This window comes from Salmo trutta, chromosome 36 (genome assembly GCF_901001165.1).
Source record: "Salmo trutta chromosome 36, fSalTru1.1, whole genome shotgun sequence".
Taxonomy (NCBI): Eukaryota; Metazoa; Chordata; class Actinopteri; order Salmoniformes; family Salmonidae; genus Salmo; species Salmo trutta.
Window position 1 is genome coordinate 32255943 of NC_042992.1, and position 69978 is coordinate 32325920.

At 41.8% G+C, this 69978-nt stretch overlaps 6 protein-coding genes and 2 long non-coding RNA genes across 15 annotated transcripts in view; 6 read left to right on the top strand and 2 right to left on the bottom strand.

The window, feature by feature from the left end:
* The window catches only part of LOC115175898 (uncharacterized), a 12333-nt gene extending 10882 nt beyond the window's left edge, over positions 1-1451 (top strand). For 2 of the 3 annotated variants that reach the window (XM_029735524.1, XM_029735525.1), the window contains exons 7-9: positions 4-60; positions 190-221; positions 302-1451. In XM_029735524.1, the coding sequence (XP_029591384.1) occupies positions 4-60; positions 190-221; positions 302-463 (251 nt within the window). In that variant the 3' untranslated portion in view covers positions 464-1451. The other variant, XM_029735526.1, reaches the window with a different exon arrangement.
* Positions 1452-7335: 5884 nt separating this feature from the next.
* On the top strand, positions 7336-7886 carry LOC115175899 (uncharacterized). Its single transcript, XR_003872119.1, has 2 exons — positions 7336-7524; positions 7607-7886. It is a non-coding gene; the product is annotated as an uncharacterized LOC115175899 (long non-coding RNA).
* A 1528-nt stretch (positions 7887-9414) lies between these two features.
* Positions 9415-15055, top strand: LOC115175900 (uncharacterized). 2 transcript variants are annotated; one of them, XM_029735529.1, is made up of 8 exons: positions 9415-9566; positions 9691-9851; positions 11247-11290; positions 11676-12026; positions 12215-12481; positions 12601-12660; positions 12787-12883; positions 13458-15055. In XM_029735529.1, the coding sequence occupies exons 1-7, from the start codon at positions 9558-9560 to the stop codon at positions 12867-12869; spliced, it is 975 nt and encodes a 324-aa protein (XP_029591389.1). In that variant the 5' UTR covers positions 9415-9557; the 3' UTR covers positions 12870-12883; positions 13458-15055. The 2 variants fall into 2 exon arrangements, with proteins under 2 accessions (XP_029591389.1, XP_029591387.1); XM_029735527.1 differs by having other exon boundaries at positions 12787-15054.
* A 1624-nt stretch (positions 15056-16679) lies between these two features.
* On the bottom strand, positions 16680-24866 carry LOC115175902 (vacuolar protein sorting-associated protein 52 homolog). 3 transcript variants are annotated; one of them, XM_029735530.1, is made up of 19 exons: positions 24748-24865; positions 24011-24098; positions 23813-23865; positions 23582-23657; positions 23403-23470; positions 23017-23192; positions 22653-22803; positions 22425-22525; positions 22176-22308; positions 21594-21785; positions 21086-21241; positions 20676-20794; positions 19274-19397; positions 19087-19182; positions 18858-18965; positions 18485-18550; positions 18260-18371; positions 17780-17898; positions 16680-17532 (listed from the first exon to the last, which is right to left on the bottom strand). In XM_029735530.1, the coding sequence occupies exons 1-19, from the start codon at positions 24835-24837 to the stop codon at positions 17386-17388; spliced, it is 2175 nt and encodes a 724-aa protein (XP_029591390.1). In that variant the 5' UTR covers positions 24838-24865; the 3' UTR covers positions 16680-17385. The 3 variants fall into 3 exon arrangements, with proteins under 3 accessions (XP_029591390.1, XP_029591391.1, XP_029591392.1); XM_029735531.1 differs by having other exon boundaries at positions 24011-24138; positions 24748-24833; XM_029735532.1 differs by lacking the exons at positions 16680-17532; positions 17780-17898 and having other exon boundaries at positions 18325-18371; positions 18844-18965; positions 24748-24866.
* Positions 24867-25068: 202 nt separating this feature from the next.
* Positions 25069-27515, top strand: LOC115175904 (40S ribosomal protein S18). The gene is made up of 6 exons (XM_029735536.1): positions 25069-25177; positions 25798-25896; positions 26007-26093; positions 26432-26533; positions 26748-26839; positions 27398-27515. Exons 1-6 carry the CDS (start codon positions 25175-25177, stop codon positions 27471-27473), a joined length of 459 nt encoding a protein of 152 aa, XP_029591396.1. The 5' UTR covers positions 25069-25174; the 3' UTR covers positions 27474-27515.
* Positions 27516-28089: 574 nt separating this feature from the next.
* On the bottom strand, positions 28090-31686 carry LOC115175903 (E3 ubiquitin-protein ligase RING2-A-like). Of its 2 annotated transcripts, none has more exons than XM_029735535.1 (7): positions 31448-31686; positions 30794-30893; positions 30325-30485; positions 29955-30170; positions 29427-29750; positions 29065-29287; positions 28090-28890 (listed from the first exon to the last, which is right to left on the bottom strand). In XM_029735535.1, exons 2-7 carry the CDS (start codon positions 30869-30871, stop codon positions 28732-28734), a joined length of 1161 nt encoding a protein of 386 aa, XP_029591395.1. In that variant the 5' UTR covers positions 30872-30893; positions 31448-31686; the 3' UTR covers positions 28090-28731. The 2 variants fall into 2 exon arrangements, with proteins under 2 accessions (XP_029591395.1, XP_029591394.1); XM_029735534.1 differs by having other exon boundaries at positions 29427-29759.
* A 5225-nt stretch (positions 31687-36911) lies between these two features.
* Positions 36912-45753, top strand: LOC115175905 (major histocompatibility complex class I-related gene protein-like). Its single transcript, XM_029735537.1, has 8 exons — positions 36912-37195; positions 41310-41570; positions 41749-42027; positions 42621-42920; positions 43133-43249; positions 43560-43577; positions 43847-43924; positions 44608-45753. Exons 1-7 carry the CDS (start codon positions 37123-37125, stop codon positions 43894-43896), a joined length of 1098 nt encoding a protein of 365 aa, XP_029591397.1. The 5' UTR covers positions 36912-37122; the 3' UTR covers positions 43897-43924; positions 44608-45753.
* Positions 45754-54914: 9161 nt separating this feature from the next.
* On the top strand, positions 54915-60330 carry LOC115175906 (uncharacterized). Of its 2 annotated transcripts, XR_003872121.1 has the most exons (6): positions 54915-55286; positions 55363-56086; positions 56764-57087; positions 57190-57253; positions 57402-57826; positions 58964-60330. It is a non-coding gene; the product is annotated as an uncharacterized LOC115175906 (long non-coding RNA). The 2 variants fall into 2 exon arrangements; XR_003872120.1 differs by lacking the exon at positions 58964-60330 and having other exon boundaries at positions 57402-58372.
* The last annotated feature ends 9648 nt before the right edge of the window (positions 60331-69978 follow it).

The following is a 69978-nucleotide window of genomic DNA, read 5'->3' on the forward strand; positions in this document are numbered from 1 at the left end:
TAGTGACAGGACACAAGCAGGAAGGAACTGAACTCCAGACTAGGTGCTTGTCAAATCTAGGTAAAGAACACTCTAATTGTTTGCTGACAGAAAAGTCTATCGAATAGGGTTTGTGTACAATGTGTGCATTCTCAACAAGTATTGCTATCATTGAAAACAAGTAATAAAAAAAAATATTTTGTGTTATAGGGTCTGAAATCACACAAAGTGATGGGGAAGAAGTGAGTACAAATGAATATCAATCATTGAAAACATTTCTAAAATGTCAATTTAAATATTTGTATGTTTCCGTGTGTCTTAGAGCCCTTCTCATGTGGAAGACACTGAGGTTCAGTATGCATCTCTGGGTCGGCAGAACTGGAGGGAAAGATCGAGGGTACAGGGAGACCAGCATCAGGTCATCTATTCCACTGTGGTCTCTGCTAGACCAGCATTCCAGGGTTTGGAGAGAATAACACATTGATTTGACTGATTGACTCCTTTACAAAACAGTTCGTATTTTACCTCTTTGTATTACAGTTCGAGTACATTTTACAAAGGTTGCTCTTTAATCTTATAATAAATGTATTTGAGTCTTTCAAGATACGCAAGATACTATTCTTTTATCTAACTAATTCTATATCCTGTTGGCTTAAAACAATTATATTGAGATTCTTTGGATACATTTTTTTTTATTACATTAGCTTTTTCAACATTTACAGAAACACTCATACATACACAAATCAAAATACAATCTTATTTCCATCAAGAACAGATATTCAGAGAACAATGTCAGCAGATGCACCATGCGCCTGAATGAACACATTGGGCCACTGTTGTATAGATAACATCTCCCTGGGCCAATCCTGGCACTCCCTGAGCAATGGGGCGGGCCTTACCAGTGTGCTTCATACTGGCATAGTGTAGACTCACTTCCTTATGATATATATATATCAGTGTTAGTGATTAAATATTGACTTCATGCCATCCAAACCTCTCAGTTATAGATTTACAGTTAGACAAGGTTTAGTCCTAACGATTATGACTAAGAGAAGTACTTTTACCTTGAGACTTGAATTCCTGTTCACACAGGTGCTACACAAATATGTTTTACCTGAAAGAGGAAACAATTCTTAGAGGCAATCTGCAGTTCAAACAATAACAAATGGTTTATCCCGCCATTGTTTGGGTAAATAGCTGACCAATGGGGCTGAAGAAATAGAACCACTCTTAAATTCATAGACAGCACTATTGATGCAAGGACTGACCATCCATGAGATCAAAATGATAGCTTTAATCATGTTTTAACAACCCTGGATTTATAAGCGAGGATATCGACTACAATGTTTTGAGAATATAAAAACAAGATTATAAATTGGGGTTATAATTGGGGTTTTGAAATCAAAAGCATTTAAATAACTGCAGATTTGCAAAAGATAAAGGGACATTACAAAATAAAAGTTTAAGTAAACTATTTACAAGTCTTAAGCGTTTACATTCACTTCTGTTTTTGCTGCTATCATTCAACCACAACAATAATGGGGATGATCAAGATTTGTTCACTACATTACATTTTACATTTACATTTAAGTCATTTAGCAGACGCTCTTATCCAGAGCAACTTACAAATTGGTGCATTCACCTTATGATATCCAGTGGAACAACCACTTTACAATAGTGCATCTAAATCTTTTAAGGGGGGGGGGGTTAGAAGGATTACTTTATCCTATCCCAGGTATTCCTTAAAGAGGTGGGGTTTCAGGTGTCTCCGGAAGTTGGTGATTGACTCCGCTGTCCTGGCGTCGTGAGGGAGCTTGTTCCACCATTGGGGTGCCAGAGCAGCGAACAGTTTGGACTGGGCTGAGCGGGAACCGTGCTTCCTCAGAGGTAGGGGGGCCAGCAGGCCAGAGGTGGATGAACGCAGTGCCCTTGTTTGGGTGTAGGGCCTGATCAGAGCCTGAAGGTATGGAGGTGCCGTTCCCCTCACAGCTCCGTAGGCAAGCACCATGGTCTTGTAGCGGATGCGAGCTTCAACTGGAAGCCAGTGGAGAGAGCGGAGGAGCGGGGTGACGTGAGAGAACTTGGGAAGGTTGAACACCAGACGAGCTGCGGCGTTCTGGATGAGTTGTAGGGGTTTAATGGCACAGGCAGGGAGCCCAGCCAACAGCGAGTTGCAGTAATCCAGACGGGAGATGACAAGTGCCTGGATTAGGACCTGCGTCGCTTCCTGTGTGAGGCAGGGTCGTACTCTGCGAATGTTGTAGAGCATGAACCTACAGGATCGGGTCACCGCCTTGATGTTAGTGGAGAACGACAGGGTGTTGTCCAGGATCACACCAAGGTTCTTAGCACTCTGGGAGGAGGACACAAGGGAGTTGTCAACCGTGATGGCGAGATCATGGAACGGGCAGTCCTTCCCCGGGAGGAAGAGCAGCTCCGTCTTGCCGAGGTTCAGCTTGAGGTGGTGATCCGTCATCCACAGTGAAATGTCTGCCAGACATGCAGAGATGCGATTCACCGCCTGGTTATCAGAAGGGGGAAAGGAGAAGATTTATTGTGTGTCGTCTGCATAGCAATGATAGGAGAGACCATGTGAGGATATGACAGAGCCAAGTGACTTGGTGTATAGCGAGAATAGGAGAGGGCCGCGTGGTGCGGAGACAGATTCTCGCCACGCCACCTGGTAGGAGCGACCTGTCAGGTAGGACGCAATCCAAGCGTGGGCTGCGCCGGAGATGCCCAACTCGGAGAGGGTGGAGAGGAGGATCTGATGGTTCACAGTATCAAAGGCAGCAGATAGGTCTAGAAGGATGAGAGCAGAGGAGAGAGAGTTAGCTTTAGCAGTGCGGAGAGCCTCCGTGACACAGAGAAGAGCAGTCTCAGTTGAATGCCCAGTCTTACATCTACACTGAGTGCCCAAAACATTATGAACACCTGCTCTTTCATTTTTTACATTTAATCATTTAGCAGATGCTCTTATCCAGAGCGACTTACAGTAGTGAATGCATACATTTCATACATTCTTTCCCGTACTGGTCCCCCGTGGGAATCGAACCCACAACCCTGGCGTTGCAAACACCATGCTCTACCAACTGAGCCACACGAGACCACGCCATAGACCGACCAGGTGAATCCAGGCGAAAGCTATGATCCCTTATTGCGTTTACCTGTTAAATCCACTTCAATCAGTGTATATGAAGGGGAAGAGACAGGTTAAAGAAGGATTTCTAAGCCTTGAGACATGGATTGTGTTTGTGTGCCGTTCAGAATGTGAATGGACAAGACAAAATATTTAACTGCATTTGAACGGGTTAGAACTGCTACTCTGCTGGGGTTTTCACGACAACAGTTTCCCGTGTGTATCAAGAATGGTCCACCACCCAAAGGACATTCAGCCAACTTGACACAACTGTGGGAAGCATTGGAGTCAACATGGGCCAGCATCCCTGTGGAATGCGACCGACACCTTGTAGATTCCACGTCCCAACGAATTGAGGCTGTTCTGAGGGCAGAAGGGGGTGCAAGTCAATATTAGGAAGGTGTTCCTAATGTTTTGTACAGTCAGTGTACGTTTACCGTACGCAATCTTGTTTTTCCAGTCACTGCAACAGAAAGTGAAAGTAAAAATTACATTTCACAGCACAGTCTATGTATAAGTGAAATTACAAGAGCAGACGCCTTCGTGTCTGATCACACACGGGAAGGATTATTCTGCTCTCTGTGAAGTCTTCTTACTGTAAATGTTTTCGAGATTTCTAACTCTCACCATGACAAACGTAAATCTCATCTTGGAGGCTCTGTCTGCTGTCTCAGGTTGCAAAGTGGAATCAACCACCGCGGGAACACTTTCACTAACCCCACAGGACTTTGTCAATGTGGTCGCACTAAAGGAGTTCTACGTACAAGAGGGCCTTCTAGAGTTGGAGTACCCAAGTTTGGGGACATTGTCTTTAAAAGGTGCCTTAGCTTTACCAGATGCCCCATCCGCCGCATCCATTCCACAAACCACTGTTTCTGTGAACGTGAAAGAGTTTCTTGATTCTCGGTATGACTACGACTTTACAAATGTTAAGGATGGTGAAGGAGTGTTTACTCGGGGAAAGGAGCAGTACGTCCGACCCTGTGGCTGGAACCGCATTGCCCTGAAGGTGTTGAACAAATACAGGGATGGAGATGGATGGTTGGGGACCGGAGACGAGGCCTGGCCAGTGTCCTACCACGGACCTGCTATGGACGGATCCCAGGGCATCATCAGGAAAGATGGAGATGGTGCTACTGTCGGAAGAGGAGTGTACTCAACACCGGACATTAACGTAGCTGAGAAGTTCTCCAAGAGATTCACGTCCAAAGTAGATAACAAAACCTACAAGGTGGTGCTACAGAATAGGATCAACCCCCAGAAAAGGCAACAGTGTCGGAGAGAGAGTTACTGGCTGGTTTATGTGCCTGAGGGATCATCTCCTGTTCAAGAGAGAGCTATTGTGGAAAACTCCATTCGTCCTTATGGTCTGCTGCTTAAGGAAGTATTGTAATCCAGGCAGACAATGTTTGATAGATAAGTAAATAGGTTTGCCTTAATCATACACAATATGATCAGAAAATGAACAGATGTAACATCAGATCAATACAATTCTAAATCAACTAAGTAACAAGGTTAATTTGTTATAGTCATAGGATTAACATAAGATTGCTTGAGATGTTTGCGGTGTAAATGTTGCCTTTACCTGATAGGCTACTATTATGCATGTGTTCAAGTCTTAAAATAAGAGTGCATTGTTTAGTTACATTATACTTTATTTCCAGTGACCCCGCCTTATCTAACCACATATTTTCAAACAGTTGTTTTGGGAAAAGAGTGCTTTATAAGTACATATAACTCCAAAATGTAAGTTTGGACGACGCTGAAAACCACTTCACTATTGAAAAGCTGTAGTCACAGCAACAATACAGCAACAATATACTTCACTGCCACCTAGTGGTACTCTTATGGTATTTAATTTCCAATTAATGACTTACAATTTGGGATTTTTTTTATTTAATCAGTTTTAGAATAAGGCTGTGACCTAACAAAATGTGAAAAAAGTCGAGGGATCTGAATACTTTCCATAAGGCACTGTATATGAACAGTTAGCCTGCTAGTTTGTTGGTGTCTTTATCAGTAATCTAAATGAAGATATGCTTAGTGATTTGAAAATGCATTAATGAATGGTTTATTCATATTAAACTACTGTTTGTTAGTTGTATATATATATAATTAAATGTATAAAACAATTATTTGTTTTGATGCATTGATTAAAAAGAAGTGCAAACTTTCCTCTATAAATGTAGCCTTTGTAAATCTAGGGCAGCAAGCCAAGGATTTGCAGCAAGCTCACCTGACCGGAAACAGAGTCCAAAGACACAGAGGGCGCCAAACAAGGCCGAGACTGGGGACAACACAGGCCAGGAGTGTCCAACATGACATCACCTCCCTCTCTGCCACTTCTGCGTCTGGAACACAAACCACACCGTGGTTACCACACACTGCTGCCCAGCCCAGAGCTAGGAGAGCTGTGGGAGGAGAGTTGAGCAGAAACAGAAACCTTGAACAGAATTGATGACGAGTAGTCTATGTACCCTGACAGTCAACCACAGGTTATGAAGAAGTGCTTACTCTTTACCTGGCCCCTAATGATAAACAGGAAACAAAACAAACCGAAAAAGCAGACCAAGCTTTGTCTGATATGTAAACCAATATTAAGAGCTGCACCCAAGTTTTAGGAAGTGTATATTCCATTAGTCAGTTTGTCGGTCTGTGCGAGAAAGAAATAGCCTATATTCAAAACAGACTCTGGGACAGTTGTGGGACGATAGATCCTGAATTCATACAACCAGTGCTACATCCCCCAAAAATATCTAAAGCAATAAGGCTCATGCAACAGATCAGAATGCTTAGCTTAAAATGTTGAGAAACGATTATTTCCTCGCACTATAAGCACAGCAATGCGGACAAGGCTGTGTGAATGTTCGTTCTATAATGCGATTAGCGGGAACACACCATTATGCATGCCAGCAAAGCCACTACACAACACAACACTAAACAATACAGTAATTGCACTATAACAGTGACAAACGATTCCCACAAACTGTTAGGGCCTACATAAAACTGACCCAACAGCAGTACCAACACCTTACCACTGCTACACCTGGCTATCAACGGAGCCTTGTCTGTCAGCGAAGCAGATCATTCAGCCTTTTTAAAAAACATAGCTGATATGGCTGACTTGTTTAAACCAATGTGGTTTCTACTGACAATTGAGATGTACAATCTATGGCATATGGGAACGACGAGAGGATAAGAGGCAATCCGTAATTTCGATTAAGACATTAATGAGTGAGCTAGGACGGACGTTGTCAATATAGCTATTTGTTCAGCACTTTTGAAATGTACAACGACAGAATTCAGAACATGGGCTGTACTTACCGTGTTCTCCCTGTACACCAAGTCAGAACCATAGGATAAATAATGGGGGCATATAAGCAGACAATGAATGCTCATACAATATTCAATGATTACATTTCTCTAAAACACGCTATAGGCTACATGTGCCAAGTCAGAACAGTAGGTGAAATTAAGAGGAGAAAGGGGACCAAATTATTAGCATGAGGCACATGGGCTACTAACAGCTTATTACTCATCATACACTTCGTGTTACTTTTTTAGCTATAGTATATATATATATTTCCCTGGCATATTACATCATTTACGCAGCAGCATACAAGACATTTTTGGACTCACCTTGTTGTGCTGTGCTTACTTCCTTCCAAATCACTCATTGTTGAATTTGCGATTTCCAACATTTTATGTCCAATGGCCGACGAGCAGCGATACGTTTTATATATAATTTCTCTTCATTATTTCTCTTCATTTGACAAGGATTGAAAAGGATTTGCCAGTAGATTGTCGACTTGATTGATGATAATGACCGCTAAGATTTTGAAAGGATGATGTTGACATGATCAGTCCAATCAAAGCTACTGTACGTATAACGTGAGTTGACATAATTTTATCTTTTGCCAATGACCTTGAGCCTCTTTAGATGGGCACTTCTAATGTAACTCCATTGCAGCACACAAAGGGCTATAATTTTTGAGGTCTCCCCTTAGACTTCGTGGTGGCGTAGTGTCCCCACGAGTGAGAACACTGAGCCAATCATGGCGAAACACCCTTTGTTCAGGGACATATTTTCTGCTGGCTTGCCCCACCACCACAGAAAGCACTGAGCTAGGCTGAAACACCTGCATTTTGGAGCTGCCTTACTCAGGAAAACATAAAAGAGACCATGTTTGTATGCAGCTTTATTAACTCAATGATATATATTTTTTGCTAAAAATGTGGGGCTCAAAACAGGTGCACCTGCCCTTAATGATGGGTCGGTACTGGGTATATGATAATTGATTTGTGTATAATGTGTGCATTCTCCCAACAAGTATTGCTATCATTGAAAACAATATTTAAAAAAAAATATTATAGGGTCTGATATCACACAAAGTGATGGGGAAGAAGTGAGTACAAATTAATATCACTCTTTGAAAACATTGCTAAAATGTCAATTTAAATATTTGTATGTTTCCATGTGTGTCTCAGAGCCCTTATCATGTGGAAGACACTGAGGTTCAGTATGCATCTCTGGGTCGGCAGAACTGGAGGGAAAGATCGAGGGTACAGGGAGACCAGCATCAGGTCATCTATTCCACTGTGGTCTCTGCTAGACCAGCATTCCAGGGTTTGGAGAGAATAACACACTGATTTGACTGATTGACTCCTTTACAAAACAGTTCGTATTTTACCTCTTTGTATTACAGTACGAGTACATTTTACAAAGGTTGCTCTTTAATCCTATAATAAATGTATTTGAGTCTTTCAAGATACGCAAGATACTATTCTTTTATCCAACTAATTCTATATCCTGTTGGCTTAAAACAATTATATTGAGATTTTTGGATAAAAAAAACAATTATTACATTAGCTTTTTCAACATTTACAGAAACACTCATACATGCACAAATCAAAACACAATCTTATTTCCATCAAGAACAGATATTCAGAGAACAATGTCAGCAGATGCACCATGCGCCTGAATGAATACATTTGGCCACTGTTGTATTAGACAACATCTCCCTGGGCCAATCCTGGCACTCCCTGAGCAATGGAGCGGGCCTTACCAGTGTGCTTCATACTGGCATAGTGTAGACTCACTTCCTTATGAAATATATATATATGTCAGTGTTAGTGATTAAATATTGACTTCATGCCATCCAAACCTCTCAGGCATAGATTTAAAGTTAGACAAGGTTTAGTCCTAACGATTATGACTAAGAGAAGTACTTTTACTTTCATACTTGAATTCCTGTTCACAAAAGTGCTACACAAATATGTTGTTTTACCTGAAAGAGGAAACAATTCATAGAGGCAATCTGCAGTTCAAACAATAACAAATGGTTTATCCCGCCATTGTTTGGGTAAATAGCTGACCAATGGGGCTGAAGAAATAGAACCACTCTTAAATTCATAGACAGCACTATTGATGAAATGACTGACCATCCATGAGATCAAAATGATAGCTTTAATCATGTTTTAACAACCCTGGGTTTATAAGCGAGGATATTGACTACAATGTTTTGAGAATATAAAAACAAGATTATAAATTGGGGTTATAATTGGGGTTTTGATCGGGTAAAACAGTTCAACTCAGCTCATGAAGTATTTATACGTTATATTGTTCAAGAATCAATGGGTATATATAATTACTTGAAGTCAAAAACATTTATGTAACAACTGCAGATTTGCAAAATATAAACTTTTATTTTGTAATGTCCCTTTAAGTAAAATATTTATAAGTCTTAAGCGTTTACATTCACTCCTGTTTTTGCTGCTACCATTCAACCATAACAATAATGGGGATGATCAAGATTTGTTCACTACATCTACACTGAGTGCACAAAACATTATGAACACCTGCTCTTTCCATGACATTGACCGACCAGATGAATCCAGGCGAAAGCTATGATCCCTTATTGCGGTCACCTGTTAAATCCACTTCAATCAGTGTTGTTAGGGTTGAACTGGCTATTTGTATGCATAACCTTTATAATATACTGGGGAAGCTATGCTAAGTACATAAACTACGAGTAAATCTACGGTTGAAGACAAGAAGAACTACAACCGGCAACAGGAAGTGCGTCACGACGCTGGGATCAGCCTACACGCCGACGACAGGAGGAGCAAGTTTAAACCACGCTCCTCCTCCCTCGGACAGGCCAGCATTGAGCTGGAAATATCTCTCAGTATAAAAGAGAGAACAATAGAATGTGACGCCCTCTTCTCTGTTTTGCCCTGCGAGGTAAAACAGCGAGACCGTATATATACGAACCACACATATACCACACACGTGTTTGCATTAATTAAAGTACAGCTAAATCAGAAGTTACTATGTGCTGACTATTTTGTTCTGTTACCAGAAACGAACTGTCGCAACATTAACAGTGTATATGAAGGGGAAGAGACGGGTTAAAGAAGGATTTCTAAGCCTTGAGACATGGATTGTGTATGTGTGCCGTTCAGAATGTTCCCCGTTCTTAAAATGAAATTAGTCTCTAATTAGTAGCCAGGCCTATTTTTCCCCCCAGCTTTCGTTTCTCGTAAAAACAATTCCCCAGGTTTCGTTTCAGGTAACTCAGCTGACGCTCCCGAGGCTTGTACAGCTTTGCTTGCTGCCACTGCTCAATCACAAGTTTCTAGGACTCAGCCTGCTCGCAGTTTGTTACAAGTTCGAGGAGTCAACCTACTCGCAGTCTGTTACAGTGAAAATGTATGGCATAGTCAGGGAACGGTAAGCGACACATATGTATTTATTTTAATTAGCAAATTATCTAAACAATTCTTAGAAAAAAAATAATTTGTATTTGACTCTATCTGCCCAGACAAAATGCTTGTTTCCTATTGTATTCACTGTGCATCACTAGGCTATGCGCTCACATCGGGCAACTAATTTAAACAAGATGATAATGTACGAATTTCTTGGTGGATTACATCATGTATGGACAAGTTTGTTTACTAAATTAGATGCATGGCGTGCATTAGGACCGCAATATTCTTAAGTTTCGTTTTCAGAGAAGGGCAGCCGCTTTAATTAAAGAAACTCAATTGAGCCCTAACTGGTTTGGAGAAACGAAACTGATTTCATGCCGTTGACAAAATCTTTATATTTTAAAGCTATAATATCAATTAGTATCAGATATGCTAGTGATGTTGTTTCAAACGTTTAAATTATTTGAGCTCATTTTACAGTATATGAAAGTAAAACAAATTGTATTTTTCTCTAATTGTGACTTGTTTGACAACAGTTTATACATTAGATTTTTTATCACACCTTTATTTAAATAGGCCATAGTAGCAAATTAATTACAATTTAGAAAATTAACACTGGAGTGATAGATGAGCAGATGATGATTTTTTATCACACCTTTATTTAACCAGGTAGGCTAGTTGAGAACAAGTTCTCATTTACAACTGCGACCCGGCCAAGATAAAGCAAAGCAGTGTGACACAAACAACAGAGTTACACATGGAATAAACAAGCGTACAGTCAATAACACAATAGAAAAAAGTCTATATACAGTGTGTGCAAATGGAGTAAGGAGGTAAGGCAATAAATAGGCCATAGCAGCAGAGTAATTACAATTTAGCAAATTAACACTGGAGTGATAGATGAACAGATGATGATGATCAGATGATGATGTGCAAGTTGAAATATTGGTGTGCAAAAGAGCAGAAAAGTAAATAAAAACAATATGGGGATGAGGTAGGTAGGATAGGTAGGCTATTTACAGATGGACTATGTACAGCTGCAGCGATCGGTTAGCTGATAGCTGATGTTTAAAGTTAGTGAGGGAAATATAAGTCTCCAGCTTCAGCGATTTTTGCAATTCGTTCCAGTCAATGGCAGTAGACAACTGGAAGGAAAGGCGGCCAAAAGAGGTGTTGGCTTTGGGGGTGACCAGTGAGATATACCTGCTGGAGCGCGTGCTACGGGTGGGTGTTATGGTGACCAGTGAGCTGAGATAAGGCGGAGCTTTACCTAGCATAGACTTATAGGTGACCTGGAGCCAGTGGGTCTGGCGACGAATATGTGGCGAGGGCCATAATGCTTTGCATCAATAGCATATATATATATATATATATATATGCGCTTTCCTCATCCTGCTTCTTCCTTTTCTTTTTTTAGACATTTCATACATCTTCATTGGCTGTGGATTGTCGGCTATGTTGGTGAGTATAAATTAACTCTATCCACAATTATAAACTGGATGGTTCAAGCCCTGAATACTGATTGGCTGAAAGCCGTGGTACATCAGACCATATACCATGGGTATGACAAGATGTCATTTTACTGCTATAATTACATTGGTAACCAGTTTATAATAGCAATAAGGCACCTCGGGGTTGGTGGTACATTGCCAATATACCATGGCGAAGGGCTGTATCCAGACACTCCACGTTGCGTCGTGGCTAAGAACAGCCCTTAGCCATAGTATATTGGCCATATACCACACCCCGTGTTCATGTTCTAATTGCTTAATTAGAACATGAACATTGGAAAATCATGGATTTGTAGTTTTATTTGCCAATCATTGGTTCCAACTCTCTCCTACAGCCTCCTCCCCCCTGTCTTCCATTCCTGTCCCCATCTCTTGCCATGTGGGAAGCCAAGCCATCCTTCCCTGCAAGTGGAAGTCCCAGCTAGACAAAATCCCAGTTTGCCATGTCCAGTGGCAGACACCTGATGAGACCGTGTTTGAACAGATGGGGGCGCAACGGTGGCAGGCAACCGAGTTTGAGGGGCGGGTGGAGGTACCTGAGGAAAAGCTGTGGGAGGGAGACTGCTCTCTGATCTTGCGTGACGTGCAGTTGGGGGATGTGGGGCTTTACGAGAGCTTCATGGTGGTTGACAGGGCACGTAATAAGAGGCGGGTGTTCATCCAGAGTGTCCAGCTCTCAGTCGATGGTAAGGGTTGAACTATCTTTACTACACGGTGGGGCTATAAGGCCAGGTGAAAGTGATCAGAAGTTAACTTTATGGCACTGCACCTCATTTAGACCACCTGAAATGTGCAGAAGTCACAGTTTCAGATTGGTCCAGCATTCCACTTTCCTCACGATCTCTTACCTAATTTCTTCTGTAATTCTCTTCAGACTACACGTCCAAGGAGTCCTTGAGGGTGGGTGAAACCCTGGACCTGAATCTCCACACTCCCCAGGCCATGAAAGTGGTCTTCCAGGGGAGGAACAGCACAGAGTTGACGGTCCTGTGGATGAGGGGTGAAGAGGTCAACAGGGGTCGTCTTGAGGCTAAAGGGTTGGTGGTCCGCCTCAAAGGGTTAAGGATAGATGACGGTGGGACCTATAACGTGTTGGATTCCCATGGGCTGTCAATTAGCAGGGTTCAACTTACAGTGGAAGGTAAAATACCTGAGCCATGGTGGCAACAGATCGTCTTCTCTGGGTATACTTATGAAGAACTTGGTTAATAATATAAGTAATGTTTGGGATTTCTAACTACTACATTTTTTCCCCTTTAGCGTATCAGGTTGGTGAAACTCAAACATTCCATCAGATCCTGGTCAAACAAGCACCTATAGGTAAGACGCAGCATTTAAAATGCAGTTCATTCAAGATGCTTATTGTGCAAGGAAAGTATACCAAATTGATGATACTGCAGAGTGATGGACAGGTCTGAACAAGTTGTTTGAATCTTCTCTCTCCAGGTAAATCAACATTTAACAGGTCCTCCTCTCTGCTTATGTTATTTGTCCTGCTGTTCAGTCCCCTGATTCAACATCTCTTCTAACAACGATCTCCCATGTAAGCAAGGTTTAAACCTATTTGGCTGGTTTCCCAAACCGTCTGCAATATTTTTTACACCCTAAGCCAAATCACAAATCAGAGTGCTAGGGTGCATTCCCCTGTGAAAACAGTTAAATTTAAAAAATGCAAATAGGATTTTGGTTGTACTCTGGCCAATGTGTTCCAGGGAATTTAATAAAATTATTTTAAAAATAAAGATTGAGCCAGTTTCCAGGACCAGATTAACCCTATTCCTAATGGACTAAATAGCTAGCTCAATAGAGAATATCCATTGAAACTGCTTTCTAGGCCAGGACTAGACTTAATCTGTGTCAAGAAAATGAAATCCCATTGTTCAGTGTGATGCCACTTTCTCTGCTACTGTCAGTAGTGTAGGTCTATAGCTTACTGTCCATGTATTATACAGAGTTTGGGTCATTCCAATTCTGTAACAAATTAGACTGTCCTGTCAAAATTGTCAGTCTCTTTATTTAAAGACTAGTTTTCATTTCTGGAAGTTGCATAGACTTAGTTTTGTTTGTTCATTTTACATCATTAATTGCAGACCTGCCAACCCTGTCCATCTTTTTAGAGTACCAGACACGAACGGCAAATTGGAGATTCAAGGTTTTTTCCCCCCTGCAAGCTCGTGCGCGCACAGTTTGTGTGTCTGATCGCAATTATAGAATTGTACCAAATCAAGTCTTTAAAAGGTTGGAATACTTTCTTTCTTGAGAGCATTCCATTTACACATATGGTAAAAGTCACTAACAAGATCTAATTAGAAGAACACACAAAGGGCCTTTATTCTTGGAGGGAATTGTAGTATCACAAACAATATTCCTAATCTGTTTTACTATATTTATCTTTGATGTTAATATTGCCAATTAATATATTTTCATGTAAATCTGTTATATCAACCACAGAGGAATTTACCAGAGATACAACCCCCCTTGGAATCGCATCAAAAACAATTGCATATTCTTTTGGGGTTATTGGAATTTTAAACATATCAAGAAATTCCCCATATGAGAGTAGATATTCAGTAACTGACCAACCAAAATAATTTTATTCTCAAACCAGTTATGAAAAAATATACTTTTTAATTGTATATCTTTGTTGTTCCAAATAAAGTATCTGAGGGGAAAAATTGTGTTTATCCAAGCTAAAATTGCCTGCTTATGGAATTTGGCCAACTTTACTGGGATTTTATCAAAATTACATCGAAGCAAAAATTCTAAACCACCAACAGAGTCAAATAAATTCTTAGGGAAGACATTCCAAATACTGTTCTGGTTCTTAACATACTTCAGAATCCCAATTTTTAAAAAAGTATTATTTAGAGTATTTAAATCTAAGACCTCATTGTTCTTGGGTATTAGTGAGAATATCTTTTTGTAGATAGTGAGGCTTTTTCCTCCAAATAAAATTATAAAGAATCTTATCTAAGTCCTTTACAATTTTAGGGGATCATAATTACAGTTAGAGTCTATCAGGTTGCGTGATCCTCGTAATGTTACGTGGAAAATACAACTAATGGGACGCAGAATTACATGTGTATCACACTCGCACCAGTTATTTTTCGTATTTGCATTTAATTTCTTTCACTAGCAAATGCAAGTGAACTGCTGGCACTTTAGAGCCCACTGAATGTCTATCTTATGTTCGCTAACATTAGCTTGAAACAATGAGTGATTTCACAACACACGGAGTCGAAAAGGGATTTGTCCATGTGTTTGCGTACAGCTGACAGTCGGTAAACTCAGCATCACAACAAATAGGAGGGGCGGACACGGGGTATCTACCTCGAATAATGATGTATTCATCTCCATGTCCGTTGACATAAACTCCGTGCATGTCTGTGTTGCAGCTCGAGAATCGGGATGTTAGATTTACTCAGTGGATGTATTTTTTTTAAATTAAAATGTAAAAAATAAACCAGGCCCTATTCATTTCTGTGTACTTTTATCTCTGATCTCGTACCCGCGTACATGGACAGAACATTGCGTAGTTGGTACGCAAATGCGGGCATGTTGGCAAGTCTGTTATTGATTTGAAAACCTGAGCTCATGTTTAGTTTGGAAGTTCAGAGATTTTGATTATTACATACTACTCGTAATATATTATAAAATTGAATGAAAATGTGATTGCTGTAATAAAGTGTAACAACAATGTATGTTAAATAAGCCACAATGATTTACAGCCTTGTGATTATATTAAACTTAGATTATAACATGTTACGATAACCAGGTGGCGAATCGCATCTCTGCATGTCTGGCAGACATATCAGTGTGGATGACGGATCACCACCTCAAGCTGAACCTCGGCAAGACGGAGCAGCTCTTCCTCCCAGGGAAGGACTGCCCGTTCCATGACCTCGCCATCATGGTTGACAACTCCATTGTCCCTACACCCAAACGAGGGCACTGCGTTCATCCACCTCTGGCCTGCTGGCCCCCCTACCTCTGCGAAAGCACAGTTCCCGCTCAGCCCAGTCAAAACTGTTCGCTGCTCTGGCACCCCTATGGTGGAACAAGCTCCCTCACGACGCCAGGACAGCGGAGTCAATCACCACCTTCCGGAGACACCTGAAACCCCACCTCTTTAAGGAATACTTGTGATAGGATAAAGTAATCCTTTTTGTTGATTTTGTTGTCAGCACATTAAACTATGTAAAGAAAAAAGTATTTAATAAGATTATTTCATTCAGATCTAGGATGTGTTATTTTAGTGTTCCCTTTATTTTTTTGAGCAGTATATATATATATATATATATATATACTGAACAAAAAAATAAATGCAACAATTTCAAAGATTTTTACTGAGTCACAGTTCATAAGGAAATCAGTCAATTTAAATAAATTCATTAGGCTCTAATCTATGGATTTCACATGACTGGGAATACATACATGCATCTGTTGGTCAAAGATACCTTTAAAAAAAGGTAGGGGCATGGATCAGAAAACCAGTCAGTATCTGGTGTGACCACCATTTGCCTCATGCAGCGCTCATCTCCTTCACATAGAGTTGATCAGGCTGTTGATTGTGGCCTGTGGAATGTTGTCCCACCCCTCTTCAATGGCTGTGTGAAGTTGCTGGATATTGGCGGGAACTGGAACAAGCTGTCATACACATCAATCCAGAGCATCCAAAACATGCTCAATGGGTGACATATCTGGTGAGTATGCAGACCATGGAAGAACTGGGAAATTTTCAATTTCCAAGAATTGTTTACAGGACCTTGCGACATGGGGCTGTGCATTATTATGCTGAAACATGAGGTGGCAATGGACCTCAGGATCTCATCACGGTATCTCTGCATTCAAATTGCCATCAATAAAATGCAATTGTGTTCGTTGTCCATAGCTAATGCCTGCCCATACTATAACCCCACAGCCACCATGGGGCACTCTGTTCATAAAGCTGACATCAGCAAACTGTTCACCCACACGACGCCATACATGCGGTCTGCAGTTGAGGCTAGTTGGACGTTCTGCCAAATTCTCTAAAACAACGTTGGAGGCGCCTTATGGTAGAGAAATTAACATTAAATTCTCTGGCAACAGCTCTGGTGGACATTCCTGCAGTCAGTATGCCCATTGCATGCTCCCGCAAAACTTGAGACATCTGTGGCATTGTGTTGTGTGACAACTGCACATTTTAGAATGGCCTTTTATTGTCCCCATCACAAGGTGCACACACCTGTGTAAGGATGATGCTGTTTATTCAGCTTCTTGGCAAAGGAGAAATGCTCACTAACAGGGATGCAAACAAATTTATGCACAACATTTGAGAGAAAAGCTTTTTGTGCGTATGGTAAATTCATGGATTTTTTTATTTCAGCTCATGAAACTTGGGACCAACACTTTACATGTAGCGTTTATATTTTTGTTCAGTGTACATGTATGAGAACACAGAACAAGGGCCTGGGAGATACCACTCTTTTCCTTTTCACACTGAACTTCAATGATACCTCTACCTCTTGCTCCCCCCCTCTCACAATCATAAGACTATGGGTGTGACTGTGAATCCAAAGACTGGATTCTACCGGGGAAAGTAATTGATCAGTTATGGGCTAGGGAGAAATGAAAACCAGCACCAACTTGAGGGCCTGAGTTGTGCAGCCCTGTCTGGAATAGACCATCTACTCTATTTCTTCTTACAGCCTTTGATTTCTGTGATCTCTCCTGTCAATCCATATAACCACTGAACCTTCCCATATCCCATTTCTGGCTCTTCATCCCCCTATCCCCTCCCCGAAAGCAAAGAACCCAGCACCCATGGGAAAAAAAGGGAGCACTTTCACACAAGGCCTTACCTATTGACATTGGTACAATGTGAAATCCCAAACGACAGGATCCCACGTGCAATACACTGTCCTTAATCAGTGGAGCGATGTCACAAGCATAGGGATATACTCTTCTACTCGGTTCCAATCAGGCCATGTCTGATTTTGAGCATTTTCATTTAATCCATCACAGCCCCATCATTCCTCAGTCTCTACCCTTGGAAGTGTCCAGTTAGAAGTTGGGCTTGTGTTTCTTGACCTCGACCATGAGGTGGTGCAGGTTGATGAGCTCCGAGCGCACGGCCAGGCTGCGGAAGGTGGGCTGGGACAGCACCTTGTGGAAGCCATGGTAGTACTGGATGAGCTGGGTGAGCGCCCCCTGGAGGATAGGAGTAGAAAATCTAAAGTTGAATGAAAAGCTTCAGAAGGAATAATAAACTTATAACAGCCCATGTCTCATAGTTGATACATCTTAAAATGAAAAATATGTCAATTTAGGGGACCCCTTTTGGCTCAAGAGCACCCCTTGAGGCAAAACTTCTGTATACTCTAACTACATACTGTACATTAATATTCATTGTTTAGATTAAATGCATCTGTTAGAAAAGCATAGAGGAAGGCAGTACCTGAATGATACCAGTGCCGTTCTTGAAGTTGGTGAAGGATCTCATGACATCCTGACTCAGAGCTTCCACAGACTGTTTCCATGTGCTGGAAAACCCCCTGATTAGCTGGGTGATCCGGGCTGAGAGAGAGAGAAGAAAGAAAAAGAGGGTTTGAGAAAGGGGAGGGGGGGTTGGGGGGGCGAAGAAGAGAACAATATGAGTTTAGGGGTGGGAGGTATGGTGAGAGCGGATGTGAGAAGAGAGGGGAAGAAGGGTGTGAAAATGTGTGGGAGAAATGCAAAGACAATCGTTAGGGTGAAAAGTCAATCAACGAGAGATGTCACAGGAGAGTAGAAACAAATGGTCCAAACAGTAGCTGTAAATAAAGAACAAGTCAGGACAGGAAGAAAGTAGGAGAAAGAAGGTTACAGTGAAAAAGACAAGGGCACATTCTGAAAACAATTAAATGATCAAAAGGTCTGTATATTTTCCCCTACTCACCTTCATCATTCTTTAGTCTATCCAGCTGGCCTTTCTCTATCAACGCCTCGCTCGCCTTCACAAACGCTATCATGCCACCAAAGGGAGAGGACAGAATCTCCTCAATAAACTCCTGATGAAAGGAAAAAGAAAGAGGGGAATGTTTCATTTGAGTAAACTCTGATTATCTGTGAATCTGGCACACATGACAAAACTACATTTCCCAGAATCCCTGTGCATTTTTACCTGGCTCCTGGCCTGGAGGAGCTGCTGGAAGCCCTCAACCTCTTTACTGTCATCGGCTGCCCTCTCCTATGACATAGAGAGGAAAACAGAATGACATCTTCTAATTCTGTATATTCAGAAGACTTAGCCTAGCGATTAAGAGCATTGGGCTAGTAACCAAAAGGTAATTGGTTCGAATCCCAGAGTCGACTAGGTGAAACATCTCTTGACATCTCCTTGAGCGAGGCACTTAACCATAATTGCTCCTGTAAGTCGCTTTAGATAAGAGCGTCTACTAAATGACTTAAATTTAAATAGCTGAATAAATGAGTAATTTCAGGTGGGTAATAAGTTAATCGTTCATGTTTATGGTTTTATACTTGTTATTCTCAACCTTGAGTACATTGAGCATCATGTCGTAGTTGTTGATTAGGAAGATGAGCTGGTCCCTGCGTGAAGGGAACTCAGCAGCCATCTTCAGGACAAAGTTCTCCACTTCAACCTGAAAACACCAGTGGTAGCTAAATCAATCACACAAACCACTATTTCAAATGTTCATGCTAATTGTAGGATCCCCACTAATTATACTATTTTAATGTTTTTATTGTTGTTTAGTTGTCTACCTGCAGTTGGCCAAGGAGGGTGTGGGTTCGCTCGCTGGTGAATGTCTGGTTAATGCTAACGATGGCAGAAGAGAACTCTGCGTATCTACGTGTGATCTGAAACATGAACACAACTGGTGTCAACAACTGTCTGGTGTTATTAGACACTGATACATGAAATACGTCAAAAACGTGTGTGTGTTCATACATAGTGTGGTCTGGTGTCCAACACGCCCAGTTTCTGGGGGTCCGTGTTGCGGATGCTCTGAATGTTCATCTGCAGGATGAGCTCAAACCTGGGCCACAGCAGCTCCAGCACTGCCTTCCAGTACCTGGCACCCCATGCAGAAACAAATACATAATAGACCTATGAAAATGTGCATCAAGGGTCGATTCTGAGTTAAGATGTGTGTTCTTTTAACAAATCTGTACCAAATCCATTGACATTAATATTGTGATTTTCATTAAACAAAATACATTAGTATGTCTTATGTCAGGCTCCAAACATTCTATTTTACAGAACATACAGTAAAAAGACTACTGTATCATAGCTTTTAACAATCAACTGTTTCTGACTTTCCCCTTACATATAGAATATACACTCAACAGACAGTTTATTAGGTACACCCATCTAGTACTGGGTTGACCCCCATTTGCCTCCAGAACAGCCTGGATTCTACAAGGTGTTGGAAACATTCGTTGCTCAATTGGCAACAAGGGACTTAATGTGTGCCAGGAAAACATTCCCCACACCAGTAAACCATCGCCACCAGCCTGTATCAGGCAGGATGGGTCCATAGACCCACGCTGCTTAGCTAAATCGTGACTCTGCCATCAGCATGACGCCACTAGGAACTGGGATTCGTTGGACCAGGCAATGTTTTTCTACTCCTCAAATTGTCTAGTGTTGTTGACTGCATGCCCACTGCATGCCACTTCTTCTTGTTGTTTTGTAGCTGATAGGAGTGGAACCCGGTGTTGTCGTCTGCTGCAATAGCCAATCCGTGACAAGGACCGACGAGTTGTGCATTCTGAGATACCGTTCTGCACACCAACGTTGTACTGTGCCGTTATTTGTCTGTTTTGCCCGCCTGTTAGCTTGCACGATTCTTGACATTCTCCTTCGACCTCTCATCAACGACATGTTTTCACCTACAGGGCTGCCGCTGACTGGATGTTTTTTGTTTGTCGCACCATTCTCTGGTAAACCCTAGATAGACACGGTTGTGCGTGAGAAGCCCAGGAGGGCGGCCATTTCTGAGATACTGGATCTGGTGCGCCTGGCACCGACAATTATACCCCTCTCAAAGTCGCTTAGGTCACTCGTTTTGCCCATTCTAACACTCAATCAAACAGTAACTGAATGCCTCAATGCCTGTCTGCCTGCATTATATAGCAAGCCACGGCCACGTGAGTCACTGTCTGTAGGCGCGATCCATTTTCGTGAATGGGGTGGTGTACCTAATAAACTTGAGTGTATAGCATACTGCCGGAAAGTGAGTGAGTGTATAGCATACTGCCGGAAATAGGATATGTCATATATAGCATTATGCTCACAGTTAAAAATGTATGGAGTGTCATGGAGTATTTGCACAGAGATTGTTACTGACTTGTCCAGGGCTGGGATGGCCCTCTTGGTTGTGATGGCTCTGAAACGCAGGATGATGTGGATACACAGAAACACAGCGATGCTGTCGTAGCAATCCGATACATAGGTGGACATGCTCTTCTGCAGGGGAAAAGAGGGAGGGAGGATGGGACGAAAGGAGGGAGGGAGGATGGGAGGAAAGGAGGGAGGGAGGATGGGAGGAAAGGAGGGAGGGAGGATGGGAGGAAAGGAGGGAGAGAGGATGGGAGGAAAGGAGGGAGAGAGAGGTGGGTATAGGCATGATAGAGAAAGAGTCATATCATAATTAGAGACCATCATCATTTTCCAAAAAGAAGGACTTCACTGTTACCTGCTGGGTTATGCCTTTACCATGTTTTTTTTTACAGCAATGTATGAGAAGTACTATTGTACCAGGAACAAGCTGAGTGTCTTTCCCATGACGCTGTTGAAGAGATCCAGCACAGAGTTTCCAGCCACCATGAAGAAGTCAGACAGGAAGAGGAACTCTCGACAGCCGTTGTCCAAGAGGGCGTAGTGCTGACTGCGGAACAGTGTCTCATAGGGATACTGAGAGGAGGAAGAAGGTTGGTTGGGTGACTTGATAATCCACATGAATGTTAATATTATAACTGCCTCTGTACATTCCTCTGAGATGAGTGTGGTGACAAGAAGGTAGTGAGAGATGTACAGGTGTATTGGAGCAGTACAGCTTAACGATATCTACACGTTTACGGTTGGCTTGGTGTCTTTGCCTCACAACCGTACACTCTGCATGTTCAAATAGATTTCAAAGTAGTACATAACGTCTTATAATAAGGTAGGGTAATTTCATTCAAAATGTCTGTTACACTTGTGCGGTAGTATATGGTATAGCTTGGGTGGTCTGATTTGGGTTGTACAGCACTGCCAGTGGCCTCACCCTGCAGTCCCCTCTCTGGGCAGTGTGGGGGATGAGGATGGGCCCCTCCAGCTCGGCAGGGCTCAGCACGGCCCCCCGCTGGCCCAGGGTGAAGATGGTGTTCCTGCTCTTCAGGGAGGGCTTGGAGAAGAAACCTTTCTTGGCCGTGTCTTCCACTCCCATCAGGTCATCTTTGTCTGCCACCTCCTCATACTTGTCAACAGAAAGAGACAGAGAAAGCTATTACGAGAACAGTATAATCAAACACTGTTGAAATTGTTGTACCATCAAACACAACATAGCCCCTACTGTACGTTATAGTGACACTTTGAAACAGCATTCTTTTCCAGAACAATTTAAAGTAACAACCTGAATGAAGTTATATTGAGCCTATAAACCAAGATAAGTTTTTTTTTTTTTTTACTTCAAAATGTAGCCTCCTTCACACTCTGACACTATTATTTTGGGGGATTTGTGTGTATTGTCAGGTATTGCTGCACTGTTGGAGTTAGAAACAAGCATTTCGCTGCACCTGCGATAACACTTGCAAAATACGTGGACGCGATCAATAACATTTGATTTAGCACCTTGTCATTCACTCACCTGTACTTTGAGCAGCCTGCCACTGTAGGACTTGAAGTAGCTGTAATAGATCTTACTCATGGTGTCCACGTACTCATCCCTGATCTCCTTAGCTACTGTCCTTTCATTTGCCAAGAGGAACTCATAGAAAAACCTAAAGTACGATGAAGAAAGTTACATTTTTGGTGCTTTTTAGTCTGTTTTACGGTATCCAAACATGTGGAAGGTTTTGAAGCAATGAATCAGCCCAATATATGCCTATATCACCACCTGTACTTAAGGAGAGTGTTCTGGGGGATTTGATAGTTGGTCATGGGCTTTCTGAAGGAATAAATCTTCTGCAGGATAAATTCTCTGATCTTTGTGACAGCCTGTGGATCAAAATAAAAGCCAGTTTTATACACAATATCTTTGCTCCATTACCTTCCACACCATTATTCCTCACTTATATCTCCTTCACCTATCCCATTCTCTCTCTCTCCCTCTGTGTATCTTCACCTTGATTTTGAGGCGGTCCACGATGTCCTGGACATCAGAGCAGGCCAAAGTCTCCCTGAAGCTGAGCTCTTTGGCAAAATTGATCTTGTTGTTGAGCTCATGGAGCTGATCAAGGAACTCCTGCTCCGTAACCGGGCTATCCACGATTACCCTGCAGGCGGACAAAATGTCGGGAGCAATTATTAGAATACATGCTTGACCATAGGACCACTTACAACATCATAGAGACTCTGTCAAGTAGATTTCTCATTACAGACATCAATATGACATGTGCTCCCTAACCTCTTTCCATCCATATCTATCAAATATATACAGGTACATGTATTGTTACAAATCTGTATACAACACACACACACGCCCTTACTGGATCATAGCTCCGGGCACCACCAGCTCATCCACCAGTTGGCTGAGGTGGCTGCGTACGGCCTGCCTGTTCTTCAGCCGCACGTTCATGCTGACCGACTGCTGCTGCAGAGTCTGGATCTCACTGCTGATGGACGAGAGGTCACTCTGGAAGCCGCTCAGCATGCCCTCCATTCGCTGAAGAAAGAGAGAGGGGAGGATAGAGAGGGGGGTTGTGGCGAGAGAGAGAGGGGATGAAAGCTATTTATCATTGGCTTCATTATATATTTTTACACAGAAAATTGTAAACGCATTCTTTCGGACCCTGCACATGCAAAAATGAGGATCCATTTAGAATGGATGTATGAAGACACTTGATACTTTTGATTGAGGGCATCATCCACTCACCTCCAGTATGGAGTCACAGGCTGTGATCTGGTTGTGCAGAGAGGCAATGTTCTGGCTCTCCTTGATATCTGACACAAGCTTGGTCAAGGATTACCTATCAGGTTGAACTACTGAATCTATCAGGAATTACCATAAATAATGCACTAATTCTTTCAAAACATTCATACATGAATGGATACAGTCTTTGATGGAAGCTTGTTCAATTCGTTGGAGTTCACCCTCCACCTGTTTAGAGTAATGCCTGAGGTCAACTCCCTGAAAGAAACAGAGATTCAGATGAAAGGAAGCCATCAGTTGCAGGAATGCAGCCTTATATACAACATATAAAATGCAAACTAACAGGAAATAAAATAGAAACTGTAAATGTGTTGATGTTTAGGGACATGCATAGTGCAGTACAATGGTCTTACTGTTTTCAGTGCCTCCTTCACCAAGTCATCTTCCAGATTAGCTTGTATGTAAACTGGGGGGGGGTAGCTAGTTTAATATCCTTAAAAGTTGGTTCTTACATTTTCCAAAACACTGAATTATTATTTGGTTATGAACCAATTTCACCTTATGATAGGACCAATACTTCATTCAAAAGACAATAATGCTGAAGGTCTTACTATCCACTTCATCCAAGATGAATTCGTTTGTGGTCAAGTCCAAGTCACCCAGGTTGAGAGGGGCCATGGCATCTGTGTCAGGCTGCATCTGTTGCATAATGACAGTAAGTCAGCATGGCTTTGGTGAACTATGTAAAGGAAGATATAACAATTCAATGAGTTAGCTAACTGACTCCATTCATGGGAGTAAAGACTTAAATAGGCCTTTTCCATTGCAGGTTTTAGACAGGTGCTTTCTATGTTCCCACCTCTGAGGCCTGGCCCAAAAAAGTATCGGGCTCTGGCCCACTCTGACTTGGGGCCAGAGGGGACTTCTGAGGTATGAGTCACCTTAGCAGGTAGCATGCTAGTTCTGGTGCAGGAACGACGCAATCAACCAGAGCTTTTAACTTGCTAACAAGCAATCAGTGACTCTGGCTAGCTAGCCTTGCATCTGATGCAGTGCATCTCTGATGCAAACACAACTATAAGGCAAAACGACAACAAACACTACAGTTAATCTAAATCATCTGAAATATAGCTGATTAGAGATGGATAACGGTAGCTAGATTGTATTGCTAGACAGATCAGACGGCCAAGATGTAGGAAGATCAAGCTAGCTGGCTAACTAACGTTAAATTATACTGGTGTTGTCGATGTAAAGAACACACAGAGCAGAACACAGAGAGCAACAGAAGTCGGAACATTCAAGTTATCATAAATATATCTGGTATGCCAGAAACATTATCGAACGTCACCTCATCTTGTAAATATGACATGACATTCGCCGTCCCGTTACCAGCTATGTTTACATCGAACACAGCTACAGTCACTGCTCCCTCCACCATAGCCTAAAAAAAAAAATAGACACAAACGTAGTGTGCTATTTCCTAATGTCCCCGGGATACCTGAGTAAAAACGATTAGGAAATATAATTTTGAAATCTGCTTAAAATAAATGTATGTATATGTCGAATACAATTGCTATACAAATATACACTGTTTTAAATGTAATTTATATTGTATTCATTTGTATATTGTTTAAAAAACTATTTTATATCGGTTCATGTTCCTAGACGGACAAGTTATGCCGATGTAATCCCTTCCTCAGGGAACTCGCGAAACGAAGGCAAAAGCCATCGCGAGAGTCTCGGAATTTCCTCTTTGAACGGAACCTGCTTCCAAGATGGTAAGTGCCGAATTGGGTTACCAAAATTATTGTCAATATCTGCATTCATCGTCGCTTTTAGGGACATTCTGTCAATTGGACGACTATGATACTATTGCTAACATTGTGTTTGCGAACTTTTATCCTTTATTTATCATATTGAAGTTGCATAGATTGACGCAAATGTACAGCTAACTCACTATGCTGAAATACCTATTTCGCGCCGACACTACGCTGCAGGGAAGTACAACTTTTGTCAATATAGGCTTTGGTGGTTTCTTTAATAGGTTGTTGTAAACCTCAGTTTCACACACTTTGTTGGGCGGGTGGTTGTTATTATAAACTAAAAACAATTTGCCGTCCATGGTAAGCTGGTCTCATTGTTGCTAACGTCAGTCCTCGTCACTGCGGTAGCAAGCTGGCCAGGTGGCGGCTGACATTTGAACTGAAGAGTTTGAAAATAGGTGTTAATTCACGGCATTAGTTGTGGAAATACAAATTGTTAATAATACAGTCACACTGTTTGCTGGCTGGAAAGAAGGGCCACTGCCAGGCCTCAGGAAGCAACGATGTAGTTAACTTGCTAACGTTAGCTAGCTAAGTGAATCGCTATTGACCCTGTTCTGTCTTTTTCTCTGCAGTCTCTGGTCATTCCTGAGAAGTTCCAGCACATCCTTCGTGTTCTCAACACGAACATTGATGGTAGGAGGAAGATTGCCTTCGCCATCACAGCCATCAAGGTAGCTATGCTTGTTAAGAATTACCTTCTCAGGACTATGTAGAGATGACTACAGTTGGCTAATGTGGGACTACGGCCTAACGCAATTGTTCATGTATATTTCCTTCACAGGGTGTTGGCAGGCGATATGCCCATGTTGTCCTGAGGAAGGCTGATATCGACCTCAGCAAGAGGGCTGGAGAACTTACTGATGATGAGGTGAGAGGACTGTATGGGACATTTGTGGACATATCATTTACCTAGGCTGTGTTTAGACCGGAAGCCCAACCTTTATTTTTTTCAGTGGTCTTTGGACCAATCACATCAGGTATTTTTCAGAGCTGACCTGATTGGTCAAAAGATTTAACTGCCTGTACAAACTCAGCCAGAAGGGCTGAGGCCGGGATTTAAGTAAATCACAGGGTGGTGGATTTGAATCCTGGCCTTTACACTCCTTTCATGGATCACCTTGCATCACTCAATGAGTTATTGTGGTGTGGCCCAGTCATCTGTGAACTCGGCCTGCATTACATCTGAGTGGATGTATTTGTCCCCAGGTTGAGAGGGTGGTGACAATTATGCAGAATCCTCGCCAGTACAAAATCCCTGACTGGTTCCTCAACAGACAGAAGGACGTAAAGGATGGCAAGTACAGCCAGGTACGTGACTGCAGCAGACTTGAGACGTCTGACTTCTTTCAAAAATTGGAACTAAACTACTTGAGTTTGTGATGCCGTCGCATTGATATTGGCTAGTTAAAGTAAACCTTTGTCTTCGTGGCGCAGTTAATACAAATTGAGTAATATTCCTGAAAGCTAAATGTACAATTGTCTCCCAATAATCCAACCTTACAATGGTCTTTGTATGTTATAGGTCCTTGCTAACGGTCTGGACAACAAGCTGAGAGAGGATCTTGAGAGGCTGAAGAAGATAAGGGCTCACCGTGGACTCAGGCACTTCTGGGGGTAAGCGCTTTTCTGATGTCCAGCTATATTGTATGGCTGTCTTCTGTATTTTAATGACTAAATATTAAGGGCAAATCCCAATGCTCTGTCAAAGGCATGGTTTCCCAGATGCATACTGCTTAGTTCTGGGTTGTTTGAAGGCACATGGAAAATGAAAACGAGTTTGTTGGATGAGTTCAATCCCTGTATTTGGACAGTAGTTTCCTAACATTTTGTGCATACTGGACTAAAGCACTTTCACTAGAGACTATGCTTTGAATATGTAAAAGCTGATCTTAAACAATGCTTAGCTTGATCTCTGTATTGTTGAGGTGTATCAAGGAGACATTTAGCCAACTTATTTTGTCGTCAATTGCAGTAAGTCTGTAGCACAAGTTCCTTAAGTGATTATTGTAAGCATACCAATTATGGTATAATGGTCAGCACATTTGTCAACTGCTGTCAGTGTGATCAAATAATTTTGTTCTATGAAGACTACTAAATTCCATTAGGATGGGATTTTTCTTACACGTTGACTTTCTGGATACATTTAATGACTTTGCTGTCCCTCTCTTTCAGACTGCGTGTGCGTGGCCAGCACACAAAGACCACCGGTCGCCGTGGTCGCACTGTTGGTGTGTCCAAGAAGAAGTAGTCTCCCTGCTCCCCATGTGTCAATAAATGCACAGTTCATATATTTGATTGTTTGCTCATCTCTTCATACTGAGTAGTTTTGGTGGTTGTTGCATAGTCTACTCAGATCAGAGCCTCAAGGTCAGCAGCACTTTAGGCTTTCTTTGCTCCCATGTAGGTAGTTGTCACTTATTGGCCAGAGATTTCACTCACCTGGGCTGCATTCTTTAGGAAATGGTTGTGGTAATGTCATGAATGGAATTTGTGACTCCTTATTTTACCATGTCGGAGGCATGTCAATTTATCCAAATGGTGTGCCCAAGTCTGAATGGATCTCTAAGAGGGGACTGAACGAGCACTGTAAACAGACCAATTCTGGGTTTTGAAAAGGTGTACACTATACCTGTTCATATACATTGGTATGATTTTGAAAAGACCAGGAGAATTGGTCATGATTCCTAGGAGGCGCTCAAGTTCAGTTGCAACCCGTTTTAATTTTAAGTATGTAGAATAGCATGTTACTGTTCACCCTCAACATGCAACCAAGTTTCATTGACTCCTATCCTGTGATACCAATGCGCAATCATTGTGCTGACTTGATCTTAAGGCTGAAACATCAAGAGTGATTGCAATATATAAGCTGAGTAACAGTTCCACGTGGGATATTGCTTTAATTGTACAAAGAACATTGCAGTAAGAACCCATGCTAGAAGAACTAAGTGCATCAATCTGGTAAGTCTTGATAAAGTGAAAGTTATGGAACTAGCCCTATGGTTGTAAGTTCAGGATACATTCCACTGACAGTTACTACTTGACGTTCTCCATAAGCAGCATAATGATTCAGTCATGTCTTCATTTTCAAATTTCAGTATAGAAAAGTCTTAATCTACTGCTATATTGCAGTATTCTTGCATAATATTCAATCCTTCATGACCTCTGGTCATCCCAAGTCTCAAAGAAAAAGGTTAATCTTCAAATGAAAAATACTCACACGGATCTGAAATGTATCAACCGTCTTGGTGCAATGCCAAGCATCAATACTTGAAAGGCTGGACTACGTATGTTGTCTGGTGGTGTGTGTGCCAGTCCAGACAGCATTAAGTCAACCCTTATATCAATGATGAATCAGATCTGCTTTGTAGGAATTCTAAACTTAACACTTGTTTGATTTGAAGCTACTGAAAACAAATGGTAAGACCAGCAATCTATTGAATGTTCCCAATGACTACCTTCGAAGCAGCACACAACCCTTTAATTAAAGGTCTCTCCGACACACATGGTCAGAGGGAGTGATGAAGGCTGAAGAGGGAGGGCTCCTCACCCCTCTTTGGGGACTGAGGCTGTTGGTCCTTGGTGGGGGCATAGTAGAGCTCCAGAGGCTTTCTGACCTTCCAGTACTTCTCATTTACCAGCTCCAGAGTCAGGGAGCCGTTGAGAGTCTGAGGTAGAGAGAACGAAAGAAACGTGACCCAGAGGTATAAGTCAAAGCAATGGATGAGGATGAAAGTAGAGCAAGAGATAAATAGGACAGATGATGGGTCCATTTAAATTAATTCACTGATAATAGCTCCCACCACCCTGAAAAAAGATGGCTGATAAGCTTGTGTACTCACCGAAAACTGGCCCCCTGATGTGGGAATGTAGATGGTGTATTGTTTCTCACTGATATTCTTCAGGCTGGTCCCTTCTGCTGCTGCTTCCTCTCCTCTAGCACCCCCTTCTTTCTCTGTCCCTGCATCTGATTGGCTGTCTCTTTGTCTGTCCTCCAGAGCAATACGCAGAGCCAGGTACTTAGACAGGTGGTCCACTGTTGCATTGGCTGTGGTCTTCACATATCTGAGAGGAATGGGTGTCAATAAAAACCAAACAAAAAGACTGTTCAAGAATACATTCCGAATCAAAATTTCCATCATTTGAGAAGTTATAACAGAACACCTCATAGCTACATACAACACCCCCCCTACAGAACCCTCACCTGGTCTGGCTGTAGTCCTGTGTGTTGACCAGCAGGGGGTGCGGGCGGAACACCAGCTCTATCTCAGAGCTGGGGCTCTCTTTGTGGCGGCGGACTGGTGGCATGGGGCTGCCCCCATCCACCTCCGGGACCGACCCGTCGGATTCTCTGGGCCGCTTAGGGTTCCGGGTGTGCCCGGCCTCGGAGGGGGTGTGGCTCGGGGGGAGGGGCGCATGGGAGGGAGCGGAGTCGTGGGAGAGGTGTGACCGTGTGTCCCCGTTGTCCTCACCACCGCTGAAGGTTGTGTTGTCGCTCTCCTGTGCCGGTTTGCGCACTCGCTGGGCTCTAGGGGGTCAAGGGTGAGCAGAGTGCGAGAGGCCATTTTACACTTCCAATACTCAATAAAGGAGGGACTTTCCCTGACTTATGCAGTGTTGTTCGTTTGTCCACATATTAGGTCTGACAACTCTCTCCTGATTCCAAGAATCTTTCAACTGGGATTTCTGGGAAACCTATAAACCCTACTCCCTATCCCCTCTCATCTTCTACCTGTGAAGTGCCTGCATGCGCAGCCCCTCCTCGATGCTGGAGCTGAGTGCCTGCTTGTTGTGCAGTCGGTTGAGTCTCTCCAGCACCCGGTCCTGGTGGGCCTCGTACTCGTCCCGGCTGGGGTAGATCTTTGAGATGAGGGCGTCGAAGTTGGAGTCGCGGCGGAGCGAGCGTCTAGACACCAGCTTCTTTCGGCACGTGGGGCATTCCTTGTTCCTGAGGAGGAGAGGAATGAGGGTGAGTTAAAGATAAGCTTTCATTTTATATCGTTTAATATGGAGGTTCTCTTCAGATTTAAACTGGCGCACACTCCAGAGTAGAGCGAATGAAGGGTCATCCTCAAATCGTCACAGCTGTGTGTGTCCCTCACCCTGATCGGAGTGCAGTGACGATGCAGTCGGAACAGAAGCGATGCAGGCACTCCTTAGTGGTCATGGTGTTCTTCAGCATGTCCAGACAGATGGGGCACATCAGCTCACTGTGGAGGCTCCTGGGGGACACTGCTATCTCTGTGCTGTCCATGATCGCCTCCTACAGGCAGGGAGGGGAATGTGTCAGGCAATACAGGTAACTCCATGGGCCATCTGTCGTTCAAGGGTCAGCTTTAAACTCATTGACCATGGCCCAGTTTCAAATGCACAAAAAAAGCATCCTTCCTTTCCATGGAAATTTCACAAGTAGGTGAGATCAATGATTCCACTGTTCCTCACACCAATGTTTTAACTGAGAAACTATAATAAGGACTCCACTGTTTTTGTGAATACAATACAATGCTGTTTTATCACTTCTCACCTGGATGAATTTGTAAGTATTTCTATGTGGAACGTGATTGTCATTACCTGTGGGCTCCTGTGCAGCTCATACAAGCTCAGCTCCCACGTCTTACTGGGGTTTTGGATGTTGACTGGAGTCCCCATTTTGTGTTTTAAAAACCCCTATCTATGGAAAAGCATGAAAGATGACGAGAAATGTTACACACATGACATTTAGTTTTAGGTAATTAAGCCTACATAGACTGATGTGAGAGAAGATCTGTGTATAGGTTAGATTGCAGTCGATTGTATTACAACTGAGCAACCCAGTTTGACAGCTGTTAAGACAAGTGAAGAATGAGACTGAATTCTTTGGGCACACAGGTGGTAATAGTAATATTTATGCCGTAAAAACAACAAGGGAAGATGTTTTGGGATAGCTAGCTAGTTGTTCTAAAAACAGTGACATGTCGAAAGCAACGCAGTTGCAAACCTAGGTACATCTCATTACACTCTCCTTGACATTTCATGCATATTGACGTCTTCCTTTGTTGTATCGTAACAAGCGAACTACTTTTCTTAACTTATTTTGTCACAATGATATACATCCTCGAGCAAACTGTCAGACTCTGGTAGAATCGTAATGCCACACTATTGTCATGCTATCCGTGTAGCTAGCGTACCAAAAAAAAGGTGACTTGCTGTCTAATTAGTTAATGGGACTAGCTAGCCGCTACTTACCAAGGAATTTGAAGGACAGCTGGCCGGTGTGGCTAGGCTAGCAGCACAACTAACGTTAGCTAGCTTGCTATGGACATTAAATTGTAACGAGAGACTTTCAATCTCGTGACAAGGTTATTTTCCGCCACGATGTATGTTGGAGGGGGTGATACAATCGCTATATTCCATCCAGAATGACAATAATTAATCAAAGACGACAGGTTTGGAATCTCTCTGTAGCCATCTCTCTCACTTTTCGCCGGATATGTGGAGAAGCAACTTCGATTTCCCTTGCAAATAGCTCAGTCTGACAGCTACCCCTGGTGGTTATTTGGGATAATGCACGCACAAATACTGTTCTAAAGACTGTTCTCTTGAATGGCACGGTACATTTCTTACCTTTTCCATTCTAAGAAACATTTATACACTTAGATAAGTCTTTCAAATGCACTTGGACATCTTGGGGGGGGGGGGGGGGGAGAGAAAGGAAGGGAGATGTCAAGACAGATAGGGCTGACTGATTTAGTTATTTTCTTTTTAATAAATGTTTGACTTTTTGTATCTTTTTCCCCCTAACCTTTATCTAACTAGGCAAGTCAGTTAAGAACAAATTCTTATTTACAATTACAGCCTATCGGGGAACAGTGTGTTAACTGCCTTGTTCAGGGACAGAACGACAGATTTTTACCTTGTCAGATTGGGATTCAATCCAGCAACCTTTCGGTTACTGGCCCAACACGCTAACCACTATGCTACCTGCCGCCCCAGGTTGACTGATTGACAGTTATAACACTCATGTAAACTGAATATACGTCGTCACAACTGACTTCTCACAAATGACGTCATTATAACCAGTGTTTATATATCAAATAATACATAACATTGTTATGGGGCTTTTCTCAGACCCAAAGATGCAAATGCTTTATTCATGTCTATGGTCCTGATACTTCTCTGTGAATAGATTGTCACATGCGCCAAATACAGCAAGTGTAGACCTTAGAGTAAAACGGAAATGCTTACTTATGAGTCCTTAACCAACAATGTAGAGGTTTTTTTCAAAGTAAGTAAGAAAAATGTGCTGAATAAACTAAAGGAAACATAGTAACACATTAAAAATAACAATAAAGAGGCATTATACAAGGGGTCCCAGTACCGAATCAATGTGCTGGGGTACGGGGTAGTCGAGGTAATATGTAGGTAGGTGTAAAGTAACTATGCATAGATAATAAACAGAGAGTAGCAGCAGCGTATGTAAAGAGTGTGAAGGAATATGAATGTGTGTGTGTGTGTGTGTGTGGCGTCTTTAAGCATTTGTGTGTGAGAGTGTCAGAGTAGTATGAGTGGGTGTGTGGTTAGAGTCCAGTGAGTGTACATCCTGTGCAAGAGAGTCAGTGCAAAAAAATATAATAGATAAGGGTCAATGCAAATAGTCTGTGTATCAATTTGATTAACTGTTCAGCAGGCTTATGGCTTGGGGGTAGAAGCTGTCATTAAGGAGGCTCCAGTACCGCTTGACGTGCAGTAGCAGATATGGGTGTTTTCTGTTAAGAGAATGCATTTCTTGTTAAAAGGCTAAATAGCACTAAAGGGAGTTGTCATAAGATTCATCTTCTGAGGAATAAGAAATATCGGACCAATACGCAGCGTGGTAAGTGTCCATACTTATACTTTTATTTAAATGTGACCACTGACACAAACGACAGTCCTGTAAGGTAACCTAACTATACATGGCGACAACCACCCACAAACACAAGAGGAAAATAAACCCACTTAAATATGGCCTCCCATTAGAATCAACGACAACCAGCTGCTTCTAATTGGAGGTCGTTCCCAAAACTAACATAGAAATAGACAAACTAGAAAACCCACATAGAAATAAACAGAACATAAACCAAAAACCCCGAAACACACAAAACAAACACACCCCTGCCACGCCCTGACCAATTACAATAACAAAATGACCCCTTTACTGGTCAGGACGTGACAGTGTCTTTGCTTACTCCTATGTGTAATCCTGGGATTAAGTGTATTTATTAGTATAATTCTATAATGGCCTATAGTTATCTGTACTTAATCCTATTATAGTCCGATAATGACATGTAGAAATCTTAGAATTGCCTATAGTAATCTGTACTTATTATTTGCTGGAAATAATGTATAGGCGCGCCACCAATATAATTGATCCAAGGAACTAGAGGGGAGGGGAAACCCCGCCTAGAGGAAATAATTTAGATTAGGAAACAATGGTGGAGTAAAGTCAAGGGGATATGGTTATTAGCATAACCTGGAGGGACTATGAAACTTGTATAAGCATGAAACTGTATAAAAGGAGTGGACTGAGTCCGGCAGTTGGTCCATGGGTCAGCTCAGCTTGTTTTTATGTAGGAGTTAATGTAATGTAACTAGGTGCAGCTACATGTAACTAGGTGCAGCTGCTATGCTGAAGAAACATAATTGAATTAGCAGGAAGTAGCAAGGACAATAATTACATTGGCCGGATGGAGAAATGGTGACACCCAGTGCATTTGCCATCTCTGAGTAGGATAACATGCCAAAGATTACATTAAGCTAATGTACATGAGTACATTGGCTAAGACCAGAATTACATTTGTGCCATCTGGACACACTAATGTAAAGAGGACACAGGAAGGAGGATGGTAGTGTAACAGTGTAGGTTCCGTCCCTCTCTTCGCCCCAACCCGGGCTCGAACCAGGGACCCTTGCACACATCAACAACTGACACCCACCGAAGCATCGTTACCCATCGCGCCACAAGAGCCACGGCCCTTGCAACGCAAGGGGAAACCCTACTTCAGGTCTCAGTGCGAGTGACGTCACCGATTGAAACACTATTAGCGCGAATCACCGCTAACTAACTAGCCATTTCACATCGGTTACAGTAGCAAACTGACCAACATGTGAAACATAATTATGCAATAAATGTATTATTTTTTGTATGACATACAATTATAATCTAGCCTGAAGCAGATGTGGGTGTTATTGGGCGTGAACAAGCAAAGAACTCAGACTAAAAGATAATGGTGGCAGAAGGACTAAGGGAAGTAACTTCATTTACATATGGGATGTACCCATATGCTGTATGTGTATAAAAGCAGAGCCCGTGCTGAGGGGAGTCAGTTGTTCCATGGACCAGCTCGGCTTTGCTACTTTGTATTAAAGCCTATATTTAATTCACAAGTTCTTGTAAGAGTGTTATATTTCTGAGGCAATTTTCCGCGACACTTTGGAATAAAGTCTATTTGAATTCACAAGTTCCGGTATCTGAGAAATATGATTGAGTGAATATTTCCACGATACAGAGAGAACAGGCTATGACTTGGGTGGCTGGAGTCTTTGACAATTCTTGGGGCCTTCCTCTGACACTTCCTGGTAAAGAGGTCCTGGATGGCAGGGAGCTCGGCCCCAGTGATGTACTGGGCCGTATGCTCTACACTCTGTAGCGCCTTGCGGTCAGATGCCAAGCAGTTGCCATACCAAGCTGTGATGCAACCAGCCAGGATGCTCTTGATGGTGCAGCTGTAGAACTTTTTGAGGATCTGAGGCCCATAACAAATCTCTTCAGCCTCCTTAGGGGAATAGGCGTTGTCGTGTCCTCCTTACAAGAATGTCTGTGTTTTTGGACCATTATAGGTTCTTATCGATGTGAACACCAGGGAACTTGAAACTTTCGACTTTCTCCACTACAGCCCCGATGAGAATGTAGCCATGCTTGACCCTCCTTGTCCTGTAGTCCACGATCAGCTCCTTTGTCTTGCTCACATTGAGGGAGAAGTTGTTGTCCTGGCACCACACTGCCAGGTCTCTTTATAGATGCTGCCTTCAAAACTACTGGGAACTCGGAAATCTCTCCTGTGGGAATAAATTATAGGGATTTGGAATAAATCTCAACGCTGTGCGTTACTGGGAAGACATCCTCCTCCCTCATGTGGTACCCTTCCTGCAGACTAAACCTGACATGACCCTCCAGCATGACAATGCCGCCAGCCATACTGCTCGTTCTGTGCGTGATTTCCTGCAAGACAAGAATGTCAGTGTTCTGCCATGACCAGCGAAGAGCCCGGATCTCAATCCCATTGAGCATGTCTGGGACCTGTTGGTTTGGAGGGTGAGGGCCATTCCCCCCAGAAATGTCCGGGAACTTGCAGGTGCCTTGGTGGAAGAGTGGGGTAACATCTCACAGCAAGAACTGGCAAATCTGGTACAGTCCATGAGAAGGAGATGCACTGCAGTACTTAATGCAGCTGGTGGCCACACCAGATACTGACTGTTACTTTTGATTTTGACCCCCCCACCTTTGTTCAGGGACACATTATTCCATTTCTGTTAGTCACATGTCTGTGGAACTTGTTAAGTTTATGTTTCAGTTGTTGAATCTCGTTTTGCTCATACAAATATTTACACATGTTAAGTTTGCTGAAAATAAACGCAGTTGACATTGAGAGGACGTTTATTTTTTTGCTGAGTTTATGTCACTCCCTTTGGTTTCTTCCCCAGTCGTCATTGTTTCTGTACCTGTTTCATGTCAGTGCGCTGTTCGTGTTTCTTGTTTTGTTCATTTATTCATTAAATGTTTTCACTCCCTGAACTTGCTTCCTGACTGTCAGTTACACAGTTAACATAACCTTTATGAATTATGAAGCGTTTGTGTGCTTTTTTTAAATTACATACATTATTAAAAATTCACAAAGTTAGGCTATGTTAGTTGATAAATATAATCTCATAGAACAGAACGTAATATATCTTAAAGCCTGTGTTTACCACATCATTTCTTTTCGGCATTTATCTTTACAAAAACGTAATTAATTTTCCCCATAGGCTTTGTCCAACGAACCATGGCGAAGTTAGTTATTTCTCTCAGGGTGGTCAAATGGTGTGTATGGTAACAGCAGAGGTGTCTTGTTGCGTGCAAAACAACTGGGAAGTAGGAAATCTCCGACTTCTGACTTCAGTGTGTTCAAAACAACTGGGAACTCGGTAAAAAACTTGCTCCTACTGGGAAAAATCGTTTTGAACTGTCATCCAACTCTGAATTCCAAGTCGGAAACTCGAGCATCTATCTAGAACTCTGACTTCCCGACCCAAATATCACTGTTAACACGATTTCCCTGTTGTTTTGAACGAGGCATATGTAATGCGATGATCTCAAAAAGTAACAGAGAGCTACAGCAGAAACAGAGTAGGGTACAATTTGAACACGGCTTTGCTTTGAACCTAATTTATTTCAAAGTCAATTGTCAGTCATCCATCTGTCACCCTTATAGTCCGTTTTCCCTTTGCCAACCGTTTTTGAACATCAACAGTGACATGGCTTTACTTTCAATTTGGATCATAACCTTGAACACGTTTGTCCTCCTGGTGTTTGGTGACGAAGTATCTTTCTGATTTCCTATTGGGTTCCCAGTTGATCTGTAAACAGAAGAGCCGTATAAATGGCCTTGCCAAGACGGAAACGTATTTTCACTGTGGTTCTGAGGTGTGGGGGAACAACTGAGGTGTAGGGGAACAACTGAGGTGTAGGGGAACAACTGAGGTGTAGGGGAACAACTGAGGTGTGGGGGAACAACTGAGGTGTGGGGGAACAAATCAGTAATATGGGCAATTGAAATTGTAATACAGTTTAAATTGGCTATATTACTGCATTAGATACAAACAGTTCCTGAATTCGGAAAACGGTAATGAAAACCAGACTCATCAGCGCCATGAAGATATATTTTGTTCTCCTCAATTGTATTCATGTCGCTTTATCAGGTCAGTGATTTCCACATTATTTAGTATATTTTTATTATTGTTAGATTCTTTTGTAGGATATATACACGTGACTCACAATTTAAACGCTGATGTTTTATTGTTTCAAATTAAAAACATGACAATTCGTCCGACGGCCTTTAGAACAAACAATCAAGATGAGTAACGTTAAATATAATAACAGCATCACTCGATAAAACAAACACATTACAGTATGGAAACGTGATTTCATTATATGTCCAACAATGTGGAGGCAGGCTGTCCACTGTGAGATGTGAACTCGTATGCTATAATGGCTGTGAAGTGCATGTATCAGTTTCGATCTTAACCTTAAGTATATCGTTTGCCCTGGTGTTTGGTGACGCGCAGTCTGTTCTATGTTACTATAGGCCTGGGATGGGCAACTTTGATGTGGTCACGAATCAATGGGGTGGACATGGGCTAATTGAGTGAATATCAGTGACTGCCATAATAAGAGAACTGTTGATGCACAACCACATTTCGAAATTGCACCTTGTGTATTCTACTATTCGAACAAGCAACCGTCATTTGAGACACTACTGTAATTGATTCCGAGGGCCTTCAAAAGGTGTAAAATTTATTTTTTTGTTGTTTTAGATTTAATTAGGATTCCAACTAGCCGACGCCAATAGCGACAGCTAGTCTTACTGGGGACCGACACATTAACGAAAAAGACATTACATACAAAATACTTTACAATTTACATACATTTAAAACAACATGCAGTGTGGATGTGTGTATGCTTTACACACATCAGTTACAATAACATGTCAGTACATGCACAGAAAAAGTAGGTCACATGGGGGAGTTGCTCTTTTATTTATTTTTTAAACCAGGTTTGGTGTTCACATGCTTTAATGAGATTGAAGGGAGTTCCATGCAATCGTGGCTCTGTATAATACTGTACGTTTCCTTGAATTGGTTCTGGACCTGGGGACTGTGAAAAGACCCCTGGTGGCATGTCTGGTGGGGTGTGTGTCAGTGCTGTGTGTAAGCTAACTATGCAAACAATTTGGAATTTTCAACACATTGCTTCTTATAAAAACAAGAAGTGATGCGTTGTCTTTCCTCAACTCTTAGCCAAGAGAGACTGGCATGCATAGTATTGAGATATTAGCCCTCTGATTACAATGAAGAGCAAAATGTGCCGCTCTGTTCTGGGCCAGCTGCAGTTTAACTAGGTCCTTTTCAGCATTTGACCATATGACTGGACAATAATCAAGATAAGATTAAACTAAAGCCTGCAGGACTTGCGTTGTGTAGTGTCTCTTTATTATGGACAGACCTCTCCCCATGTTTACAATCATTGGTTTTACACTGAACAAAAATATAACTGCAACAATTTAAAAGATTTTTACTGAGTTACAGTTCATATAAGGAAATCAGTCAATTGAAAAATTCATTAGGCCATAATCTATTGATATCACATAACTGGGAATACAGATGGAGGCGTGGATCAGAAAACCAATCAGTATCTGGTGTGACCACCATTTGCCTCATGCAGCGCAACAGGCTGTTCATTGTGGCCTGTGGAATCTTGTCCCACTCCTCAATGGCTGTGTAAAGTTGCTGGATATTGGCGGGAACTGGAACAAGCTGTCGTACACGTGGATCCAGAGCCTCCCAAAAATGCTCAATGTGTGACATGTCTGGGTATGCAGGCCATGGAAGAACTGCCATTTTCAGCTTCCAGGAATTGTGTACAGATCCTTGCGACATGGGGCTGTGCATTATCGTGATGGTCGGCGGATGAATGACACGACAGTGTGACTCAGGATCTCGTCACGGTATCGCTGTGTATTCATATTGCAATCGATTTATGCCTGCCGATACCATAACCCCATCATGGGGCACTCTGTTCATGACGTTGACATAATCAAACCGTTCGCCCACTCTGCCCAGTACAGTTGAAGCCGGGATTTATCCGTGAAGAGCACAGTTCTCCAGCGTGCCAGTGGCCATCGAAGGTGAGCATTTGCCCGCTGAAGTTGGTTACGACGCCAAACTGCAGTTAGGTCAAGACCCTGATGAGGACGACGAGCACGCAGATGAGCTTCCCTGAGACTGTTTCTGACAGTTTGTGCAGAAATTCTTAAGTTGTGCAAACCCACAGTTTCATCAGCTGTCTGGGTGGCTGGTCTTGGACGATCACGTAGGTGAAGAAGCATGTGGAGGTCCTGGGCTGGCGTGGTTACACGTGGTCTGCGGTTCTGAGGCCGGTTAGACGTACTACCAAATTCTCTAATGACGTTGTGGTAGAGAAATTAACATTCAATTCTCTGGTAGACATTCCTGCAGTCATCATGCCAATTGCAAGCTCCCTCAACTTGAGACCTCTGGCATTGTGTTGTGTGACAACTTTACATTTTAGAGGCCTTTTATTGTCCCCAGCACAAGGTGTCATTTGTAATGCTCATGCTGTTTATTCAGCTTCTTAATATGCCACACCTGTCAGTTGGATGGGTTATCTTGGCAAAGGAGAAATGCTCACTTGTGCATATGGAACATTTCTGTTACCTTTTATTTCAGCTCATGAAACATGGGACCATCACTGTACATGTTGGTTTTATATTTTTGTTCAGTGTATGTATGTTTTGACCATGACAGTTTACATTCTAAGGTAACGCCAAGTAATTTAGTCTTCTCAACTTGCTAAACAGTCACATCATTCATTACCAGATTCAGCTGAGGTCTAGAATTTAGGCAATGATTTGTACCAAATGCAATTCTCTTAGTTTTAGAGATATTCAGGACTACTGGCCACCCATTCTAAAACTGACAAACTCTTTGTTTAGGGTTGCAGTGACTTCACTAGCTGTGGTTGCTGACGCATATAGGGTTGAATCATCAGCATACATCAACACACAGGCTTTGTTTTAATGTCAGGTCATTGGTAAACAAAATATGAAAAGTGCCAAGAGCACTGCCCTGCGGTACACCAAACATTACATGTTTAACATTAGAGAAGCTTACATAAAAAAAAAAAATATATATATATATTCAATTAAATGACTGTATCCATGATATGGCAGAGGTTGAAAAGCCATAACCCAAGTTTTTTCAAAAACAGGTTATCGACAATTATATCAAAGGCTGAACTAACAGTACAGCTCCCGCAATCTTCTATTATCAATTTCTTTCCAACTGTCATTTGTGTCAGTGCTGTACATGTTGAGTGCCCTTCTCTATAGGTTCTGTATTGTTTTGATCAAATACATTAATAAAATCCGACACCTACAGTAGGATAACATGTCATTTTTAACCTCAATAGGTTTGCATGTCATAGTCATACTTAAGGGAAAGGGGAATACCTAGTCAGTTGTACAACTGAAATGTGTCTTCCTCATTTAAACCAACCCCTCTGAGTCAGGTGCGGGGGGCTGCCATATTCAACGTCCACGTCTTCGGCGAATGATGGTACTCCAAAAATACTGGGGATTTTCTGATTTATTGATTAAGGGTTAGTAGTGTTTGGTAAAGTGGTGCCATAATATCAACGAAGGTTAGCTAGCGCTGACATTGTTATTGCTTCTCTTAAAATCATCTGCATGCTTCCCATCCTAAAGTTTGTGCATATATTATGATGACATCTTGAGATGTTTTTGCTTCGGCAAGTAATTTTTCGGGTCTTCATGCGCACAATTGTTTTGAGGCAAGCCAATGTTCTGTAGGTGAGGGCTACGCCCATTTGTCTATGATTGGTCAACAGTAGGGATTCTTCAATGGTGTTTGTTTTCATTCAATGAGAGACGACTTGTTTTCATGCAATTTTTTTTTCACTTGAAATACTGCTCCAAACATCTTAGTTGTAAAATTGCTTGATTAAGATCTCATCAGCAAAATATCAAAATTAATAATTAACAGATTTCTTGAGTTATCATTGATTAATTCAGACCTTTTTGAGCAAGTGTATATTGGCTATGATGTCTCAAGATGGTCAAAGTACTATTGCCACTTTTTTTTCTTGTTTTTCAAGCAAAGGTCTTTTAAGGGAGTATGCGAGGCACAGATGTTCACTTCGCCTAGCCGAGAACATGCATATGCACACTCATTAACGTTCCATGTACAGTACCTTAAAGTACCTTCTCTGTTACAGGGACCCATTCCCTGCGCTACTTGTACACATCCTCCTCAGGAATCTCAGACTTCCCTGAGTTTGTGGACATGGGGATGGTGAATGATCAGATCATTAGCCACTATGACAGCATCACGAAGAGGAAGGTCCCCAAGCAGAGCTGGATGAAGAATGTTTTTGACCAGCAGTATTGGGATGGCACCACAGAGGACCTGAGAGGCGCAGAGAAGGTTTTCAAAAACAACATTCAGACGGCACAGAAGCGTTTCAATCAAACAGGAGGTGAGCTTCAGAGACCCCAGTCTGTGTGATTGTACTGTGACTACATTTTGATAACAAATTTGATATAATTTAAATTACTCCATGCAGAAGTCGTATGGTTTTGTGTGTTCAATGTGAGTGCTGTGTAAAGGAAGTTCATGTTGGCATGTCAGTGTTTCTAATGTAATCTCTCTCTCAGGCATGCACATTAGCCAGGACATGTATGGCTGTAGCTGGGATGATGAGACAGGATTCACAGAAGGGTTTCACCATATTGGATATGATGGACAAGACCTCCTGGTATTTGACCTGAAGAGAGTGACATGGATTGCCTCAGTCCCGCAGGCTCTCCACTCCAAAATGAAGTGGGAAGGGGACCCGTCTAGCATTGAGAGCGAGAAACGCTACCTCACCCAGGATTGCATTGTGTGGCTGAAAAAGTATCTGGAATACGGGAAGACTACTCTGCAGAGGACAGGTACAGAGACACAGGAGATTATATCAGTTTATTTGTCACGTGCGCTGAATACAACAGGTGTAGACCTTACAGTAAAATGCTTACTTACAGGCTCTAACCAATAGTGCGAAGAGAAAAAAAAAAAAGGTGTGTAGGTAAGTAAAGAAATAAAACAACAGTAAAGACATTTGAAAAATAAGAGTAGCAAGGCTATATACAGACACCGGTTAGTCAGGCTGATTCAGGTAGTATGTACATGTAGATATGGTTAAAGTGACTATGCATATATGATGAACAGAGAGTAGCAGTAGCGTAAAAAGAGGGGTTGGCGGGTGGTGGGACACAATGCAGATAGCCCGGTTAGCCAATGTACGGGAGCACTGGTTGGTCGGGCCAATTCAGGTAGTATGTACATGAATGTATAATTAAAGTGACTATGCATATGAATTTACAGGCAGAAAAGTGATGTGATATTGTGTATTTTTATTTACATTTCCATACTGCACGTCATATTCAAGTTATTTTTCTTATCTCTTGCGGTTCCAATCCCTGTAATTGTTTCTCATCACTATGCCTGTGTTTCTTCCTCCCCCTCTATTTTCTTCTCTCTCCAGTCCCTCCCTCAGTGTCTCTGCTCCAGAAGACCCCCTCCTCTCCAGTGACCTGCCACGCTACAGGTTTCTACCCCAGGGGAGTCAAGGTAGTCTGGATGAAAGACGGACAAGATCACCATGAAGATGTGGAGAATGGAGAGATTCTCCCCAACGATGATGGAACCTTCCAGAAAAGCACCCACCTCACAGTGATGCCTGAGGAGTGGAAGAACAACAAGTATCAGTGTGTTGTTCAGGTCACTGGTATCACGGAGGACTTTATCAAGGTTCTGACTGAGTCTGAGATCCAGACCAACTGGGGTAAGAGGGAGAAAGATTCAAATATACACTATACCCAACCCTCCTACCAAATATTCCTAATTTAAGTTGACTCACCTGCTCAGGAACACTACCTTTCTGACCACATGTTCTCATTTACCTCCTGAATTTTATTGATGTTGCTTAGAGTTCATTTTAGAAGAAAATGTACCATCTATCACTGTAGTCTGAATGCTCTGTTCTGATGATTACAGGTGTGAACACCATTGGCTCCGCCCCCATCATTGGAGTGGTTGTAGCTCTCCTCCTCCTGGTCGTCGTTGTTGTTGTTGTTGTTGGGGTCGTCATGTGGAGGAAGAAGAGCAAGAAAGGTGTGAGGAGAGACCTTTCTATTGTCCTATGTAGCTTACATTGTCATCTTAGATATTATCAGCTGTGACTTACTTAGTAGTTTAGAAGTAGTAGTCATAGTACTGGTTTACAAGTTATAGTATTGTGCAGCGCTGTTAGTGATGGTAGAAGTATGTTTGAATTGACCTGTTTAATGTAAATAAAGAGTTAGGTTGTATGCGATGTCTGCAGTAGGAATACAGGATTCAGAATACTGTCAAGCATGCTCTTCTATTGTAATATTCCAACAAGGCAGAATCAGTAATAAAACAATGTTTATCTCTGTTTCAGGCTTTGTTCCAGCCAGCAGTAAGTGGGGACCTTAATATTGTTAATTATTCTAAAAAGATCACAGATTTTTCTTTGTTTTGGGTTTGACTGTATCCATTTTAGAATGTGGTTGTCTCTTCCTTGTAGATTGTGATGCTGGTTCAAACAATGTTAATTGATGCAGCAACTTAGTTAATATGAAAGGTTTTATTTACTGTGAACCATTCATTAAGAACTTGGTAATGAACCTGAACTCATTATCTTTCAATCAGTCTCTTTTTCTAACATGGGTTTTATTTCTGTTTTAGCTTCTGACACCGACTCTGAGAACTCTGGGAAAGGTGCCCAGAAGATTTGAGAAACCTCTGCACTTCTGTAACGTCAGAGTAAGTCACTTAAGATGTCTTCATATTAATGAGCAAACTGGAGAAACAACCACTACCACACTGGAACTCACTGCTACTGTTTGGAATGTGTTTATGTGTAACCTCTCTCTTCTCATGTGTTTTAGGAAGGAATGGAAACATCCACTACCACACTGGAACACACTGCTACTGTTTGGAATGTGTTTATGTGTGTAACCTCTCTCTTCTCATGTGTTTTAGGAAGGAATGGAAACATCCACTACTACACTGGAACACACTGCTACTGTTTGGAATGTGTTTGTGTGTAACCTCTCTCTTCTCATGTGTTTTAGGAAGGAATGGAAACATCCACTACTACACTGGAACACACTGCTACTGTTTGGAATGTGTTTATGTGTGTAACCTCTCTCTTCTCATGTGTTTTAGGAAGGAATGGAAACATCCACTACCACACTGGAACACACTGCTACTGTTTGGAATGTGTTTATGTGTAACCTCTCTCTTCTCATGTGTTTTAGGAAGGAATGGAAACATCCACTACTACACTGGAACACACTGCTACTGTTTGGAATGTGTTTATGTGTAACCTCTCTCTTCTCATGTGTTTTAGGAAGGAATGGAAACATCCACTACCACACTGGAACACACTGCTACTGTTTGGAATGTGTTTATGTGTGTAACCTCTCTCTTCTCATGTGTTTTAGGAAGCAGCTGAAGAGGACAGCAACGCAATGGAAACAACAAACGTAAACTTCCCAAGAATGTAACACACATCAGCCTTACACACACACACTGTGAACACAGAATCCATATATAAAACATCTGAAAGTTTTACTTTAATTTAATTGGTTTGGCTTTTGAAAAGTTGTGCTGTAAATTTGTTGAATTATAATGTAATATTACCACTGTGTGATAGATGTATCTCAAGTCATATAGGTATATTAGAACCAGTGGAACACACAGACATACAGGTCAATTTAAAATGTGAATTTATATTATTCTACAAATAAACATAAATTAGCTTGATTTTCCCCTAACTGAAGCCACCAAAATAATCACATTTAAAATGATTTTTCTGTGAACTGGAAAAACATATTTTTGTTTGGTGTAGATTCATATGTCTGTTTTGGTGGTATAAGATACAGTAATTGTGTGACGTTATAACTTTGCTCATACTAACTTGTTTAATTGTATAACTATAAGTCAGACAAGGCCTGTCCACATGTTTCATTTGTACATATTTCACTTAAAGTGGTGGTATTTTTCTTTCTTTTGTGGCTAGTAGGTTCTGTAGAATAAGTTGGTGATGGGTCAAGTTGAACAACAACTTTTATTGCAAGTGTTTGTGCTTTGTACATTAAGGATGCTCTACACATAAAGCAATGATCTAATCCAAGTTAAATGTATTGGTCACATATTCTACAAGTGGAGGAGTGACTTCATCACAACTTTTCTTGTTGAAGGCACCGAGCTGTCTGTCTAAACTACTGGCACACAGCTCGGGACACCCGTGCATACCCTACAAGACATGTCACGAGGTATCTTCAGTCTCCAAGTCCAGAACAGACACAGTACTACATAGAGCCATGACTACATGGAACTCTATTCCACATCAAGTAACTGATGCAAGCAGTAAAATTATATTTTAAAACATAAAAAAACACCTTATGGAACAGCGGGGACTGTGAAGCAGCGCACACACACACACACACACAATACATACGGATTTAGAACTGTAGATATGTGGCGGAGTAGAGGCCTGAGGCCACAGTGTTTTGTAAATGTAAAGTTTTAATTGTATAAACTGCCTTCATTTTAATGGGGAGCCATAATAAATACAAACACATACACCACGTGCTTAGCAGATGTTATTGCGGGTGTGGTGAAATGCTTGTCGCAAAGTTTCCTATGGACTAGAAGCAAGGCAGCCCTCTGTTGGCCCCATTATTTCATTCCATTTAATGTGATCCACAACAAGACAAATTAGAGACCAAATTCATGTGTTCTGTAATGTTCTTACACTTCTCAAAGTCCACAATTTGAATCAAAGTGTCATACTGGGCCTTTTAATAATGTTTGCAGTAAGATATGCTCTAAACAGGTATTGGAAGTGGAACAATATACTTTTCTATATGGGCTTAAGAAGTAATATATATTTTGATGACCTGTGTGGAAAATTGTGGTGGCAGGTAGCCTAGCGGTTAAGAGCGTTGGGCCAGTAACCGACTTGTGGGTACCATCAGGATGAAAATGTAAGCTATAAAATCAGCCTTTCAAATAAACACATACCACCCCACACACATATACAAACTCTACTCCCTCCCACCCTGTACCTTGTCACAGCCAACGATCATGCTGCCCGTGGAGAGGCCCATGCCTCTGTATCCCAGCATCATGTTACACATCAGTTTAGAGGCTGCAGACACAGATCTGTGGCTTGGAAACAGACCATTAAGGCCAGAATAGGGAGGTGGCTCGTCTAGATAACAGATGGTACCAACAATGTCACTGGTTGGTACTTATGGCTTACTTTGTCCCACGCATTTGTTTTGAGTGTGTGGAAATTACATTGATTGGTACATTTTCTCCTCAACCAACCCTCACCTTCCCCGTGCCCATAAGCCTAACAGACAGACAGGCATAGATGATTATGATATTAATGCCATGTAACTTTATAGCCGTACTCAATCCCACAGAGACAAGTTTTAACAGACCAGCAGTCTCTCCCAGTACTGGCAGTCAGCAGCACTACCAGACATGGTCCCCAGCAGGTAAGGGTTGATCTCTATAATCTTGTTAGTTTCCTTCAACGCTGTTTTGAAGATGAACAAAGACTTTATTACATCCCATGACAAATAGTCCTCATTTGCTCAACGTTCTTGCTCATTCCTGACAAATTAATCTAACAACTCTGATGTGATGGTAGGAAAATCAATAAGAAAATATTAATGAAAAGTAGCCTATTATGTCCATACAAGGAAATATAAAATTAAACAAAATTAAATAAAAACAATATTAAAGTTGTTTTTTCACATGCACAAGAACAATTAAATGAAATTGAAAGGTGTGGTTGAATTTATTCAGCCACTGTGTCTTCTTTTTGTCTAGTCCTATATATCAAGGTCGCAAGGCATATGAATTAACAGGTCATAGAGCAAACAACGCAATTATCACAACACGTAGATTGTAATGTGGCTTACCCGCGCACCGCTACTGCCGGCACCTCAAATGTTCTACTGCTTGAGCTCCTGTTCCTCTTATAGAATATAAGTATTGTGGAGCTCCTGCAGCTAAATATAAACAGTACCGGCACCCAAATTGAATACCACCACCTATTTCAGTACAAGTTAAGCACTGGTCGTCTTTGATAGTGTCCTCGACTATTCTGTAGTCTGATGGATGAGACAAAATGAGGAGAAATACGATTTTGACTTCGGACTTCCCCTGTAACTCCCACAGCAAACTCTTTTCACTTTCATTTAGCAGTCAAACACACATGCGCATAGCCAGACGAGGCATAGATGGAGCACCATGGTATAAAGTAAAACTAGTACATTATGTACACTACCGTTCAAAAGTTTGGAGTCACTCAGAAATGTCTTTGTTTTTGAAAGAAAAGCAAATTTTTGGTCCATTAAAATAACATAAAATTGATCAGAAATACAGTGTAGACATTGTTAATGTTGTAAATGACTATTGTAGCTGGAAACGGCTGATTTCTTATTGGAATATCTACATAGGCATACAGAGGCTCATTATCAGCAACCATCACTCCTGTGTTCCAATGGCACGTTGTGTTAGCTAATCCAAGTTTATCATTTTTAAAGGCTAATTGATCATTAGAAAAACCTTTTGCAATTATGTTAGCACAGCTGAAAACTGTTGTTCTGATTAAAGAAGCAATAAAACTGGCCTTCTTTAGACTAGTTAAGTATCTGGAGCATCAGCATTTGTGGGTTCGATTACAGATTCAAAAATGTCCAGAAACAAAGAACTTTCTTCTGAAACTCGTCAGTCTATTCTTGTTCTGAGAAATAAAGGGTATTCCATGCAAGAAATTGCCAAGAAACTGAAGATCTCGTACAACGCTGTGTACTACTCCCTACACAGAACAGCGCAAACGGGCTCTAACCAGAATAGAAAGAAGAGTGAGAGGCCCCGGTGCACAACTGAGCAAGAGGACAAGTAGATTAGAGTGTCTGGTTTGAGAAACAGAAGCCTTACAAGTCCTCAACTGGGAACTTAATGAAATAGTACCCGCAAAACACCAGTCGCAACGTCAACAGTGAAGAGGCGACTCCAGGATGCTGGCCTTCAAGGCAGAGTTCCTCTGTCCAGTGTCTGTGTTCTTTTGCCCATCTTAATCTTAATCAAGTTTGAGATATGGCTTTTTCTTTGCCTAGAAGGCCAGCATCCCGGAGTCGGCTCTTCACTGTTGACGTTGAGACTGGTGTTTTGCGGGTACTATTTAATGAAGCTGCCAGTTGAGGACTTGGGAGGCGTCTGGTGAACAGGCATTTGCTCGGGTGGTGATTGTCCTTGATGATGTTTTTGGTCTTCCTGTGATATCGGGTGCTGTATGTGTCCTGGAGGGCAGGTAGTTTGCCCCTGGTGATGCGGTGCAGACCGCACTACCTTCTGGAGAGCCTTGCGGTTGAGGGCGGTGCAGTTGCCAAACCTTGCGGTGATACAGCCCGACAGGATGCTCTCGATTGTGCATCTGTAAAAGTTTGTGAGTGTTTTAGATGATAAGCCAAATTTCTTCAGCCTCCTGAGGTTGAAGAGGCACTGTTGCGCCTTCTTCACCACGCTGTCTGTGTGGGTAGACCCTTTCAGTTTGTCTGTGATATGTACACCGAGGAACTTAACATTTAGATAAAGTTAATCTAGATACCAATAGATAAAAATAGGTTTTGAACAAGTCATTGTTCCAAATGGCGTTTTCTTTATGTGTGAAATAACAAACATAACTTCATATCAAATTTTGTAACCCTAAAGACTAATAGATTTCCTGATTGTTTTGCGAAATGCAGAGAAACAAAGTGTCAAGATGGATTCCATGACCTGAGACTATCTGATAAACAAGCTATGGCCTCTGCTTTGTCCTTCTTACTTCCTGGTGTATGTGCCAAATGCCAGTTTTCTGTTGACAATAAAGAAGTCTATGACATGGTCAGATATTTATTTCACCACCCATTGTTTATGTTAGGATTGCGAGTATAGTAATCTGATCCAAGATTTGTGATGAGAGGCAACTTTTTTTGTTTTTGCATTTCCCCCACTAATGGTTAAGGTTAGGAGTAGGGGAGGGGAAGCTGATCCTAGATCTGTACCTAGGGGAAACTTTACCACGGAGCGACAAAGACACCCAAAAGTCATGACTCATCAGGTGATTCCTCTCAAACAGGGATGAGAAGAGTTAATCTACCTATAGATGACACTGTGATATTGTTCATCCTTCACTGTAGGCCTATTGGACTGATGGTTTGTCGCTTTTATGATTCTTATTAGGGTTTGATTTGGGTATTCCATTTCAAAAGTACCGGAATAAACTGTGGGAGTGGGCAAGAATTCAGGAACACATTTTCATTGGGGAGAGAAAATCAGTGTCCAAAGATGACTTGGTTGGACTTGTAGGCTTGTTACTGTAGTTATGGTCGAAGAGTTTCAGCTAGTATCCACTGGCTCTGTTCTAGTTCTTTCAGTAGCCTGAAGTCGTTGTGACACAAAACCCCTTTTTAAATTAAAATAATGTGTCAATGTAATAGGCCTACATCCCACTCAGCAGTATGGATATGAAAAAACATCCATGTGTCGGCCATCTTATGATTGAGGATAGATAGACACAAGATGGCTGCATACTGAGGCTCTTACATGAAAGGGTGTGGCATTTACCTCAACACTGTTTGACACCACAGAGGAGTGTGTGTGTGTGTGTGTGTGTGTGTGTACGTGTGTACATGTGCGCGCGCGCGCTGCTCATGTTTGTCTGTGTGTGCACAGTACTTTGCATTGCATTTCCATGCTGTATTTTTTTATTGTTGGGTTTCAATGTGATGCTATGAAACATATACTATCAAATGGAGCTAGATTCAACACGATGCATCTCCTTCTATGGGTCATATAGAGTATGCCAAATAAAGCTCCATAGACCTTAACCTGAGATACATGAAGCTCTATTATGCCATTCTCCCAAACCACAGCATACTCTAATGTAGACTTTCAAGGGGCATGCGAGGTAATGACATATATATTGACGTAAATAATAATTAACATTATTGATGTTGGTCATTTATAGGCCTTTAGTTTCTTACTATCTTTGAACCTGCATGCACTATCTGGAGACAAAAACTATCAAGAGTTGCAGCTAATTTATTTCACCTTTATTTAACCAGGTAGGCTAGTTGAGAACAAGTTCTCATTTACAACTGCGACCTGGCCAAGTAATGCAAAGCAGTGCGACAAAAACAACACAGAGTTACTCATGGGATAAACAAACGTACAAGTCAATAACACAATAGAAAAACCTGTATACAGTGTGTGCAAATGAAGTAAGGAGGTAAGGCAATAAATAGGCCAATAGTGGCGAAGTAATTACAATTTAGCAAATTAACACTGGAGTGATATATGTGCAGATGAAGATGTGCAAGTAGAAATACTAGTGTGCAAAAGAGTAGAAAAACAAAAACAAATATGGGGATGAGGTAGGTAGTTGGTTGGATGGGCTATTTACAGATGGGCTGTGTACAGTTGCAGCGATCGGTAAGCTGCTCTGACAGCTGACGCTTAAAGTTAGTGAGAGAGATATAAGTCTCCAACTTCAGTGATTTTTGCAATTCGTTCCAGTCATTGGCATCAGAGAACTGGGAAGAAAGGCGGCCAAATGAGCTGTTGGCTTTGGGGATGACCAGTGAGATATACCTGCTGGAGCGTGTGCTGGAGCGTGGTGGGAGTTGCTATGGTGACCAGTGAGCTGAGATAAGGCGGAGCTTTACCTAGCAAATATTTATAGATGATCTGGAGCCAGTGGGTTTGGCGACGAATATGAAGCGAGGACCAGCCAACGAGAGCATACAGGTCGCAGTGGTGGGTAGTCTATGGGGCTTTGGTGACAAAATGGATGTCACTGTGATAGACTGCATCCAACTTGCTGAGTAGAGTGTTGGAGGCTATTTTGTAAATGACATCGCCGAAGTCAAGGATCGGTAGGATGGTCAGTTTTACAGGGTATGTTTGGCAGCATGAGTGACGGAGGCTTTGTGGCGAAATAGTAAGCCAATTCTAGATCTAACTTTGGATTGGAGATGCTTAATGTGAGTCTGGAAGGAGAGTTTACAGTCTAGCCAGACACCTAGGTATTTATAGTTGTCCACATACTCTAAGTCAGAACCGTCCAGAGTTGTGATGCTAGTCATGCGGGCAGGTGCGGGCATTTCATTTTACTTGTATTTAAGAGCAGTTGGAGGCCACGGAAGGAGTGTTGTATGGCGTTGAAGCTCGTCTGGAGGGTTGTTAACACAGTGTCCAAAGAAGGGCCAGATGTATACAGAATGGTGTCGTCTGTGTAGAGTTGGATCAAAGAATCACCCGCAGCAAAAGCGACATCATTGATATATACAGAGAAGAGAGTCGGCCCGAGAATTGAACCCTGTGGCACCCCCATAGAAACTGCCAGAGGTCCGGACAACAGGCCCTCCGATTTGACACACTGAACTCTATCTGAGAAGTAGTTAGTGAACCAGGCGAGGCAGTCATTAGAGAAACCAAGGCTGTTGAGTCTGCCGATAAGAATACAGTGATTGACAGAGTCGAAAGCCTTGGCCAGGTCGATGAAGACGGCTGCACAGTGCTGTCTTTTATCGATGGCGGTTATGATATTGTTTAGGACCTTGAGTGTGGCTGAGGTGCACCCATGACCAGCTCGGAAACCAGATTGCATAGCGGAGAAGGTACAGTGGGATTCGAAATGGTTGGTGATCTGTTTGTTCACTTGGCTTTCAAAGACTTTAGAAAAGCAGGGCAGGATGGATATAGGTCTGTAATAGTTTGGGTCAAGAGTGTCTCCCCCTTTGAAGAGGGGGATGACCGCAGTTTTCCAATCTTTAGGAATCTCAGACGATACAAAAGAGAGGTTGCAACAATGGCAGCGGATAATTTCAGGAAGAGAGCGTCCAGATTGTCTAGCCCAGCTGATTTGTAGGGATCCAGATTATGCAGCTCTTTCAGAACATCAGCTGTCTGGATTTGGGTGAAGGAGAAGCGGGGGGGCTTGAGCCAGTTGCTGCGGGGGGTGCAGAGCTGTTGTCCGGGGTTGAGGTGGATAGCATTGCCAGCCGTAGAGAAATGCTTATTGAAATTCTCGATTATCATTGATTTATCAGTGGTGACAGTGTTTCCTATCCTCAGTGCAGTGGACAGCTGGGAGGAGGTGCTCTTATTCTCCATGGACTTTACAATGTCCCAAAACCTTTTGGAATTAGTGCTGCAGGATGCAAATTTCTGTTTGAAAAAGCTAGCCTTTGCTTTCCTAACTGACTGTGTGTATTGGTTCCTGACTTCCCTGAAAAGTTGCATATCGTGGGGACAATTCGAAGCTAGTGCAGTACGCCTCAGGGTGTTTTTGTTTTGGTCAAGGGCAGTCAAGTCTGGAGTGAACCAAGGGCTATATCTGTTCTTAGTTCTACATTTTTTTGAAAGGGGCATGCTTGTTTAAGATGGTGAGGAAAGCACTTTTAAAGAACGACCCCTCAAAGTTGGTGAAAATATCTAGACCCCCTGCTCCAGGCCCAAGGAGAGCACTGTTTTGGGCCTAATAGTTGACTGAAGGGGTTTTATCCTTCTGGTGCTGGCAATAGGCCTTGTTACAATGGCTAATGTAATAATAACACCGGTTAATGTGAGAACCTTTCTATTTGTAATAACAAATTTTTTATGTAATAAAACCGGTTAATATAATAACTTGCCGGTTAGCGTAATAAAATGTTGAACGGTTAACATAAAAACTTTTTCCGGTGGATGTCATTTTTTAGATTGACCGATGGTGATTAATTTAACCGGTGAGTAAAAACTTTTCTGATGAATGATGTAATAACATGCCAAAATCAGTATTTTTATGCACTACTTCCCTCAATTTGACGCACATACCATTACCCACTGCCAGTTAGAACACAAACAAACTGAGGAATGCTCATACATAGCGACGCTCACAAGCACACATTGAAATGTACACACATGCATAGTCATAGACACACACACTCTCTTTATGTACATGACATGACGTAGCTCTACTTACACAGTAATGATGTAAATGATTTCACATTGCATATTTTAACTGACATTAAACTGAGAATTTTGAATAAAATAATGTTATTATGATGAAAAGCATTTGTTATTTTATATTTTCTATCTTTTTTTGCCACCTCTGTTATTTTCTCTGCTCTCTGTCTATCTATGTCCTTCCCCTTTCTGTTCTCCTTTTCTTTACCTCCCTAACAGTCTCCCCCTCCCCACCCCCCCTCTCTCTCTCGCTCTCTCTCACTCTCCCCCGCCCCCCCTCTCTCTCTCTCCCTCTCCCTCCCTCCCCCTCATTCTCTCTCTCTCTCTCGCTCTCTCTCTCTCTCTCTCGCTCTCTCTCTCTCTCAAGTGTGCATGTAGTCCAGGAGATGTACAGTTGAAGTCGGAAGTTTACATACACCTTAGTCAAATACATTTAAACTCTGTTTTTCACAATTCCTGACATTTAATCCCAGTAAAAAATCCCTGTCTTAGGTCAGTTAGGATCACCACTTTATTTTAAGAATGTGAAATGTCAGAATGATAGTAGAGAGAATTATTTATTTCATCTTTTATTTCTTTCATCACATTCCCAGTGGGTCAGAAGTTTACATACACTCAATTAGTATTTGGTAGCATTGCCATTAAATTGTTTAACTTGGGTCAAACGTTTCGGGAAGCCTTCCACAAGCTTCCCACAATAAGTTGTGTGAATTTTGGCCCATTCCTCCTGACAGAGCTGGTGTAACTGAGTCAGGTTTGTAGGCCTCCTTGCTCGCATATGCTTTTTTTGAGGTCAGGGCTTTGTGATGGCCACTCCAATACCTTGACTTTGTTGTCCTTAAGCCATTTTGCAACAACTTTGGAAGTATGCTTGGGGTCATTGTCCATTTGGAAGACCCATATGCGACCAAGCTTTAACTTCCTGACTGATGTCTTGAGATGTTGCTTCAATATATCCACATAATTTCTCTGCCTCATGATGCCATCTATTTTGTTAAGTGCACCAGTCCATCCTGCAGCAAAGCACCCCCACAACATGATGCTGCCACCCCCGTGCTTCATGGTTGGGATGGTGTTCTTCAGCTTGCAAGCCTCCCCCTTTTTCCTCCAAACATAACGATGGTCATTATGGCCAAACAGTTATATTTCTGTTTCATCAGACCAGAGGACATTTCTCCAAAAAGTATGATCTTTGTCCCCATGTGCAGTTGCAAACCGTAGTCTGGGTTTTTTATGGACGTTTTGGAGCAGTTCACAGTTAGTGTGATTAAAAAGCACGAACACACACACACATATTAATATGTTTCCCATCACATTATGGGATATGTTAAATTAATGTTTCTTCTTTTATCTTTATTCTCAGATATACAGGCTCAAATTGGCAGCCCAGCAGGTTGGTAGAAAAACAATCAACAGAGATTACAGCTTTAAAGAACTGTTCTGTAGTAACTGCTGTTACGATGTCAAAAGCACTGACACTACTACTGTTACAATCAAAATAATTCTGGCATATAACCTCTCCTCACCCTTGTATTTTCCTACCTGGTGTTTAGGCCCATTTAGGGTGGTGAATGGAAGCAGCTCCTGCGCTCGGAGAGCAGAGGTGTTTTTCTATGGACACTGGAGGACTGTATTGGGGCTTGAAAGCAGCTAATATTGTGTGGAGAAAGATGGACTGTGGGAATGCTGTAGCTGCAACTTACAGACCTCAGTTTGGAGGGAAGTGGAGGATACCAACTGGCATGTATTGATTGCTAAGGTCAGGATTCTATTCTTGAGAAGTGTACATTAGTCTCACATGGAGATTGAGCATAAGCGTAATTATGCTAATGTCATCTGCTCAGGTAAGATTGATATGTGTTGTATTAAAGATTGTATCAAACAAAATTAGGATATTTTAGATTTTCATTTAATATTCAATATTCATATTTTGGGGGCTGAAAATACTAGTACCATCAACAAAACTGAATGTTCTACCGTCTCTTTTTGTTCAGATTTTGTCAAGTTTGTGGATGAAGCTGGTTTCTGCTCTGGAAGAGTGGAGCTGAAGTCCAATCAGTCCTGGACGTCAGCGTGTGAAGCTGACTTTGACTGGCAGGATGCAGAGGTAGTCTGTCGGGAGCTTGGCTGTGGCGCCTTGTTGAGAATATATAAATAAATAGTATGTACTCTTCTTTCTCCAGAGTCTGATGATGTGAGGCTGGTGGGAGGAGGCAGTCGCTGCGTTGGTAGAGTGGAGTGGTACCAACAGGGAAAGAGGAATATGTGGCCTGTAAAATATGGCTGGAAATTGAAGGATGTCGCTGATTTTTTTGTGTAGACAACTGGACTGTGGCTCCACTGTTTCAACATTACTTGAAAACGCACTGAAGGGTTTGAAGTGTACTGTAATGGACCTGTGTTATGGCTGGGCGCTGCTGGTGGAGAAGTCAGGTGCAGGAGAGCAGAGAGTTGTGAACAGGCACACACTTTATTTGTCAGGAGAAAATAACAGTAGGACGCAACTGCGTCAAAAACCTCCAACCAAAATAGGAAAAAGTGTAAATGCGCCAAAATAGACACAACTATATAAAGTTAACAAAGTAACAAACTTCGTGTAAAACAATAAACACGGAACAAACCAGCGTAACACAAAACAATCCAACACAAAGACATGATGGGGAACAGAGGAATAAATACATATGATGATTGGGGAATGAAAACCAGGTGCGCAGGGAACAAGATAAAACAAATGGATACATGAAAAATGGAGCCGCGATGGCTAGAAAGCCGGTGACGTCGACCGCCGAACGCCGCCCGAACAAGGAGAGGAGCCGCCGAAGTCCTGACAACCTGAGCTTGCGCTCAGGGACTGTGGAAGAGGCACAGGGCCAACTTTGGTGACTCCATTAAAGGTGATCTGCTCAGGTAACACTAGAGTTATAATATTCTGCTGATTTTTATACAACTTCCTTCACACATCTCACAGTTGAACTTTTATGGCTGCTTTGCTGCTAATAAAGATGAACTAATAATAATTCAACAGCAATGCAAAGTATCACACAATGCTTTTGTATTTTCATGTAATTTCAGTCGCTATAGGCCCATCACAGATGTTGCCCTGTAAGAGAGGCTGGCAAGCACTGTTACATGCTGATGTTATGGTCATATCTACAGTATATGATGAAATGAGTTAAAGTGGCGATCAGCAGTTGAAACAATAACAAAGCCACTCCCAGCCCTGTTTCTGTAAAAAAAGCTGAGGGATGGGAGTTGGAGAAATGTAACCACTTTCAAATTCATAGACAGAGCTATGGATGCGTGGACTGACCATCCATGATATCAAAATGTTAGTTTAACCATGTTTTGAGGCTATATAGTGTTTGTTTACATTTATCTTATTTACAAACACTGGAGTAAAACAAGCTTATATTTTGGATGCTGATGGGATACAAAAGTATAACTAAGCTCAGGAGGCATTTATAAGTTATACTCTTCAAGAATCAAAGGGTACATAGCATTAACTTATAAGTCAAAACATGGATGTAGCAACTGCTGATTGCCCCTTTAAAAGAGGTTTTTATTTTTGTGTTTTATTTTTATAGATCTCCCGCTTAAGCCTGATATCTCCATGACCATCTCAATGGGACCAGTCTCCAGAGGCCACCAAAGGACTCTAGAGGTGTTCAGGGGCCACAGCTTCACCATCACCTGCTCCACTCAGCCACAGCACCCGGGTGTCTCCTTCCTCCTCACGTACCCTGACTCCAAAACAACCCAGACCTAGCCAGCTGTCTATCACTCTGCTGCCTTCATCTTTCCCGCTGCAGATGGCTTCCACCAAGGGAACTACAGCTGTGTTCATGAGATGTATGTTTTTTCACATGACTTCTCTTCTGAGAGTGAGCTCCTCTCCCTCACTGTCACAGGTAACTGAAAACAAACCATACTTAGAACTTTGACATTAACACATTTTCCACAGACGAATCTGATGATTAACAATCCCCTAATGAAATGTGTTTCTGTTGCAGTCTCTCCTCTGACAGCTTTCTACTGTCGGTGAAAGCCAACTCCACCACCTATCTGTACATCAAGGTAAAGACATTAAAAAGTGACAAGTCAGGTGAACAAAATTTGTATTTTAGAAGGCAAGTCTTGGTTTAATCACTGAATGAATCAGTTGGATTGTATTGCACCTGTGAATTTTTTAATATTACTGACTCTTGGTGCTGTGTTTTCTTAGACCACCAAGAGGCCGAAGCGAGTGGAAGGGGTGAACTTGGAGATGGTTTCTCTGAAGTCTAGAGCTGTAGCCAGACGGGGAGAGGAGAGAGCAGCCCAGGGTACAGAAGTTGACTGAAAAGTCCAAGTGGGGTCCTTGGGATGTCCAACTCTGATGTTACCCCATTGAAATTGAAAGTTAAAATGTTTAAAATGTAGTTGAAATCTAAAACATTTAACGTTGTCAAGGGTTAAGGTTAGGGTTAAGGTTAGGGTTATGGTTATGGTAAGGTTTAGGGTATCGATGTCCCAAGGTTTCCGGATGGCACTAACTGAAGTTGACCGTAGAGACGTTGACCTTAGGTCAGTTTTTTGTTTTCCAGATATGATGGGACTGGTGTGGACTTGAGGGGACTTTAATCCCCATCCAATCTAATTAAATTAGTGGTAAGTTTCCATTGATGTTGCTATTGTTATGGCTACACTCCTATTGTTGTAGTTGTCATTGCTGCCAGACATAAGAGTTGGCCAGAGCACAGTTAGCATTAGCCTAGCTTAGCTGAGACATGATCATATGTCGGTGTAGGGCTAGGTTGCCCCAAGGTGCTGCTCTAATATCAACCACCAGCTGTCTCCACTGCTCCCCTCTAAGCCCCACTCGACTTGAGGGGTAACTTGTTCTTACCCTGGGTAACCAACTGAGCGCTCAAGATACAATACAAGATACAATACAATACCTAAATCCTAACCTTTGTCAGGTTATATCTGTGACAGTTTTTTTGGTTTTAAACTCAACTCTTGAGGTGGATAACAAAGACAGTTACTTAATATAAAGCGTTGAGTTTCCATTCATATATAGCTACTAATCACCTTGAGGAAAAAAAAACCGGGAAAAGTCACAACTAATTTGAACGTTTTTTATTTAAGTGAAAGACATGATATTACACGTGACATGATAGCTAATAAAGATGTACACATCATTTATTACAAGAATTGTTTGGAATCACTTCCCTGTGCTCACTCAAAACCTCCACTCCTTCAGTCTGGGTTAGACACACAGATGGCAGCCAATCTCTTCGGTAAATATCAGTAGCTTCATTGACTCCAGCTCAGAATAAAGAGAAAACCCTAACAAAACGAGTGGTAGAAACCCCATCAGAGGACACATTCTGCCCACAGAGTCCAATCATGGCTTCAGTGAGCTAAATAACCATGGTGATATTGTCTGAACAGCTGTTTGTGTGTGAAAGTGAGAGTGCATTGTGCATATATGTTCCTGTGACTTTTTGCTATTTTGCTATTATTAGCATCAAATTATGTTATTTGTGTGGGTCCGTACAAATAGTGTACATGTGGGTGGGTTGTGTGTGTGTGTTCAGCAGTGTGTGATCAGTGTGTGCACGGAGGTGTGTGCGAGGGAGCTGCGTGAAGGATTAGCCCCAGTGTGTGTCCACCAGTGATTAGCCTGGTCAGTGGGCCTGTTGTGCATTCACCCAGACCATTAGCATATTAATGCTGCCTCCCTCTTGATCTCTCTGTCTCTCTCTTTTCTCCACCCTCCCTCTTTCTCTTTCCTTTCTATAGCTATTTCCCGAGTCTCGCTCGAACTTCCTCCCTGGCAATTTTTTTCTCAACTTATTTGGTACTTCCCTTTCTCTCTGCGCTCAGTTTGGGCCCTTCGTACTTTACACATTTCTCTCTTCCTTGTTCTCTTGTCTTTCCCTCCAAAAATGTCCTATTGCCCTTTTCTCCTCCTTCTTTCTCTTCCGAAATCCCTCCTTCCCCGATAATCCCAGTATCTCGCCCCAAGCCCCGTCTCTCCCTACAATCTCCAAATCCTTTACAGCGCTTTACTTTCGCTCTCGTTTTCCCTATTATTCCGTAGCCTAACCCCTGAACTTTGCCAAACACAGGCAAATGCAAACACACACACCTCACTTCATTCATTCAATCTAATTTTCTCTCACTCTCTCCCCTTTCCTGCTAGAAGTGTGCATCTTGTGAGACCTTTTCTGAATAGCTTTGAAAGAAAAAGCAACCTAGAAAACAGGGACTGAAGTGCAAACCGGACACATTCAACAGTACTTAACATTATAAATGCTATTCATTTCTCCCTCTAATGACTTCAGCCTCCAAGTAGACTCAACCTCTTGTTCTGGCTCTTAACTGCCACCATGAGCCACGTTTAGAAGCTGGAGAATAGTAGAAGTAAAAATAATGTATAGGAAAAAGCCCAGTGTGCTAAAGGTGAGCATTTATACCCACACGTTTCCTTCTGTCCCTTCCATGTCTGCATTACTGGAGATTTCTGGAGGTCAGGGGCGTGATGTCCATCCACAACTCCTGGTTTCAGGGAGGCAGACACAAGAATTGCGTTTGGACAATCAGCTCCGGACCCCCTGGGTCAGCACATAGCAGGGATGGATGGGCAGACGTTTGGATAGACATATGGTACAGAGAAACGTATAGGGAAATGAAGGCCTCTGAAACCCTAACTCAACCACCCTTTCTGTGTGTTCATGACACAATGATGAACGCAGGGTCACTTTGCAGGGCAGCACCCCAAGGCAGCAGCAATGTGACCCATACAAAAGGGCTCCCCATGGTCACACGGATCAAAGAGACAAAAGCTCCCTATGATAACTTAGTGCAGCCGAGTGTTAACACATGAGCAGCCAAGGTAAGAGCTGGAAACAAAAGTGAGAAGTTGAAACAAAAGTAGCCCCCCAAACTGAATTGCTCTATGCAACATTTGTCTTTCAATATGAGCTGTGTCAAAACGAATAATATGGGCCGCTTTCGAAAGGCCTCAGCCAGTCATTGATGCTCCATGTGCTGCTCACAATTGAAGAGCAGCCCCGCACGCCCCACAAAGAGAAATAAAGTATTTCATATGCATATCTTAAAGTTAAAGTTAACAGTTGTTTGTTTGAGTAGATACTATTGAGTAGATACTATAAAAAGTCATATTTAAAAGTCTAATGAAGACTTGTTTTTCTTTTGAATTCAGAAAATGCCCTTTTTCTTAAATATTTGATTACAGAAAAAAAGTGGTTCATTTACAGTACTTAGTACATTTTTTCCCCACAGAGGATGTTTAGAAGGTTCAATAAAGTTTATTTCCCTTCCTGAATATCAGCCACGACTGGAAAATAAAAGCTAGTCACCCATTTTTACCCATTCATCTTGAGATGTTTCTTCAAAGTGGTAGTAATCTGTTAAGCAGCAGTGAAGTTGTTCCACTGTCCCGGCAAGGAATCCAACGAGAGTCCAACTGCTGCATCTGGTCTACGACATGGCTCCGTGCCTCAGATACGACCTCTAGCCCTGAACTCAACCTTAACTACTGCTCTTGTATCATAACAGGTCACTATAGACCACCTCAACCATGGTTGCATTCACATTGGCACAACAATTAAAGTGTACCGATGTATTCAAGCTATGTTGAGTACCTTAAAGACAAAAAAAAGCTACTAGACTTAGTTGAGGCCTAAAAAAACATTGACACGTTATAACAAATAAAAACCCTGCTGCTCAAAGGTGTCGAAATTCATCCTGAAATATTTTTTTATCTTCTTCCCTCAGATAGGTTCTTGTTTTAGCTGCGTTGCGTTCAATGTCTGACACACTTGTCCTACTTTAGCATCTTAACTCTTGCCTTCTCTGCTCCTGCATCCTTCTCTCTTGCGTTCTCCGACCCTTTCTGCCTGTTCTTCCTTCCGTCTTTCAATTTCCTTCACTCCCCCTCTCTCTCTCTCTTTTTTCTCTCTCTTTTTTCTCTCTCTCTCTCGCTCTCTCGCTCTCTGTCTCTCTCTCTCTCTTCATTTCATGCAGCACTGGGGTTACCTAAGAGACTGGGCCTCAATGAAGAAAATCTCCTTTGGTACAATGAACTGGGCGAGAGGCAGAGGGGGAGAAGGGGGTGGGGGGGGGGGGGGTGGAATGAGAGGGAATGATAGTGATGCAGATGCCGGACAGAGGGATACAAAATCCAAAATTGAATAAATGGTTGCGCTTGTGTGATTTCGCTTCAATGGTCCGTCTTTTGGGGTCGCCGTTGGCGCCTCTCGATCAGTCAGTCTGTTGGGCTGAGCTGAAAACGTCTCCCACTTTTGAATCTTATGCTGCATTTCCAACTAACCTCTCCCTGTATAGAAGTGCTAGAAAATTTTAAAAAAAAACATCCAACTGTTCTTATAAGACTAAGAGTTCATTTTGTTTTTAATAGTGTTTTGTTTTCATGTAGGCCTATACGGCTGCGTTCATACAGGCATCCCAAATCTGACCTTCTTGTCATTAATTGGTCTTTTGACCAATCAGATCAGCTCAAAAAAAGCTATTAGTAGAAAACAAATCTGAATTGGGCTGCCTGTGTAGATGCAGCCTATGAGATTTACCTTTTCAAACCTAATTGTACAGATTTGTAAAATATGATGCTTTTGGGAGTATTCGGCAGTTTCAATAGGAGCCATTTTGTGTGTTTGTTTGTTTACTCTGAGTGGGAGGTGAAACGGCATTGAGGATCAGACTGCTCTATTAAAGGACAAGTGTGTGTTTTGACAACACAACACCAACATGGTCACAGGCCCATTCAACACAATTAAACATCATCCCTGTTTTATTTGACACATTTGCCCCAGAATCAACTTAATTTGTCACGTCAAAAAATGTCATTAGTGATAAGTAATTTTCACAAAATGTTCTGCAAGCACCTTATTGGGTATGTTAATGATATTATTATTCTTTCCATTTGTTTTGGAGTAGCATACAAATTCCTATTACTCCAATCTGTCTCTTTACATCTCTCCTTAAAGCTACCCTTTGCAGAATGTGAGAAGAACAATAGGACTAATAAAAGTGGTTTAGCTAATAATTATGAAGTTAGTTGATGAAGTTAGTTACCACTCCCACTCCCACTCCCTACCATAAATACCAGCACTGTGAAATAGGATATTTGTGTATCTTGTTTGTGCCTTTTGCGGCTTACTGCATTGACAACATGCTCTTCTTATTTCTATGAACATTTTCTGTGCACATGTCAGGATAAATCTGAGATTGCCATGGTAATGACTTTATTAAATAGCATAACCAGAAGTACCGCAGCGGAATTAATCGAAGGATTGTGGGCGCAGAGTGCAGGGATGGAGGGAGTGTGTGGGGGGCTTTGGGGTGTGTGTGGGGTGGGGTACCCCTGGGCAGATTGTCCGCGGCTCGAATGAAGTTATTTCCAGGGCCCTGTCCATCTGTTACCGTGGCAGCAGTGACCGAGGCGTTGCCATGGCGCGGTCCACACAAAAGGGTGTGGCGTGGGAACGAGTCCAAGGGTCAGGAGTGAGGTTGTCCGGGTCAGAGGTCACAGCCAGCTGGACAGCACACAAGAGGAGGCGAGGGTGAGAAAAGAGGGAAGGAATGATTTTGCGCAGGAGCTGGCCAACTGGACACTGCTGGATGTTAACATTGAACTGAGCGGTGAGATAAAAGGTCAAGAGAAGGGGGGGGGGGGGGGGCGAGGAGGGTGAGGGTGCCCACTGTCCGGACTCTATAGGAGGCTCCCTGCATTAGGCCCAATATCCACTGGTGTCTAATCATGCATAGCATTTGACAGGCAATTGACTCTGGTCAATGTCCACGCAAATGTGGCTATTGAGAGCCGTGGAAGGCTGTGTGTGTGCCAACGCTTTGCCTAGATAAGTGAAATTCAGGGAAAACAATTGGGTATTTGCGAATATTTAATTCCGGTTGTTTTGAATAAAAAAATCCAACAGGAAAGAATGAGCCCAATGTATCACAATTGTTCAATGTAGCAAAAAGCTATTTCCAACCTAGAAGACAGGAACTGTAAGGAACTGGCTTGAACACCAAACCACCACGACTAGACAGCCTGCATCTCCCTTCCTCCACAGGCCTTTAGATTCCTTCATTTCATATCAACTGCTTTTAAATCTGCAGTTCCATTATCATGCCAATCTAAACTTTCAAATGTTCAAAATGTTACAGACCTCAAGTACCAAGTTTGAAACGTTAATTCAGTCAAAACGAACATGTTGAGAAACAGATTGAAAATGCCCCACCGCCCCAATAGCGAAATCCATTCAGCCCTACGATCCAAACGGCGGGTTATAACTGAATCAGAGGATAACACGTTATGACACACGGATGGGGTGAATAGCTTACAATGTAATTAAAGCTCCACCAACACCCCCTAGTCAACAGCACAGCCGATAGACCCTAATGGGGAAGGATGAAAGGCCATGATCTATGCGTCATGGCCGACAGTAATAGGATTAAAGTCAGCCATGAGAGAACATGGCAGACCAAGTCCAATGCCCCCGTTTGACATGTTTTGTGATTGGCCAGAAACGCTGTTCAGAGCAAGGAGATGAGGGACAAAAGCGTTTAACATTGTGATGTAGCTACAGATATACGAAAAGGGAGACCGGGGGGGCTGAGATACGCGATGGACAAAATTTAATCCTGAGATTTGACAACTCAATCCCAGATGTATCTTTTTAGCTATATCCCATAATTTATGGAATAAATAAATAAGGAAACCTATTTATGTATCTTTGATGAAATGCCTTAGTGTAGTTTGATGGTTCAATGAACATGATTTGTTAGATTTTAGTTTTATTATACCAGGATGTGAATCTCTAGTCGGCGGGTTATAACTTACCATTTGAACAAGTAGAATATTCAAATGTAGCTTTTCATAATGCTAAAAAAGGTATGTAAAAAAATATAAACCTGCAGTACAAAATGTTTAATGAAAGTGTAAAGAACACATGCATTGATATCAATAGGAGACTAAGTGAACATTTCACCAGAGTGGAAGTTAGGATTCGTCCCTTACTGACCTTTGTTCATGCTTGATGCAGCAATGCCATAACCACATGAAATGTGCAACTTCCATTTGCTCTTTTGAGTTTATAGAGCCAAATAAAAGAGGGATACGTCTCTAGGAAATAGTAAGTTCACTGGGTTCAATCTCTTTAAATCTCTTGCCCTGTTGAAGTGACCTAGAGAGCCATTCTGCCCCTCTGTTCTCTCCAACAGCGCAGGCTGGGAGAAGGACCAAAAACGGTCATTTTACACCAATGATAGTCACTTCCTGCCAAGATTCACAGGGACAGAGTTCAAAGTGATCGGCACACAAATATATTTTAGGCCTCCATTTTCAGAGCCCGTTTAATGTGTCTGTAGCCAGGAGGATCGCTGAGTTGGAGTGGACTCTCGCCTATAGCTTCTACACAGGTTGGACTGATATGACACAGCATCCCAAGAAACTTGCTAGCTGGATGTAGATCACAAAATAGTTTCCAAGGAGTTCCAAAAATGTGTTTCAAACTCTGTCCTCCATTCTGGTTTAAGGGAATTCATATTGAATCAAGCCAATTGTATTCCTCATTGTACATACTGTATTTGGGATGATTTCTGTTGTGAGTTCTTATAACAACAGAAGACAGGATTTACTGTATTGATGACACCATACATCTAGCATAACATATGACCAAAACAATAACTTACTATAATGTCTACACATTTGAATGTCTTGCAGTCTATTATTTAGGGGTCATGCAAATTAGTTTATGTATGTAGATGGGACATTCTGTGACTGTCAGTTTAGCAGAAGTGAGTCACTATGAACATTTGAAAATCTTCAAAACAATCTGGTCTTAATGGCCATGTACTATCCCACCTGGCACAGCCAGAAGAGGACTGGTCACCCCTCAGATCTCTAGGTTTCTTCCTTGGTTCCTGCCTTTCTAGGAAGATTTTCCTAGCCACCGGGCTTCTACAAATGCATTGCTTTTTGTTTGGGGTTTTAGGCTGTTTCTATATAGCACTCGGACATCTGCTGATGTAAAAAGGGCTTTATAAATAAATGTGATTGATTGATTGACTATGTTCAACCAAATAAACTAATCTCTGTATTTCAGTGGAAATGATCGTCATGGACTGGTTATGAAACGTGTACGCTAATAATCTGGAAACAAGTACAGGGAGTGAATTTTCTAAATAAATGAACATGAACAAAACAAGAAACACGAGTAGAGTACAAACCGAAACATAGTCAATAACGCCTGAGGAAAGAACCAAGAGAGTGACAGATATAGGGGAGGTAATCAGGAAGGTGATGGAGTCCAGGTGAGTGTCATTAGGCGCAGGTGTGCGTAACAATGGTGACAGGTGTGTATAATGATGAGACAACTGGCGACGTCGAGCGCCGGAGAGGGGGAGCGGGAGTAAACGTGACAGGTTATGCTAGTTAAGAAACTACGTGTGAGTTTTGGTAGCCTAAAGTACAAATAAAACCTAGACGGAAGAGGAGGTGTGCTTGACAACAGCATAAACAAACATCCATGCAGTGGTGGAAAAAGTACCCTACTTTCATATTTGAGTAAAAATAAAGATACTTTAATAGAAAATTACTTAAGTAAAAGTGAAAGTAACCCAGTAAATACTACTTGAGTAAAAGTCTAAAAGTATCTGGTATTAAATATACTTAAATATACTTATTTTTGTACTTATGTATTGTATGTAGTTTTTTTGTGGTGTGGTTTTCATTCAAGCCCTTGGGCTTCCAACCACACCTGCACACCTTATTATTATTTTTTATTCAATTTGTTTTTTTCTGTATTGTTGTCTATCACTTGTTTTCTTGAATAAATAAATAAAAAATAAAAACATTAATTCCACCCAAAAACTATCTTTTGGTATTTGTTTCATTAGTGTTCAAAATACAGAAATCATCACCGTATGATGCATTTTGCATTATATGCTGGGATGATTTCTGTATGTTTTATTTTGAATGTCTACACGTGAAAACGACGTGTTTCTATTATCTATGGTTAAAAAGATAAGAAAAAGGTCTGTTGCGCCTTCTTCACCACACTGTCTGTGTGGGTGGAACTTTCCACCTTCTCCACTGTGGTCCCGTCGATGTGGATAGGGGGTGCTACCTCTGCTGTTTCCTGAAGTCCACGATCAGCTCCTTTGTTTTGTTGACATTGAGTGAGGTTATTTTCCTGGCACCACACTCCCAGGGCCCTCACCTCCTCCCTGTAGGCTGTCTCGTCATTGTTGGTAATCAAGCCTATTACTATTGTGTCATCTGCAAACTTGATGATTGTGTTGGAGGCTATTGGTGAACAGGGAGTACAGGAGGGGGCCGAGCACACACCCTTGTGGGGCCCCAGTGTTGAGGATCAGCGAAGTGGTGGTGTTGTTTCCTACCTTCACCACCTGGGGGTAGCCCGTCAGGAAGTCCAGGACCCAATTGCATAGGGCGGGGTGCAGACCCAGGGCCTCGAGGTTAATGATGAGCTTGGACGGTACTATAGTGTTGAATGCTAAGCTATAGTCAATGAACAGCATTCTTACATATGTATTCCTCTTGTCCAGATGGGATAGGTCTGTGTGCAGTGCGATGACGATTGCATTGTCTGTGGATCTATTGGGGCGGTAAGAAAATTGAAGTGAGTCTAGGGTGTCAGGTAAGGCAGAGGTGCTATGATCCCTGACTAGTCTCTCGAAGCACTATAGTCATTTAGTTAGTTACCTTTGCTTTCTTGGGTACAGGAACAATGGTGGACATCTTGAAGCATGTGGGGACAGTAGACTGGGATAGGGAGAGATTGAATATGTCCTTAAACACTCCAGCCAGCTGTTCTGCGCATGCTCTGAGGACATGGCTAGGGATGCCGTCTGGGCCGGCAGCCTTGTGAGGATCAACATGCTTAAATGTCTTACTCACGTCGGCCACAGAGAAGGAGATTCCACAGTTCTTGATAGCGGGCTGGGTCGATGGTACTGTGTTATCGTCAAAGAAGGCGAAGAAGGTGTTTGGCTTGTCCAGAAGCAAGACGTCGGTGTCCACGACGTGGCTGGTTTTCCTTTTGTAGTCCGTGATTGTCTGTAGACCATGCCACTTTATGTCTGTATGAACGTTTCACGACCCCTCGGCCAATGAAATATATTCAAAATAGCTTGTCATCAAAACTCTTAAGTCCACTGGCTCTCAAAGTTGTCTGTCAAATCCCATTTCTCCAACACAGCTTTTGAAGTGCATCTTCACTTGAAGTGATTTTTGTTTGTGGGTTCAATCTTAACCAGACGTGATCAAGGTATTGTGTTGTGAAATCCCAGGTCCAGCAAAATGAAGGAAGTTATATACAATTTTAAAAACATTACAATAAATTCCACAACAGATTTCACAACATAATATCTTGATCGCTAATGGGCATCCATAATAAATACAAATAACTTTCTGCCTTTGAAATGTTATATATTTCTGGAGTAAGATAAGTATTTCTCAGATATGTACTACCGGTCAAATGTTTTAGAACATCTACTCATTCAAGTGTTTTTCTTTATTTTTTACAATTTTTACTATACATGGAATCATGTAGTAACCAAAAAAGTGTTAAACATATCAAAATATATTTTATATTTGAGATTTTTCAAATAGCCACCCTTTGCCTTGATGACAGTTTTGCACACTCTTGGCATTCTCCCACTCCATTGCTCTCTCTCTCTCTAATGACAAGGTCTATAAGTACATTGATCATACAGTGCATCATCTGAGTAAGATTTTTGTGCCATTTAATGAAATTGTAGCGACACAGCCAAGGGGGAGGAGAATGGACCTGCCAAGAAAAGAAAAGACCCTTCAAAGTGGAAAGGAGAGGTTCGGAAGAGAAGGAGGATTCAGGGTAAATCACACCTTGGCAGGAAAAAGATGATTGAGTTCGCTATGGCAATTGATATCTGCACTGTTTGATTATTTATTACTTAAATTATTCTTACCTCAATACCTACCTTCACGTTTAATTCCATTCTGAAATGTGTCTGATTTGCATACCAGTAACATGATTGATAGTGAAATGTTGATATTTATTGTTGTTTGACTGTTGTAACACTTAACTGATCCTCCTTGATATGTCATTCTGAGTAAAAAAAATGCACCGTCCCACTTGGGATAAATCTTTTTAGAACGCATTCATCAAAGGTACTTGAAATAATATTGTGAAATTAATTTAAAATTGTGAAATTATTTGAAATGTCTATAGTAACATTTAACCTTTTTATGAAACTGAGCACATTGATAGATATTAAGTCAGCTTTGAATAAGACCATAACTGAAAGTGTACAGCCTACGGACTGTATGATATCAGTCTTCATTGGAGACTACCTGTGCTGGAGGACATCTGCAAGATGGTGCTGGCAGGCTTATTAAATAATAAATTAATGTAAAATCAAGTAGTTGTTATTTTTGTTTGCTATCATGGTTTACCATAAGGTGTAAAAAATGACCTAACTAAATGTGTAACTAGTACTGAAGTAGTTTTCTGGACAGATACTTTTTCACTGCGAATCTCATAGTGTTTGAAGATCACTGTTTTTAAAATGTTTGAACTTTTGATGATGTCATCGGGTAGAACTTTTTTAGTTTATAGTATTTTCTACAAAACTAGAAATGTATACACTGTAGATAATGAAAATGAGGTTGAAAAATAGTTGAATTGCCCTTTAAGTATAAAAAAAATGCAAACCAGACAGCACAATTTTGTTGTTTTTCTTTTTTACAGATAGCCACTCAAACGTGCTGGATTGTTGGGATGACCCAATTGCTAGGTTGTAGGCATTGGGTCACTCAGTTTGGTTGTTGTCTTTAAAAAAAGGAAGGTTGGGTTGAGATATGACCAAATATGTTCTAATGATATGACTGGAAGACTGGAGACGTGGCTTAGTAGGGGGATGGCATTCAGGAAGTTATTTTTGGTCACTCGTGAGAGTAAATGTCATTCCGGTTAATTTGTTCTGTTGTATTGTAATCACAAGTTAAAGTTTCACACTGACACTTTTGAAGCTTTAGAGGCTTACACAAGTTTATGAGTTTCTGAAGAGTCTATACATATTCCAAAGTTGGGATAGTTACCACTTTGTTACAATATTCCAAAACATATTATAATAAATGTATATTAGAACATATAATGTGCAAAAATAATCAAGGACAATCGAATTGCAGTGTACAAATGTAATAAGTTTAACAGGAATGACATTTACTCTCACAGGTGGCCAAAAACAACTATATGAAAACTACGCCCCTAATAACTTATGGATTACATTAAAAAAAGACACAGCTGCTGGGTCAACCAGCATGAAAGGGAATACAAACCCAATTGATGGTTAAATTAACCCATGTTTAGGTAATCCCAACAATCCAATATGTTGGGTTATTCACGCAACCCAACTGGCTGGGTCAAAATAACCCAGTGTGTGTTCTGTCCAATATTTACCCAGTACTGGGTTACCAAATAAACGAAATTGGGTGTTTTTTAGCAGGTTAACATTTATTGTCATGACTCTTTTCCTGGAGGCAGAACTCTGAGATTTCCCCTTAGATAGATATTGCAAAAATTCATGAAAACAGACATTTGCTATTTTGTCTTAATTTAAGGTTAGGGTTAGGCATTAGGGTTAGCTGTGTGGTTAAGGTTAGGATTAGGTTTAAAAACAGATTGTATGACTTTGTGGCTGTGCCAGCTAGTGACCATACTGCAGAGCTGCCTCCAGAACAAGAATAATGATGAAAAACC

Bases quoted from the DNA above. Each gene is read 5' to 3' on its own strand.
- LOC115175900 (XM_029735529.1), top strand. The intron at 12,482-12,600 runs GTAAAATACCTG...TTTCCCCTTTAG, and splicing joins GGTTCAACTTACAGTGGAAG to CGTATCAGGTTGGTGAAACT. The intron at 12,661-12,786 runs GTAAGACGCAGC...TTCTCTCTCCAG, and splicing joins GGTCAAACAAGCACCTATAG to GTAAATCAACATTTAACAGG.
- LOC115175902 (XM_029735530.1), bottom strand. From the start codon at position 24,837: ATGGTGGAGGGAGCAGTGACTGTAGCTGTGTTCGATGTAAACATAGCT. The intron at 22,309-22,424 runs GTGGTGATATAG...ATCGTACTTTAG, and splicing joins AACACTCTCCTTAAGTACAG to GTTTTTCTATGAGTTCCTCT. The intron at 19,183-19,273 runs GTATGAACACAC...TTCATGTTTCAG, and splicing joins TGGACACCAGACCACACTAT to ATCACACGTAGATACGCAGA.
- LOC115175904 (XM_029735536.1), top strand. The intron at 25,897-26,006 runs GTAGCTATGCTT...TTTCCTTCACAG, and splicing joins TCGCCATCACAGCCATCAAG to GGTGTTGGCAGGCGATATGC. The intron at 26,840-27,397 runs GTAAGCGCTTTT...CCTCTCTTTCAG, and splicing joins GGACTCAGGCACTTCTGGGG to ACTGCGTGTGCGTGGCCAGC.
- LOC115175903 (XM_029735534.1), bottom strand. From the start codon at position 30,871: ATGGGGACTCCAGTCAACATCCAAAACCCCAGTAAGACGTGGGAGCTG. The intron at 29,760-29,954 runs GTAGAAGATGAG...TGCTCACCCTTG, and splicing joins CGCATGCAGGCACTTCACAG to ACCCCCTAGAGCCCAGCGAG. The intron at 29,288-29,426 runs GTGAGGGTTCTG...CATTCCTCTCAG, and splicing joins CAGGACTACAGCCAGACCAG to ATATGTGAAGACCACAGCCA.
- LOC115175905 (XM_029735537.1), top strand. From the start codon at position 37,123: ATGAAAACCAGACTCATCAGCGCCATGAAGATATATTTTGTTCTCCTC. The intron at 37,196-41,309 runs GTCAGTGATTTC...TCTCTGTTACAG, and splicing joins TATTCATGTCGCTTTATCAG to GGACCCATTCCCTGCGCTAC. The intron at 42,921-43,132 runs GTAAGAGGGAGA...TGATGATTACAG, and splicing joins TGAGATCCAGACCAACTGGG to GTGTGAACACCATTGGCTCC.